At 36.5% G+C, this 72,089-nt stretch overlaps 4 protein-coding genes across 4 annotated transcripts in view; 2 read left to right on the top strand and 2 right to left on the bottom strand.

Annotated features, from left to right (window-relative positions):
* The window catches only part of LOC123566575 (interferon-induced protein 44-like), a 10,058-nt gene extending 4,450 nt beyond the window's left edge, over positions 1 to 5,608 (top strand). Inside the window, exons 5-6 of the mRNA XM_053547889.1 lie at positions 2,051 to 2,222; positions 3,540 to 5,608. Of these exons, the coding sequence (XP_053403864.1) occupies positions 2,051 to 2,222; positions 3,540 to 3,847 (480 nt within the window). The 3' untranslated portion in view covers positions 3,848 to 5,608. The remainder of the gene's footprint in view (positions 1 to 2,050; positions 2,223 to 3,539) is intronic.
* An 11,157-nt stretch (positions 5,609 to 16,765) lies between these two features.
* Positions 16,766 to 31,209, bottom strand: LOC123566578 (interferon-induced protein 44-like). The gene is made up of 7 exons (XM_053547880.1): positions 31,142 to 31,209; positions 23,982 to 24,508; positions 21,978 to 22,027; positions 21,585 to 21,782; positions 20,245 to 20,391; positions 19,318 to 19,489; positions 16,766 to 17,809 (listed from the first exon to the last, which is right to left on the bottom strand). Exons 2-7 carry the CDS (start codon positions 24,505 to 24,507, stop codon positions 17,511 to 17,513), a joined length of 1,392 nt encoding a protein of 463 aa, XP_053403855.1. The 5' UTR covers position 24,508; positions 31,142 to 31,209; the 3' UTR covers positions 16,766 to 17,510.
* Positions 31,210 to 43,446: 12,237 nt separating this feature from the next.
* LOC123537634 (interferon-induced protein 44-like) lies at positions 43,447 to 59,903 on the top strand. Its single transcript, XM_053547402.1, has 9 exons — positions 43,447 to 43,621; positions 45,512 to 45,725; positions 53,668 to 54,194; positions 54,521 to 54,570; positions 56,184 to 56,381; positions 57,770 to 57,916; positions 58,552 to 58,713; positions 59,272 to 59,329; positions 59,596 to 59,903. The coding sequence occupies exons 3-9, from the start codon at positions 53,669 to 53,671 to the stop codon at positions 59,901 to 59,903; spliced, it is 1,449 nt and encodes a 482-aa protein (XP_053403377.1). The 5' UTR covers positions 43,447 to 43,621; positions 45,512 to 45,725; position 53,668.
* Positions 59,904 to 70,959: 11,056 nt separating this feature from the next.
* LOC123566587 (interferon-induced protein 44-like) overlaps positions 70,960 to 72,089 on the bottom strand; it is a 5,531-nt gene continuing 4,401 nt past the window's right edge. The window contains exons 5-6 of the mRNA XM_053536930.1: positions 71,546 to 71,717; positions 70,960 to 71,283 (exon numbers count right to left, since the gene is read on the bottom strand). Of these exons, the coding sequence (XP_053392905.1) occupies positions 70,976 to 71,283; positions 71,546 to 71,717 (480 nt within the window). The 3' untranslated portion in view covers positions 70,960 to 70,975. The remainder of the gene's footprint in view (positions 71,284 to 71,545; positions 71,718 to 72,089) is intronic.

Here is a 72,089-nt window from a genome sequence, read left to right as displayed (position 1 = left end):
AACCTGGGATGAGTTCGTGGGATGGGATGGGCTCAAGGACATGGGCTGAATCCATTTGCTCCCACATTTTCTCAGAATATCGAAGGTTTCTTAAGGTGAAACATTTCTCTACAAAACAAATGATACTCCTGGGAATTCGTGCCATGTTGCCAGTAAGGTCTGGTCGAGAGTAACAAATGGGTTCCTGTCTACTTCAATGGGCAAATACCAATAATTACAATGAAAATGATATTTATTTATAATTCATTAATTGTTATTATTATCACTAATATTCTTGATCCAGTCAGTAGTACACTTATTAAAATAGTAATAACTTTAAAGTAATAATTATAAAGAATAAAACAATGTAAATGTACTTATAAGTGATATATTTCATGAAATAACAATATAATGAAATAGTGAAAAAAATATATTTCGATATCAAAATAATAAATAATTCGGCGTAAAGAATTATGAAGATAAAGGTTAGAATTACAATTATGTCACAGCGAGAAAAATGACGAATTTAGCAGCTGACTTAAAAACCAAGTCAAGAAAAGAGAATGAACCTTCAATGATTTTCTTCACATTTATTTGTTAGGATATACATTGTAAACATTAATTTTGAGAGAAAATATGAAATGGATATAATTTAATTCTGAAAACAAAGGTACTGAAATAACAAGAGCAAATGCTCGAGACTATTCGAGTTGTTCTTCCAGAAGCAGGAATATTTGGAGATAGTAACTTTCATGCAAACCTTTAACTTGAAGTTTTAAATTCAAAAGGGGGCATAATTTTGCAAAATGCCTGCGAGGATTATGGAACTTGATGCTATGACCTAGTTTTATAAACCAGAAGAAATGAGTGAAGTTTCAATTCAATATTTGCATTAGTTGAAAAAAGTGGGGTGGGCATAATTTGGCCAAAATACATGTTAGAGTTATGGGCCTTGACCAAATGAAGTTGGTAATAGAAAAATAAAAAAGTAAGTTTCAATGATCATATGCCTTCAAATGATAGCTATACGTATTTGCCTGCAAAACTTTAACCAAGGTGTGGTGCCACGCCGATGCAAGGGTGAGTAAAACAGCGACTATTCTTTGAACAGTCAAGTTAAAAAGACAAAATCTATTCACAAAATTCAATATAAAAAGATTAGAAAAATAAATTTAGATATGTCATAACATATGATAACAAAGAGGATTCTAAAACATATAATAATTTTCAATTTATTAAATATAAATAAAATAATAAATGTTAATGTTTACATTAACAACAAGTGAACAATAAATGGTTAATATTTTGTTCCCAAGTAATTGCTTTTTTGCTTTACTTATGATAAATATAAAATCCATAAAGTTTTCATTTCTTACATTGGAACAGTAGAGGTACATTCTAAGGAGTTAGAGAACTAAGAATTTGTTTTGTTTTTCTTTATTTTCCTTCTTGGCAGTTAATACAGTCTCTCGGGGAATTGTAATTACAGGTTGTGTTCCTGCTATCTTTAGCTGACCTCTTAATTGCTGAGTTGAATTTTAAATTCATGTTCATCACTGTTTATTTCTTTGACCTTGGGCCCACGATCCCATGACCTTGAGCCCATCACACGAGCCCATCCCATGAGCCCATCCCAGGTTTTCCAGGCTGCCGTTTCTTAGGCCATAGTTAGGTGAGGCATTGCCACTGATCATTCGCACCTTGTCTCAGTTAACAGCTTTTGATTAACTAATGTCCATTAAACGGTCATAAAATTACATGCATGGATTAGGGGAAAGCAGAGAAATTCTCTGAGATCTGGGCAAAAAGTACAAACTGCAAACAGGCATAATGTAAATAAAGAAGAAGTTAATTTAACAGAACATGAACACAATAAACGGTATGTTTCAAACAGCTGAATCTCTCTGTTGCAACTAGTCAAACCCCTACTGGGGATTTATTTTTATTATTACAAACTAATGCCCCTTTCTACACTTTTATATTCATTTAATTTACAAGGCTGTTATATAGTCGAGAGTGGCTGTCCTACGACAGCTCTTGTCATTCAATCGTTGTGGCTTTTCATCTGCAGTTTAATCCATCTAAACCGATATCGCCTGATGTATCTGGATTCGTTTCAACACCAACAATGGACGACAAGATTCACTGTGTCTGCTTTGTTATCGATGGAAGCACAGTCACTGTCATGTCGGAGAAAATGCTTGAAAAGATCAAATCTCTACAAACAAAAGTTTGCCAAAAAGGTATATTGTAATCATTTATATAAATGCCCAAATTTCAGAACTAAGCTTCAAAACTAACGTCTACAGTAACCATATATTGCATTGCGACAAAGGCCATTCTATAGGTATCCAGACTGTAAGTGTATTTGAGCAATGCATCGTCAACTTCAAAATTCTAACTGGACACCTAGGTAGTAGCATTAGACGATCGGAATCAATTTTCATAAGGTCTTTATTGAATTCTTTTGCATATGTGAACGTGCAAGTACATGGAAAACATATGAAATGGTCACATGATCATTACATGATAATAATTATCACGTTATTACCAACGAGAAGTTAAACAAGAAGGCCATGAAGGCCCTGTATCGCTCACCTGACCTATTGACCTAAAGATCATCAAGATCAACATTCTGACCAAGTTTCATTAAGATATGGTCATAAATGTGGCCTCTAGAGTGTTAACAAGTTAAATCATAAAGTGTTAACTAGCTTTTCCTTTGATTTGACCCGGTGACCTAGTTTTTGACCCCACATGATCTAGATTCAAACTTGACCTAAAGATCATCAAATTTAACATTCTGATTAAGTTTCATGAAGATACAGTCATAAATGTGGCCTCTAGAGTGTTAACAAGCTTTTCCTTTGATCTGACCTAGTGACCTAGTTTTTGACCACACCTGACCCAGATTTAAACTTGACATATAGATCATCAAGATTAACATTCGGACCAAGTTTCATTAAGATTGGGCCAAAATTGTGACCTCTAGAGTGTTAACAAGCTTTTCCTTTGATCTGACCTGGTGACCTAGTTTTTGACCTCAGATGACCCATTATCAAACTCATTTAAGATTTTATTGAGAGTAACATTCTGACCAAGTTTCATTAAGATTCGGCCAAAATTGTGACCTCTAGAGTGTTAACAAGCTTTTCCTTTGATTTGACCTGGTGACCTAGTTTTTGACCCCATATGACCCAATATCGAATTCATCCAAGATTTAATTGAGGGTAACATTCTGACTAAGTTTCATTAAGATTAGATCAAAATTGTGACATCTAGAATGTTAACAGTCAAATTGTTGACGACGGATGAACGGACGGACGACGACGGACGACGGACACAGGGCGATCACAAAAGCTCACCTTGAGCACTTCTTGCTCAGATGAGCTAAAAAGCTGACAGAATGCTAATGTATCTTAATATGCTAAAGGTTTCGACGGCAAATTTATGTTAACGACCGTTAATGACGCCATGTGTCAACATTAAGCTTATTCAGAATATATGTTGTTGCTGTTGTTATGAAATGTTGCTGTTTCTATATCTGTTGTTTGATTCAGACTTGCCACAGTTAGTTCTAGTGACGAAAATTGACAAAGTTTGCGCTCACGTAGAAGAGGACATATCCACAGTATTTCAAAGCGTTGCCATTCAAGAATTAGTTGATAAAGTTTCAGACATGTTCGGTTTGCCAAGAAATCACGTCCTACCTGTGAAAAATTACGAGAAGGAACTAACCATTAGAAATGACGTCAGCATACTGGCACTACTTTCTTTGCGGCAGATTCTTCACGCAACCGAAGATTTCATGTTTAATCTTCTGGATTTGATGGATAAAGACAGGAAGGACACGGAATCTTGGAAATGAACAAAATTCACATATTACATTTAATAAGAATTATTATGTCTTATCATTTTGTCTTTTATGACTTATAATAACAGTTATTAAAGGGACTAAAACATACATTTTAGGCGAAAAATTCTCCCAATATCCATAAAAATTGAGTTTTCTGAAAGTGACTAGTGGAACAAGCTTATTGACATAAGGTTTTTGCAAGAGATTCTTATATATAACCAAATGATATTGTGCAGAAGGTAGTAAACCGTTGCAGCGCTTTTAAAATAATGCACAAAACTTACATTCTTCTTGCATTTTCACCCGCTTCATCATTTTGCAGTGTCATATATACATTCAATGTCAAACTTAAACGACATAACGAAATTTCACAAACAAGCTACCGTATACGAGGGGAAAGTTTTGTGACTCTTCATCCATTTAACCTTTTGTAACAAGGTTCTTGTCTGAGTTATTTCGTAAGGCGTAGGAGTTTGTAAGCCGTGCGAAGTATTTATTATGACGTCATATGCATGAGTTTGTAGGTCGTACATAGAATTTAATATACATCTCTCAGCTGTCACCAGAACGCTTCCATGGAATAAATCCTATTTTAGTTTCTGTTTACAATGTGTTTTAATCGTGTTAAATTTGGAACGACCTTATCTCGGACGTGCCTGTATCCACCGTCTATATTGTTATAACTAAAAGGAATGTATGTAAGTATTCTTGAAAAAGGTAGCGTTTTCTATAAAGTGATCTGAACATAATCGACCTTCTTAAAGAGCCGGTGTTGTTCAATCAATGTACCAGCAGGGACTGACAATGCCAGCTGTAGAGATACACGCAGTGATTAGATGGCGTAAGTGGTAAGGTCGGTTTTGTACTTTGACCAGTTTCTGTTTTTAGAATAGAATGATAAGCATTTGGATCCAATATTGCTTATCTATGATGATAAGAGAACTAAGGATTTCGATGAGTGAATATTTGTTGTGCAAAGTAATGAGTGTTGGAATCCTGGAACTGGTCATTTCTCGAAACTAACTCGAGGTTAATCGGAACGGTAACAGTCACCTATCTATATAGATTCAGCTTATTTGCGAATGTTACAGATATTAGCCACTTTTCAAACTAACATTTTTATGTCTAGCCTCAAGTTACAAAAATACATCCGATTTGGATAAGTGCGGGACACGTTTCACTAGGTGTTCTTTGTTTGATTTGGGTTTAGACAGTATCTACTTATGTAACGGCGAGCAGTGATGCTAACTCTGTACCAGTACAAACCTGTTCTTCTCTAGTTACTGCCAACTTACACACGCGAATCAGCGGTGGAGGACGAATGACTTCAGACACAGTCGTCACGCAGAACATACACCTCGACCGGCGATCGAACTCACCACCCCGCGATCTGTAGATCTGCGCTTTCCTTATCTAGCTTAGTCGCTAAAGTGGGGTGGGAGTGGGGGAGCGTTTCACTGCGTTGGCAATATGAGACATGTTTTGTAACAAAATGTCAGTATCCTGAACTGATAGTTGATTCATTTTCATCAACTGAACGACTGAATTAACAGGTTGAAGATGCCATACGATGAAGTGCAGTGTATATTTAATATACCAACCCTACATACCGCTGATATTTCTAAACATATAACTTTTTTTTTTTGTATTCCAATCCTGTTGGGTGTTTCTTATTCTTAAAATCAAAAGTAATATTTGTGTTATTGGTTTATACATTTATGATTTCTTCCGTTTTACATCCTATTGTCAAATATTATAAGAATCGTTCACTGATTGAGGGTGCGGATGTAAATATCTGATTTGAGGGTATCTGTTTAGGCAGTAAGAAGATTAAAGAATGTTTTTCTTTTAAGCACTATTTTATTATAGTAGCGTTATGAATTTACGCATCCATTTCATAAATTGCAGCACACGAGTCATTTTACACCGTGTTGTGTAAGGCGAGTTTTTCTAGCACCGGCAAAAACACTGGAAAATCCGACATGCATGAAGTGCACATTGTATATTACATATCATTTTTGTTGAAACTGCTCTATAGTATTCTATACCTTTACAACAAGATTGAGAAAACCGCTGTACTCGTCTGGATGTATTCGTTCATCAGTTAGAATTATAAGATATAGCTTGACATGTTTTGCAGCCATGATGGTTTAGCTATAATCAATACAAACAATATACCCGAATGACGTCATCACATAATTCATAATGAGATTGTAAAACCTAAATATAAGTAAGAAAGTAAGTAAGTAAGCAAAATTAAGTAAGTTGTTTATTATGGTAGCATGTATATACATGCGTAATACAAATACATAAAAAGTCACACGGCCCATTGGACCTAATAGAAGTCATAATTATTCACCTTTATAATATTACAAACTGTATTAGACTAATTGCGAACATCATATGAAACAGATAGAGCTAATACAAAACAATATGAGAAAAGCAGGGCCAATACGAGAAAACAGGGCCAATACGGAATTCAAGCATTTTGACTGGTTCAAAAGAGAAGGCCAATTCGGAGAAATCATTTCCGTTAGATTTTTAAATGACGCCATTTTGTTTTACATCAGAGTTATAGATTATAATTTTTATCACATTTTAGACAAAAAAACCCATCTAACATGTTCAAGTATTTACCAAGTATGGCTGGGCGGACGTACGATGTCGATGTACGTCTTTACAGATTACAACGATACTTTCGCTTAATCGGTATAGTGTACAAACAAGTGTTTCCTGTCAGAATTTCTGGCAATTTTCAAGGAAAATAATGAGAAAATATGCGAAACTCAGATTAATTAAAAGGATGAGACTTATCTTTAACAGACATTATGATAGTGTGGACTTTTTTGCAATGATAAATGGTGATTCACATGCTGGAAAGTGGATGAAAATAAATTGGCGAACACGGAGTGTCAGTTGTAAACTGCAGACACTTTCGGATAAGAATTGAACGAGGTATGGGAGTGTTTAGTATGTGCTTGGTTGGTTACGGCCTCGGGCCAATACGACAACCCTTGGACAAATAACAAAGCCAATATGAAATTGCTTGATTAATAACATTATATTATTTTCTACTAGAAATATTATTTACACTTTCAAGTTTGTTTTTGTTGGGCTTAACGTCGCACCGACACCATTACAGAGTCATATGGCGACTTTTCAGCTTTGATGGTGAAGGAAGATCCCAGGTGCCCTTCTGTACATCATTTCGAAGTCAGTGAACTTAACCACTCGGCCGCGGACGCCACAGTGCGAGATTTTCTTACACTTAAAGTGAGAGATTTTTCTGATATAACGCTATTTCTCTAAGAAATTCCATGTCAATACGGAATATCCAGTATCACAGTATTTTCAAATTATCAATATCATTGTATTAGTATATAAAAAGATTAATAAGTCGATACTGCATGAGTCAGGGATGCTTTAACGTTTTCGAGTCTGTGTTTCTTAGGATTCATTGCACATATATCTGAACATTTAATGCTGTGCACTTTTTCAGACCAGCAACATTTGATTCAATACCAAAGGTGAGTTGCCTCTTATTTAATCATTTATATTCCTAGTAATCACGCTGCACGACATTACCATACTGAATATTTCAATGAAACACATTTCTGTATAACTATTCCAACGGTGGTATAGTTTGGACATACACTTACGTTTTTAGATTATGTTATCTCCAGCTCACGACATCTTTTCTGTAGCGCTTAACTTCTTTTTCGATCGTACATCTTACTTCAAGCGCACGGCATTTTATTTCGATCGCACGACATCTTATATCGAGCCCTCGGCAATCTGACGTCTTATTGTGATCGCACAACATCTTATCCCCAGCGCTTGGAATAAGTCAGTTAAAAGTTTATGTATGTGTCCTAAACATTGCTAAGTTTAATTGTTAAGCCATGTTTTCGTCTTTGATATACCAAAAACATATACAATATAGTCAAATAATTTAACTATGACGTTTCCTTATTTTGATTGAAGATTGATGTCTAACTCCCATGGGAGACAAAATTTGTGATAATATGTCTACTGTCATTGCAAAAAAAATAGATCTGTAAAATATGTTTTTAAATAAAAAGTTATCTGAACTTAATATATTTTTACAATTATTGCATGTTTTTTTTTTCTGGTTAATATATTTCCTTTTCTTTTTGTTTCTTTCTTTTCTTTTCTTTCAGTGGCTGAATGATGTAAATTCAAAGGTTATGCTGTCAAATGAAGAACCGGTGACAATCATTCTATTGGCGAACAAGGTAACGAACTTTCAATATTCAGGTTTTGAGTAGACATTTTAAATAAAATGTATTTCATGCAAAAAGTAACCAAGATAAAACAAAATCCTAATTGAGTCTCTCAAAATACGAATTTGTTACATTCGTTCCAAATAAGGAATACTTGTTCAATCCCCATTTTTTTCTCTATCGGTATTGAATTCCATGGATATAATGAACTCGGCTATAGCGAAATTCCTATTAATATAAGGATTTAAATATGTGCATTTACTATGCCATTTTTCACTGAAATAGTTTTATGGTGAGGTAGAAGTGACGGGGAGTGGGGGTGGTGGGGCTAACATTTATAGGCCATACGGCGGCTTAAAGCTTTACAAATTCTATGGTGGAGGAAGATCCCTGGCGGCCCTCCGTGCATTATTTTATCATGGACGGGCACACTGGTAGAACCACTGACCTTCCGTAAGCCGTGAAGTAGTTTGTCATTAGATATTGAGTTAAACAATCCTCAACAACTGCATTTAATTTGCTTGTGGTTAATAGAGCGCTGAAAATACAATAAAATGTAATATCTGGTTACAAAAACATCAAGTGGTTTTAGTACTTATACATGTATTCTTAAAGTATGTTGTATTTGAAACCGAATATACATCATGTACATTACTGTCTGCACATGAAAACATGTTTACATACTTATGATTTGACATTATGCAGTAACAGTTCATATTTGCAAACATTACCCGAAACTACAGAAAATAATGAAAAAATAACTAGACTTAAAGCACTTGCCAAAAGTCTAAAAATTAAGTAATGAACATAGTGAAACGTAGAAAAAAAACTGATTTAATTAATCTTCAGTTCACAAAGTTTCATCTTTTAACGAATTTTAGAATTTATCATTTCTAAACAGAAAACGATTACAGTGTTTTAACAGTTTAATGCAAATTCTACTTCTACCCCATGAACCCTATAGAATGATGTGTATCCGGATCTTGCAAAATAAGAAAAAAATGTTGAAGGAAAACCCCATTACTTATTTGGCAGACCGAACAGTTTAGAGTTTTATTCTTGAAACTTGTATTAAATGTACATCACATAATAGTTGTCTGCAGTATATCAAATAGACCAAGCTGAGTGTGTATTTAAAGAGACTTAACATATTGTATATATTTGTTTCTTTCCTATTTTCAGTGTGATGTTGAAGATGTGGCGATAGATGAAAAGAAAATAGAAGACTTCTGCAAAACACATAATATATTAAAGTGGTTTCAGACATCAGCGAAGGACAGTATTAATATAGGTCAGAAACATTTGAAATATAACGCAATTAAATAACTGCTACAATAGACGAAAATTCCCAGCAGGAAAACACAAACCCTACGTCTATCAGAAGAATGAATATTTTATCACCATCAAATGTCCTTTCACGGGTTTCCGTTATAAAATCATCAAGAAACATGCACAGACAAAAGCTAATTTACTTTGTGACTATTAAAAATTATATTATAAAGAGTTATACCAGAATGGCCAACCTAGACTATGAGCCAGAAGGGGTTTTGCTTCCCCCCCCCCCCCCCCCCAGGGGGAATTTTGTGGACCATATTTTTTTGAAACTTCAATGTGTGGTGAACATTTTGGCATAAAGTTTGCAACTGGCGAGTGGGGCTTTTCTCCGTAATAACACCTTAAAATACGTTACCCTCAAAACCAATAATTTTTTCATCAAATTTTACAGACAAATGGTACCATTATGTTAGTAAATCATTTCAAGTTTGCATATTTTATTACAAGGTGTATACTAGATGCTGCAATTTGATTAAATTTCAATATCTAAAATGTGATGTTAAAGAAGAAAAATATCGGAAAAAGATACGTTACCCTAAAAAAAAAAACATTTTTGGGATGAAGTTTTTATTGCAAATTTAGATGACCAGGTAATTAGAAATTGAAGTTACTATTAAAAAGTTCAAAGTTCAGCAAAAACAATGATATATAGATTGCTAGTATAAGTTAAGCGAAAGCATACTTTTAGCGATTTTTAAAATGTAATGTCATTCTTCCAAAATATGCTAATTTTCAATCATACCTACTTCTAACATGTTTTTCATAAAAAGGTTCTATCAATTTTATATCGACATTCTTTAGTTACATGTAATACAACTATATACTTATTTATCAACAAACCTCTAACTTGTAAGATGTCTTACATTGAATTCTACATTACATTTTACGTTACCAAACATGCAAATTATATTGTATGCCTTCATTTTCTTTTAAACACACTTTATCAGTTGAAAAAAAAAATATAATTCTGTTCTCAACAGTATAGTTTTGCATTTCAAACTGAAAGTTTAACTTAAAACACGTATAAATATATCAAATTAAGTTACAATTTACGTTACCGAACAAACTAACTATATCTCTTGTGTTCTGTTACCTTAAATATACTGTAGCATTTAGAAAAAGCCTATCTACAATTCAAACAAAATATGTTTTAACATAGCTTTGCATTTAAACTTTAAACCCATGTATTTAAAAAACAGTCTACGTTACAATTTACGTCGTACGTTACCTAACATATAAGCTATACATTTTCATGTATTCTGTATTGTGAACATATACTTTATCTTTGAAAAATAGCAAACTTACAATGATTTTTTTTTTTTTAAATATTTTGCTTTCAATTCTAAACACATTCTAGAACCTATTTTACATGGTCCATGATTACACCTTCACGAGAACACTACACACCCAAACATGTTTTAAACAATCGATATATATATTCAGCTATTTAAGCACATTGTAGTGACATACTTATAATATATACAGACATTGCCCAACACAGTGCTCTATAAAGATGCTAAATTTGAAACAGGCATATCACGATATTTAGAAATCTCGTGCATATGTTTATGCACACAAATTTTACATTTTGTTAACTGCTGTATGTTGTAACTGTGATTGTTTTGAATGTACAGTAGATTCATTCATGCATGTACATGTATCTTCTATGGAGCCGGTATCCAGTAATGGTCATGACTGGAATACTGTGACTTTCTTTAATACGGTATGTATATATTGATGGTAGTTCAATAAGACAATTATAGGAACTGCCTCAAAATAGGATATTCTGCAAGTGAAATTAATGTAACTCTAGTAGGTAAAGTAAAGTGCATTTGATTGCCCAGTCTGAAGGCAAGTTCTTACAAAACTAACTCTTTTGATGGCAAATATGGGACTTTAAACTTTTATGGGTGAATTCCGTTACCAATTGACAAGTTTATGCCAGACAGAGGACCTATTTGATTTCCAGTCGTTTGAACCTCAACTGGTTTCTAGAGAACCTAAGGTCAGAGACAAATAACACTATTGGGGAATATTGTTACTAAAAGTCAAGCCAATTGTGTGAAGTTCGGAGGGCACTTCCTTCCAAAAGTTTGTGGACCTCATACTAGCAACCCTATTCAACATAGTACTGCCTTTCAATCACACTGGGCAGTGGCCTTTCAATTATGGTGGGTACCAACAGTCAATCTATCATTGTTTTGTCTAGGTCATGAGGGCATTTGTGTAGGTCATGAGGGCATACAGGCCTGGTGGTTGCCACCACTAGAAACCTTATTGTATTTGGTACCACCTTCTCTAACCTGCATTTAACCTAAGTGCATGTACATCAAGTCCATCTCCATGACAGCAACTATGGAACAAATATATGTTGAGCAATACTTGTCCTGCATCGCAAACTGCAGTGTCGTTGTTTGGGGATCAGTGTCCTTCATGTCTATTTTACTAATTCCTTCATTCCGAGGTTGGTAGTTTACACTACCCTTACTGTGCACATTTCGGGGGAAAGGGTTGGGTTATGACAACAATTACTGTATGGACCTTGCTCCTGAAACTATGGCTTTACAAAATTATGGAAACATCGACATGGAGGGGTTGGGTCTATGGGATGTGTTCAGGTCTCCTGTTCTGATGGATAGACCAGTAGAGGCACGTTGTGCCAGAGTCTCACTTATTGGTCTGGTTTTGGCTTGCTTACCCTTACTCAGTAAGTGGACGTGTTGATTTGGTTAAGTGGCGGCAAGATCAACTTATCTCCAGTGTGAGACTGCAGTCTCTAAAACTGATGGTAGATATGGCTGTGCAGCCTTTATTTAACCACAACATCCTTTGTACTGGGTTGAAACACGAGTCCCTTCCAATTGCGTATTGGTATTTCGGGACCTGTTGCCGGACCTGTCTGGTTTAAGCAATAGAGATTTTTGGGCTGGAGGCCTAGGAAAGGGACTTCGGGTCTTGGATCATTTACTTTAGATCCTCGTTTAGATATGATTGTGTCAGCAGAGGCAAACCCAGTCCAGCAATAGACGTAGCAATTGTGTCCATCTGTTTGAAGTCTTCCCAGCTTCCTGGGTATCCCAGGGTTATCCTTGTGAAAGATGCAGAAGCTATGTCCATCCGTCCGCCAAACTTTCAAGAAAACCCAAGTTTCTCAGACTTGTATGTTTTGCTAGATATCTTGACTGTGTTTTAGAAATTTAGGTCAGAATGAGTATCCCATAGTACACATTAGTATGGGTATTCCAGCACGGTAATAATTTGGTACATTTCTCCGTGCAACCCGAGAGTTTATGAACTAATACAGTATGTGTATCACCTGGCATACATTAGTGTCAGTATTATGGTCCTTGCTCTGGGTATCCCTGGGCCTTAATAATTTGGTATTTTTTTCCAGGCATCCCGGAAATTTATGAACTTGGGTCAGGGTATCCCATGACCTTAAGTTTTATTATAAGATATGTGTGGAATAACTGCTTCAGTATAGCAATTAACCATCCATTGGGGAATATCGTCTGTTTTAAGAAGGAAGTACTTGTGGTCTGCTTCGCATTAGATGTATAATCGTTATTGGCAAAACCTCCATGTTAATTATCCTGCAGGGTATCCCTGTTATGTCTGATTCTGCAAGGAATCCATTTGTGGCCTCCCAAGCCCTTATGACCCACTTTATAGAACAGGGCTGGGGGAGTGTAGTGAGAATGCTGTTAATGGTTACCAAGGTCACTGTCAGAGGTCACAGGAGAAACAGCAAATCAGCAAGGAGGATCGACATCACATGGCTAGGAGGATCAATCGTTTACGAGGAGTATCTCCTCTCGACCAGACTCTATTGAATGCAGTTGTATTTATCATCAACAACCGAAATCTAAGGCCATCTGCCTTTTAGCGTTAGAAACCTCTTCCACCCCTAATAAGAGTGTCGACCCTGGTATAGTGAATACCATTTTCACTTTAGGACTAATATTGCTTCGCATTGCGGAGTCTATGTTATTTAATTATACTAATGATAATTACGATATGCAGTCATACTGGTACATTCAAAGAGCTATATAGTCTTAATATACATTTAAATAATATTTCTAATGAATTATAAAATCTATATACATTTATTTGATAATGCTGCTCATGTCTGGTGATGTTTATTTATAGTCCAATGTATAAATTTTTTAAAATCCTAACCAACTAGGTAATACCAAAATTTTAAATAGTTTTTCTTTAACACATACTTCGGAAAGGTAACGTATCATATGTGACGTATTGAATAAGTTAACTCTAGGGACAGTTTTATTATATATAAATTAATTTACTGAACTGTGTATTGGCCATTATCAGTATTTTACAACTTAAAAAATCATCATTGTTAATATATTTCTATGTTCTAGTAATTTCAAAAAGAGTAACGTAAGTTTCGGATAATACATAACATCTGTTCACCTAAAATGATATGAACATATGATAATTTCAATTTTAAATACATAAACATATCTAAGTGTCTTGTTTATTACGATTAATCGTACAACAGGCATGTTTATAATATTAAATTAACATAAATGGTGAGTTAAATGAAAATTTGCATGGTAACGTATTTTAAATCTCCGTAACTCGTTAAAGCCCCAACGGAAACTTGCAAACTTTTGTCTGTGAATGCCAACTACCATAAGGTTTAAGAAAATCACAGTGTTGAAAATTCCCCTTGGGGGGGAGCAGGGTCAATTGTCAGCTCAAGGTCTAACCCTTTTGACTTTTGGATACCGTGCACACGGGGGAAAAGTGCCGTTTCAAGTAATGTTTTACCAATATTTTTCTCAATACATTATCGGATTTTCATAAATTTAAGTGCGTCGAAGACAGCAAAATGAGTGTTTTCCTCCGCACAAAGCGTCTGCCATCAGTTCTTAGTAATTTTCTCAAAAACTTCGCCCAACTGCTTTTCGTGAACCAACTGTGTAGATAATGTACACACTTCTCACTTTTGTGATTAGGTGAAATGATAATACTGAGAACTGATTGCAGACGTTTGATGCAGAGGAAAGCACTCATTTTGCTGTCTTCGGCATACTTTATGTTTTGAAAATCCGTGAAGTAATGTGGAAAATTTAGGCTAAATGTCACCTAATCGGGACATTTTCTCCGTGTGTAAGGTATCCAAAAGTCACGTGGGTTTTCTACCCAGTATACAGAATTGCTAAAACAAAACATGTTTCTTTTTCAGATGAAGCCATGAAGTTGCTTATAGACAATATATTAAAGCTCCCAGCAGAGAATCAACAACCGGAAGAGCATATCTCACTCACGAGCCGTAACAGTTAATTATACCGCGGGACATTCGTATGAGGATTCTTTTGAAGAAGATGAAACTTACAATAAAAAACAATCTTCATGTTGCAGTTGATATAGATGTGGAGCTCTGTGGAACTATTTCATTTATAAAATAAAGTGTGGAATCAGGATAAGAAGTTATTCGGAGTATTTGGGTCGTGTTGAATTTTATCAGTATTCCCAGACAGAGTTTAGGTTTGGATTTCTTTTTTTGTAACGTAACAAAGACGCTGAAGTCTTTCTCTACATATTTGAAAAAAAAGTTTGACAGTGTTAGTCTTTCTCTATATGTCTGAAAAGGTGTTATATTTATCTATACATATCTGAAACAGTGTTATGTCTAACTCTACATATCTGAAACAGTATTTGTCTATCTCGTCAAATCTGAAACGGTGTTTGTCCTTCTCTACATATCTGAAACGATTTTTGTGTGTCTCTACATACCTGAAACGGTTGTTTAACCATAGACATCGTTTGTTTTATGGATTAAATTATATACAGTCATGTACATGCATACAAGTTTTAACTAATTAACAAAAAGTTAACTGTAATGAAATGACAGTCTTTTAACACCACTTTTAATCGAAGGGAAAGTATGCTACATTTTCGCGATATTTATTTATTTTTTTTTTATATTTTATTTCAACGCCTCATCCGTTTTTTCTAGTTTATTTTATGGTGTTATTTTAGTCATATATAAATGTATTTTGGCCACATTTTAAAGATCATTTTCTTTACTGACAACGTCAGTCTGTGGAATTAACGTCACAGAGCTGTGACGTTTACAGTAAGACAATCCTAGAGTCAAAAGACACATTATAAGTGTGTCAGAACATGTAGTCTTTAATTATGACTGCAGAACACATAAAATGCGTGTAATTGACGCATAACACCTAATGTGACGTAATTCATAATGTACACTATTAAAAAGGCTCAATCGTTCAAAAGACACTAATTACCCCACAACTTCATTGATAACGTGACTTTTATCATACTATTACACTGTAGCACTGTTATAGCTGAATGAAGGTATTTGCGATTATTATTGTTGTTAAGATGTAATAATTTGAATGTTTACTGCAAGATGTCAATATTTAGAAAGGAAACTAATGCTACAGTGAAAAAATCATTGTGTAAAGTAAGAAATGTTTTTAAGTAACACATGCTGTTATGTATATAAAAATATGCGTGTTCTTAAATCCTAGAAACAAAACACAGATCGTTACACAATAGGACTGCAAATTGATGACATTGAAATATTAGAAGTGCTCAACATTCAACAAGATACTTTCTTGAAATATGATTAAGAATTCTACAAATTTAGTGCAATGTAAATTGTTAATTTGTAATAAATGCAGTATCAGGCTAATTCTTTTGTTATTTTTAAAGTATATCGTACCAAGTCTGTTCTTCATGCTACTTTGTTGTACGTATAAGCCGCGCCATGAGAAAACCAACATAGTGCATTTGCGACCAGCATGGATCCAGACCAGCATGCGCATCCGCGCAGTCTGGTCAGGATCCAAGCTGTTCGCTAACGGTTTCTCTAATTGCAATAGGCTTTGAAAGCGGACAGCATGGATCCTAACGAAACTGCGCGGATGCGCAGGCTGGTCTGGATTCATGCTGGTCGCAAATGCACTAAGGTGTTTTCTCATGGCGCGGCTCATATATCTTCATACGTGTTCATATCAATGTCACGTGCCGACTTTCTAGCTCAGAGGTGGACGCCCTAGTACAGATGTCAATATTTCTTGCATGCTTTATGAGACACGAAACATGTCACGATGTTTATAGCCAAATAATATTACAATATAAAATGTACAGCATTTTAATAGACTGTCAAATGTAATACATACTTCTTTTTTCAGAAAACTGAAGACACTGTGTAAAAGTATTATCCTAAAAATTTACTTATCTTTCAAATGAATTACATGGTACTTTTCCAAAAACTTCAAAACTTTGATTTTCAAAAGTGTAACAAAACAGAAAACGCATCAGAACATCTGTGGTAAATATACTAACAATGCCATTTTCCAGACATAAAGCTTTATTCTAGCATAAAATTACATTATTGCATAAGACTGCTGTTTCGTCGTTTTCAAAGGGACGAGCGAACGTGTCTTAACTGAGAGATTATCGCTCTCACGAGCAACACGTTTTAACATATGCGCCTTCTATGGTCTACGGGCCCTACAGCGCATAATTCAAAACGAACTGGCGACAACAAGATCATACAACACGGACATTCCAGTGGATTCAATAAACATTCATGACAATAACTTAAATGGAACACGTTTCCGTTCTTTTAAGTTAATATATTTTTGCTAGAGCATCGTTAGCGCATGTTTATTTCGTTTCATAACATATTCAGAAACCCTCGGGATACAATGGTACCCTCGTCTTTCCAGCCTTGAGCACCAACCAATTCCTCGTTATAATGCAGATATTAAAATATGAAAACAAAACAAGAGTTATCCTTACAAAATTAGCATACGGTGTAAAATGATATCTTAAGATTTTTGGCTAAATTATGTTATTTTTGAAAAGTTTTAACAATTATTATATTATAAACTATTTTCTCTGAATAGTTCAAACGAATACCTTTTCTCCTCATTTCATCTCATTACGCATGATGCCTACCGGAACTAAATATTTAAGTGTAACTAAGCATGTGCAGCAGATATTCAGGTGTACACAATTGTGTACAAGCAAAATAATTACAGTTACATGTACAGTTTAAATGTCAACAAACAATCACGTTGTTGCTTTCATGTCTATTCCAAAGAGTCATTTTCATCGTCCAAAACATCAAGAAGATTGAACATGAAATCTTCGGTTGCCCGAAGTATCTGTCGCAAGGAGAGTAGCGCCAGTATGCTGACGTCATTTGTAACGTTGAGTTCCTTCTCGTAATTCTTCACGGGTAGCACGTGACTTCTTGGGACGCCAAGGATACCAGAAACCTTATCAACTAATTCTTGAATAGCGACGCTTTGAAAAACTGTAGACACATCTTCTTCCACGTGAGAGCAAACTTTGTCAATTTTTGTCACTAAAACTACTTGTGATAAGCCTGAAGTAAAAATAACAAGGCAGTCTGAAAGACAGCTAAATCCCCCGCCACTGCTATGGATAGTGAAAGGGTAAACCTTAGACCTTTAGCTGTGACCTTGATCTTGAACTTACATGGCTGACTCATGAATTCTGCACAATGTCTTGATGAGGCTGATAATTGGACCCAAGTTTCATGAAAATCCTTCAAGGGGTTTAGGAGATACTAGAGCTCAAACCTTTGACCTTGAGTTGTGACCTTGACCTTGCGTTGACATGGCTTACTCATGAGTTCTTGATGAGGCGATCATTTGACCTAAGTTTGATGAAAATCCTTCAAGGGGTTTACGAGATACAGATTGGACACAAAACGGAAGGCTCAAACCTTTGACCCTAAGTTGTGACCTTGACCTTGAGTCGGTATGGCTGACTCATTAATTCTACTCATCGTTTTGATGAGGTGATCATTTGACCCAAGTTATATAAAATTCCTTCAAAGGGGTTTAGGAGATAAAGAGCGGACACAAAATGGAAGGCTAAAACGTTTGACCATGAGTTGTGACCTTGAACTTGAGCCGGCACGGCTGACTTATAGGTTCTGCACATCGTCTTGGTGATGTGATCATTTGACCCAAGTTCTTTAAAATTCCTTCAAGGGGTTTAGGAGATATAGTGCGGACACAAAATGGAAGGCTCAAACCTTTGACCTTGAGTTGTGACCTTGACCTTGTCGACAAGGCTTACTCATGGGTTCTGCACATTGTCTTGATGAGGTGATCACTTGACGCAAGTTTCATGAAAATCCTTCAAGGGGTTTAGGAGATATGGAGCGGACACGAAAGTGTTACGGACAAACGGAAGGACGGATGGAGACCATTCCTATAACCCCCCACCATTAAAAATCACGAAATTAAGGATTTTAGCTCAGGTTTAAACTTGCAATAATTTTCCTTATAAATGCTTTCAGCCGGTCTCAAAAAAACTTTAAAAGTGAGCCTATGGTGAAATGAAAACTGAATTAAATCTACTTAACATTACATACATTAAAAGTTACATGTATTAATATACATGACGAAATGGAAAAAAATCTAGAAAAAAAGAGCAACTAAAGATATACATCGAGACGTTCTCTTTCAGCACAACTCAAAAACAAAAGAAAACAGACAAGAAATGGTTGAATGATGCGGGACAGACGGACGCAATCCATTTCGATGTTCCTCATCTCTCGAAAAAGGCGGGGGACAAATATATATTTGCAGAAATACAATGCCAGTGCTAGATGCCCCACCAGCTGATTATTTCAGTCGTAGACGGGCACCTAGGCGAAACCATCGAACATCCATGATCAAGCTGAATGGTTTCCTCACATTAACAACTACATCTTCTGGGCAATTTGCGGTGTTTCAAACAGCGGTTAAGGGAAAGTGATTCGAACTAAGGGACTTCAATTATTAGGCCAAGGAGAAGCCTCTGTTGTTACAACAAAATTAAAAGAACAGAGTACAAATTTATATGAATCTTTGCATATACCTTTTTGTCGGACTTTTGTTTGCAGAGCTTTGATTTTCTCAAGCATTTTCTCTGACATGACAGTGGCTGTGCTTCCATCGATGATAAAGCACACACAGTGTATCTTGTCGTTCAATGTTGGTTTTGAAATAAATCCTGATATTTCAGGCGATATAGGGGTAGATGGATTGAACTGCAATCAAAATTAGATGTATGAAAATAAAGAAGCTCTTAAGTCGCATTGGTTGTATTTCTTAGCAGATTAGTATATCCTTATTCCAGTTTTACAAATACCTGAATTTTGTTTTCCAAATTTTTCTTCATTTGCGTACAAAGGAAGAAAAAATACTGATAACACCATCCCGACCTAAAGTTGGCAATAGCTTCAGGCTGCTTTCTTATCCAGTTTTTTGCATAATGAAATTATAAGCTAACCTTCAAAATTCAATGAAACGATAACTGATGAACCTAGCATTCATTACGATCTTATCTAAAATGATTTGGAACTGAACATCAAACAAAGCAAATTGATGTCATTATCGTTAATGGTTGTCCTCTGAAATATCAAAGAAATCATAGTCATAATAATTATATAATCAATCAACCTGAGTCCTCAACCTTTATGTAATACCATTCTATAATTCTTGATAAAAAAAGGTTAAGTTTCTTGTTTAACTTGGCTAGTCGACGAAAGTCCCCACCTCGAATGGATGAAACAACTTATTTTCAGCAAAGCCCATGACAGGTGTCATACTCGTATTTACCTCCCAAGCATCCAGTCTAGGCTGCTGGAAACAGAACCAGTTTAAGTAAATGACCTAGCACTGAACACTAGTCGGGATATCAGCCGCGGCAGGAAATCGAAACCGAACCGCTGGCGTTGTAGTCCAACCTGCTAACCACTGCGACTGATCTTATAGATTTGATTTAAATATATAATTTACTTACCTGATAACCGTTTGGAACATTGCCCTCTAGTAGATAATTCAGCTCCGTGCCATCAATGCCTTGATTTTCTTCTATTCCTCTGGTGTCACATAGTTTAAATTTCATCGGCTTGGTCAGGGCTGAACCTCGGACACGATACTTGTGATACTGAAAAACAAGATACGTGATATACCTTATTCAAGTTATTGCATTAATTGTACTTAAAATTCAAGACCTTTCAGATTATATGGCAAAGTCAAGAACAAGATTAATTTTTGTTTGGTTTTGAGATTTACGGAGACTTTATAGCTTTTTTGTTGCCTGAAGACCATAGGTAAAACCAGGTGAGCCTTCTACAGGCACAAGTGGGTGTCTTGAAAAGATCCCGACTTTCTCTGAGATAGTGGGGTGGAATATTTGATTGTAGTGTTTTTTGACATTACTAGATCCCTCTACAAACACCAAAGTGAAGTGATAAAACATTCTGACTGTTAAAATGATACTTTTTAGCTGAAAGACAATACTGCAGCATAGTTATTAATACATGTACTTTGCGCTGTTATACTAATAAGTATTAAATTCGCTAAAAGTACTAAATTTTTCTCCAGCGACATTTGATTTACATGTGTAAATGTATATGTTTTGCAAACTGGCCCTGTAGATATAATCATTCTGCTGCGCACAAATTTAAATACAGGGATCGAAATTAGAAGCTGCAAATCACTGTCAGCAAATGAACTGAATACAACGATTAGTATGTTAAAAGAGTCGACATGCCATTACTCGCATCAGCTCAGTATCTTATTTTAGCTCAATTGTGACGAAAGTTTGAACTTATTTGAATCACTCTCGAGTATTCATGATATCATATGAAAAATGTAGCTTTGACCCCTGTAGTTCATACCCACGAACTCTTGCTTGAGCGACCGATATGGATATCCTGACCAATAAGCCACTGCTTCTGTTCAGCTCGGTAAGTTAATCTTTTGAATGCGCACCTTTGCTTGAGCGACCGATATGGATATCCTGACCAATAAGCCACTGCTTCTGTTCAGCTCAGTAGGAGTTAATCTTTTGAATGCGCACTTTTTAATTTAGTTCAGTCACTTTCAATCGATTGGCAACTTATTTCCACCCCGTTCTCTTTTATCAGTAATCTTTATAACATTATCAACATTGCCAACTTGCAAAACAAATCAATAAAATGGTTCAAAAGTTTGTACCACGAATGTAACTTGACCGTTTTTAAATAAGTGACTCTTTTGGGCAAAAAATATAGCGAAAACGTTCCTTTGCAACAGAGTAAAGTAAATTAGTAAGACCTAATAAAAGCCAGTATCTGTTAGTTTTAAATATGATACCTTTGACGTAATGCTTTGCTCAGCACTGCCACACACAGCCTGTCCTGTGACATGACCACGGAAAACTGAAGCAATTGTGTTGAAGAAACTTGACTTTCCGGCTCCCACTGGACCAAGGACGAGAATGTTTGCCGATTTCAAACCAACCCCTTGGGGCGGAGACCAAGAATCCATTTCATTCTTCAGTTCTTCCAGATCCTAGAAAAGAAGGAGTTCAATGGAAGATTAGATCATTTCTATCTTAGTTATTTAGGCATCATTGGCGAATAATTTGTTTCTTAGTACATATTTGAGTTTATTATTGGATAAGTTAAAATGCAGTTAGCACAAATATTATTTCATGTCTCAAACCTCTATGTGAGCTACCTCTATATGACTTGAAACAAGCAATACCTGAAGTTCCCAGTCTCCTATCTCCCTCCAAACAGGTACTAGAATCGAATCTGCAAATAGAATTGTAGAAGGTTACTGAAATGAAGTCAACAATGATTACACAGGCTACCTGAAAATAACTAAGATGATATTATGAAGTCTCAAACGGAGGTGTGGAGATGGAGGAGGGGCATAAATACAGGATCAAAACTCCAGTTAAAGTGGGCATGTCTGCTTAATACTAATAAATGATATCAAGTTTCATTTCAGTTGGACAGAAACTGTGGTAGGAGTTGAGTAGACAGTGTTTTGATGTTATAGTAATATTTCAAAATCCGAAAAAAGTTCATAACTCCAACCTTAATAATCGAAAATTGATATGCTAATAACATGCGTTTGTCCACTTTGTATAGGTTATAGATCATTTATTGAACTTCTAATGCAATTAAGTTTGCCGAAACGGAGCATAGCGTAGTGAAGGCAAAACTTAATGCGTTAGAAGTTCAATAAGTGTATCAATAACCTATTTATAGTTTAAACTCCTCATTTCATTCAACTGGCAGGTTAAAGAAAAAAAGTCTCTCTGAAGTAAACTAAACCACGCCTTCTTCAGTCTCTTGGAATTCATTGGCTAGTCTTATCTTCACTCATGATGGAGAAGTTTATACAAGGTCATTTTAGTGCCAACCTTTAGCAAAACAGCGGTTGATCCAGCGCTGGAATATTTTAATTTAGTTTATATCATAAATACATAGTAGACGACAAAGTCTTATCGAGTAGTTTGTGGAACACAATTTTATATTCTTATTCAATGGAAATATAATATGCAGGATTTTAACTCGTAATGATCTAACAGTATAATTTAAGCAACTACATGTATAATTAAAAAAAGCAAAGTAGGATCTAAGTGTACCCTGGTTTATTTTTAGACCAGTAGAGGTAGTGAAAGGTGCAGAAAGGTCAAACTTGAACTACGAAAGTACAGCTTGCATTAAAATGAAACTAAAAACATAATTTGATATTTGAGCCGCGCCATGAGAAAACCAGCATAGTGGGTTTGCGACCAGCATGGGTCCAGATGTCTGGTCAGGATCAATGCTGTTCGCTTCCAAAGCCTATTGGAATTAGAGAAACTAACCTGGCGAATAGCATGGATCCTTACCAGACTAAGCGGATGCACAGGCTGGTCTGGATCCATGCTAGTCGTAAACCCACTATGTTGGTTTACTCATGGCACGGCTCATTTATCTATATGGTCCGTTTATTACATAGACACGTTATTTCTTGTATGCACTCTCTGCTTTGGTAATTGCTCCGCCTCCTAAAATGTGGGAAATCCATAGTAGGCGGAACAATGAATACTCATTAATTTTTAATTACTTCATGATTAAGTGGATCAGATTCTTCAGTTATGAAACAATATGAAAAAAAGTTGGTTACTTTTTTGAAAATCCCTCGCTTGTCATTGGATAATTATAAAAACGATGTTTGAACTATAAGAGTTAATGACTTATACAAAGTGGCATTTCAGTCTCATGGAAACTGCAGTAGAAGAGTACACAGTACTATGATGTAGTTGTATTATTTCAAAGTCCGAAAAAGGTCATTACGCAAGAAAATATAATCGAACAATATGGGCATGTCTACTCCATATTAACTTCCGTATCAAGTGTATGGAAACTGCAAGAGTTGCGTTTGCATGAACGTGTTACGTAAGGATGAACGGCCTAACTGACGCACTTACAGTTCAGTTTTAAGAATGAAGCAAATTGCATTCTGAAACATGCATGGACAACCGTTCTTTAGAATAATACTAAGCATCTGTTATCATTTTCAATGAAATAAAACAATATCTTTCACAGTTTCTGTGTTAATGCTGAGCACCAAGCTGGAGAGTTACTGGCACCATTTTTTCACATCTTTGGTATGACGCGGACAGGGAAAGAAGCTAAGAGTTGTACCCCCTCGGCTACCGAGATGGTACGTTTATTACAGCAATCAAAATTAGGTTATCTTAATTCTTACCTGTAACGCTGTAGACCTCTAATTCTGTGATAGTTTTTACGTTGTTTGTTAACTGCTCAGTTGAAATTCCACACATGTCGTACGAATGTCCGAAGCTGTAAGTAGCATTTGTTGTGTACTGTCCGTTCTGATCACTTGGTTTACCACTAAATGTATGCAAATCATGACCACCGAAGGTTGGCCCGTACGAGTTATAGTTATAAATGGCAGAGTCTGGTTTTTTAACTGGAAACTTCATCGGAGCATAAGTTTCATTTTGTTGTAGCCGGAACAAGAAGGCATGTTCATCCCTATAGTAAGTTCCACTATCTGACCTCCAGCTAATTTCAGTGTAACCCCCGTACACAGTTCCTGAAGTATTATAAATTACGGTGACTGTTGGGCCGTTATTGTCGCAAACTTGATGGAAAATTGCTGAATCGGCGCCGTTTCTGGTAAAACTGTACAGCAACGTAAAGTCCTTCGGACCGGCTTGTATAAACCTCTCCAGCTGCTTTTTTTCAACAACTAAAAGATCGCCTGACATCCTACATATATATAAAAAATAAAAGCAATATGTAAAACAAACGCTCCCATGATGCCCTGTCGAGGTAACTGGGTTTATAATATTCAGTTTCCTGTACGCTGTAATCTTAACTTTGGCCTAATGACACCCAAAACAATAAAGCCCATTTTGACCAAGCACAGGCAATCATTTTTAGAATATTGACAGTGCAATTCTCAAGTGTTTTCCAATTATTTACTCAGGAAGCCATTTTCAGTTTCATTGTCACAGTGACCGTGAACTTTGACCTAAGCGGTAATCTGCTAACCACGTGCAATCCTCCCAAGAAATCTGATAGCCGTAGTTATTAGTCTCCAGGTACTTGCACTAAACTTTGTTACAGCGAACAATGAACGTCAGCTCAAAATCAGTTAGCAAAATAAAAACAGTTATTCTGAAGACCAAGCAAAGTTCTATATTTAAAAAAATATTAGTTCTTATATTTCACAGGGAAAAAACAAATATAAATTAAAATGCCTGGTTGAAAGCGAACCGGCCAGCGGAATGCAAAGGTAGCGATGACCAATCGATGGAGTCCTAATACTTTCCTCCTGCATTGATTTTGTTTCCCGGCTTCTTTCATGTACACTTAACAACTTTCGGCAATGCAAAGTGACCAAAACTAATCCAAGCCAATCATACATGTTTGCTGATATATATTTTATCAAAGCATACATAAATTCGTCATGACTTGATACATTCCAAGACGTCAATACATTCGGGAACCGATTAAATTGCGGTGTAATGACACCGTGAAGTGAATGATTGCAAGATTTGAGAGAAGTGGGTGCACGACCACCATCTTTGCTCCTCCCTTTTGTACTACATGTATATTTTTAGGTTATTAGCTTTGTTTCGGGAAATATGCACGAGTTCTTCAGCGGAAATATTGCGCGACTTTAGGATCGCAATATTTTTCCGCTGAAGAACGAGCGCATATTTCTCAATGCAAAGATAATAACCTTTTTTATTACAAACGCATATATAAATATAAATATAATGTAAATATCATAAATTTGTTCAGTAGTCTGAACAGGATTGACAATACTGAACTAAACAGAAAAAAGTGCAACAATACACACTGAATTACGATATATGAAATTCAGGCGTCAGCGTATGGAAAAATATTGACGTTTCCGGTACCAGTGTAACTTAACGGCGAATAAAAACGAGTATGTAATAATATGGTATGCACTCAATGACTTCGGACACTTTCTATATGAATTTGCCTACTCCAAGAGTGAAAAATAAACCACTGAGAAATAAATATTTAATTACAAATACCATCAAAACACATACTTGAGACAATTCCTTAATGTCAAATTTTCAGTCACATATTTTTACATCTGTTTGTAACTCAAACAACAGAAAAATGTTTGCAAAGCGTGCACATAGGTACGAATGTTATACATGTATAGTAGTGAGAGATGCAAATTATTTCGTTCGGTTAAATTTTCATTGAATTTGACTCATCCTGGTTGCAGTAAAATTTGCAAATGTTGGCTGTAAAATACTAGCAACACACCAGACAATCTACTGCATGACCTCCTCGAGACGCGCACGTCACCAGCAATGAGGAAGTTATTTCTTTTCCAGTTTTTTTATTATTTTGTTTTGAATTTTCTTATATACATATTTTTTTATATATATATATTTTTCGCTTTTTTTATTTTTTCATCGTCTTGAATGTGTGTGTGTTTATATTCATTTCTTTTAGACAGATACTAAATGTCACATGCATTCATTACTTCATGTTCTTCCTTTTGTGAAAATTGAACTGAAGATTTTTCTTTGTAGCGGACTAGACCTAAACACCTCAACAAAGTGGCAATATGTGCACTGCAGTTAATCTGATCCTGGCTATAGTCTATCCAAAAGAAATAACGCTTGGAACTGATATGCCTGTGATGCATATGTCAAAAACAGTAGCTTCTTGGCAGGTCATATCAGTGACGGTTTCACACTCAGTGTGATGCCAAGAAAGTGATGTGTCAAGTCACTTTCTATGCAGATGACATGCACAAATATGGCACTACTCGAAAACAAAAGGTCCAGCCGAGGTTCGGGTGGAATTTTTATGCAGCGACCTGCTTCTACTTTAGCCGTACAAATGACACATTTCGAATAAGTTTTGCCCACAACTTGCCCTGATTTGCACAACATTATCTTAAGCGGGGTTGCAGTCAGACTCATCCTGGGTTAACTTTTTCCGACACTGCTTCCTTAGGCAAGCCTTATGGAGAAATGTCATTTCGAATAAATTTTTTAAATTACATGTTTAACTAAATGAGCCGCGTCATGTGAAAACCAACATTGTGCTTTTGCGACCAGCATGGATCCAGACCAGCCTGTGCATCCGTGCAGTCCGGTCGGAACCCATGCTGTTCGCCTTCAAAGCCTATTGCAATTAGAGAAACTTTTAGCGAACAGCATGAATCCTGACCAGACTGCACTGATGCGCAGGCTGGTATGAATCCATGCTGGGCGTAAATACACTATGTTCGTTTTCTCATGGAGCGCCTCAAATACTGTCTGTGCCACTGGAACTTTTCCCCAGCGAGAACCCACCCTACGGCCTTGATAAGATGACTGCCTGTTCTTAGAATTAATGTTGCTATACAGACATGTACATGCACTTAAATTACTGTAATAAAACTGACCGGTCACTTATTCATGTATATCTGTAGCATTCCTATTCATCAATAACAGTGTACTACTGTCTATAGATATGAAAGTAAAGTAAGTTTAAATCAAGTACAGGTTATTTGCAAAAATTCGTTCTCTTTTTCATTTATATTATTATTATTATTATTATACTTATTATTTATAGGGTTTTTATCTAAAATGTTACTTTTTCCCTTAAAAACTTATCTTGCCACTTTTTGCCAGTTTGAATCACTGGCGCCAGATCAGAAAGAAAATGCCTCTGTATATGTTATACCCTACCCCTAGGTATTCTATAAGAAGCATGGTCATGAACGGGAAAATATACTAACCCATTTCAATCGCGTATTTCATACCTAAAACACGCAGTTCAGTAAATGTGTACTACTGATATTAAACAAACGATAATTTATATTCCATCGTGCACCAGTCACATTGTCTCAATATTCCATATTGCAGAGATGCTCCATATATTTTATGCTTTAGTCAACGTTACAGAAAAAAACTTGCGTGAATTCCCCTAATGAACATCCGGTCTAGAGGTCACGGCAGTGTGCACATGTTAAGCGAAATGTAAACAAACAAAAACAGAATGCAATATATTCACAGTTTTACGATAAGACTCGAATTGATGGATGAAATTCATCTTGTATATGATTTTGAATTTGAAATCATACATTGGTATACATCTATTCTGTTTATTTAATTAATTTTGCACATTTATGCTGCAAATAAACATTTTAGCGTACACGTGTAGTAAAATGACGACTGACATACATTTTCACATCAGCCAATCAGAGTGTGTCTGTAATCTAGACCGGAACTTCACCAGGGAAGTTCAAGCAAGTTTTTTGTGTACCTTTGAAAAAACTGTAAACTACACGTTGCTTTTCTAAGATAAGAAGTATTGAAGAAATATGACCGGTACACAACGGAAGATAAATTACCACTTGTTTAATATCAATAGTACACATTTACTGAACTGCGTGCTTTAGGTATTAAAAAAGCGATTGAAATGGGTTAGTATATTTTCCCGTTCACGACCATGGTTCTTATAGAATACCTAGGGGTAGGGTATAACATGTACAAAGGCATTTTCTTTCTGATCTGGCGCCAGTGGTTGGGATTCATATTTGAAACTTCCGTATTTTTAGTGATATCATGATATTTTTACGGAAATTATACATCTTATTTTATCAAAAAACTATACCCTGGCCTAGAGTAAATAAAAAAAAAAAAACATCTTCATAAGGACAGATACAAACTAGTTTATACTGTAATATGTTAAGTAACACATCGGTTTATATGTTCTTCGAAACGATTTGAGTATTGTTAAATATTTAATGAGAATTTTGCATTCAAAATGTAGGCTAGAAGCATATGATAGTGTCCGAAATCCTTTGCAATCTTCTACCGCAGTTTAGATAGCGCTGGTCTCTATTCGCATGCTGACTATTTGCATATGAGACAACTCGCAAAGTAAGTATATGCAAGGTAATGAGCGGAGCGAGCGAGCCGGTAAAAGACACATATGAACTGCATAAAAAGTATGTTAATGGAACAAAATATGCCAGATTTGAGAACAAAAAATTGCTTTCGCACCAGTCGCGCCCCCTCTGAATACGTCCTTGTTTTACTGATAATCACAATCTATAAAAGTTTGTTTACCTTGTGCGATAAAATGTTTTTGCAAGTCCATGCACAAACAAGAATTGAAAATAAACAGAAAAGCTCCAGATAGGGCCACTGGCACCAGATCAGAAAGAAAATGCCTCTGTACATGTTATACACTACCCGGAAAAATATACTAACCCATTTCAACCGCACATTTCATACCTAAAACACACAGTTCGGTAAATGTGTACTATTGATATTGAATAAATTGTAATTTATCTTCCATTGTGTACGGGTCACATTTCTTCAATATTTCTTATCTTAGAGAAAAGCATAACCCCTTTATTTGTATTCATTTTTTGACACAAAAATGATTTCCAAAAAGTCTCCCTTAATAAAAAAGCAAAACAATAAAAAACAAATCCGACCTACCTATATATATCCTCATTTTTTTAACATGTTACCGGGAACAAAGAATATTTTTAAGCCTTTGGCCGTTTTCTTTTACTTGTAGACACTTATAAACAACGTACCTGATGACAATTTAACCTTTTAAAAGATATGCTGATAACATGAGCCAATATACATAAGTTATGAATATATTTAACAAGCGAATTGAACCAAATGTAAGATACTCTCGTGATATACGTCTTGGTATCATGACACTCTGTCTGACTCTGGCTAATGCCAAACTCTCGTGCCAAGTCACCATGTGCATATTGAACTTTCAATTTTTCCAATAATCGGTATTAACGGGTTTTTTTTTATTATTTTACTATTATTATTATTATTGTTTTGTTTTGTTTTATTTTTTTTTATTTTATTTTTTTTGACAAATTAAATAAAGATGGATAAATTTGATGTATTCGTTATATCTTTTAAGTGGTTTGAATTGTTGAATTATCTTTCCTCTAAATGATAAAATTGTAAGGTTATTATTAGTGAATCAGTAAAGATATGTTAGGTGGGGACGGAAATTGTCGCGCAAAATAACATGTAGACAAATGCATGTATTTGTTTGAATATACTATTTTATAGTAAAGCATGTGCAGATCCAGGAATTTCGGTTAGAGGGGCACCAGCTTTAAAGAGGGGCCAGCCATTTCAAGGGGAGGGGGTGGGGGTCACACCGAGTTTCAAGACCGATTTTCTTTGTAAAATGTAAGAAGCAAAGGGGGAGGGGGGACTGATCCACAATGCCCCTCTGCTAGGCTCTAGGTCTGTGCATGTAAAAAATGAAGTTATCCCATAAGGCTAATAGGAAACTTCTCGCATCATGATATCATAGGTCTGAAATCGTCTTATACTTCTTCAGAATTTTCCGTCTTTAAAGTTACTAATATCATTTTATGTTTATAATTAAAACGCAACTGTCGTATAACTTGTAAGACGGAAACGGATTGTTTTTTCCTGGAGGTGAAAATAAAATGTTCCACCAAATGATATAATCACGTGTAATTATTTATTTTCCAAGTAAAATGACTGCCCTGCCATGTGCCTCCATCAAGGTTTCAGTCTTTGATGCCGAGTATGTGGACAGAGCTGACAAAAAAAAAAGACTGAAGTTTTGACTTTCGTGATATCACATCTTCGGACGTTCAAAACTTCACTTCTTACGACAAAAATGCCCATCTAGTATAATCGATACCCGTCTGAGGACACAGTTATGTCGTAGAAGTTAAAAGTTTTAACAAAATCTCAATGTTTCTCAAAATCAGTTGATAACTTCATACTTCAGGTTCAATTCAATGTATTAAGTTAAAATTATTAGCCATATAAAATTTCATTATTCTAATACTTATTGATAGTTTTTCGCATCAAATTTAGTCTAATATACACCTGGATAATCGAATAACTTAATAAGCAGAAATCCTGAAACAAAGCTTTTTATTTCACATATTAGTAATAAAACAAGTCTTAGGCTTACTTGATATCACATGGAAAACTTTAGTAGCAACGTCTGATATAAATAAAATACAAGCATATTGGTGACGTTACGTTGAAGGGGAAGGCCAAGGTGAAGGTTGAAATCTCAAACTCTAATTATTATAGTCTTACTTTCTTTGCGCCGAGGTCTGACATCGTAGTCCAAATAATTGTACTCAACAGTTGAATATCGTTATAATTTTACCGGTCGATATCCCACTCCGGGAGCTCTGGGTAGACAACGTGAAATATCAGACTATAAAATCGGTTTACCCGTGGTTAGAATCAGCGATTTTCGGGAAAAAAAATCAATACTGGGTCACACTCATAACAGTGTACTGGCAAATAAATAACAAGTAAACATGAAACATACAGTAAGGAAAAAAAATCTAGTGATTGAACAATTACTTACCTGGTAAATAGGTGACTGTTCTCACACCTGAAGCTAAACGAAAGTGAAAATGGTTTTCGAAAATATTTGTGTATGTACCGTTTAATTACCGTGCGTATCACTACAGCAGATAGGTCAGCGACTACTAGTAAATTGACACAGAACATGTCTAGCTTTTAGGGAGTGCACAGGTTTATACCTGAGTGCGATCACAAGACGAGAAAATTTTTCTCTGTGACGACTGTGCCAGCAATAATTCGTCCTCCACCTCTGATTCATGTTGAGAAGGTGGCGTGTTACCGCGCAAAAACATGTCATTACTGGTACAGAATCCAGGAACACTGGTTAGGTAAACTTACCGCCCAGAATAACGTAAAATCTGTAGAAAAATGGCGCGGTTTAGTCTAATCATATTTTATTGTACATATATACAGAAACACAAACAACAATCACATACACCAAATACGTATATACAAATGGGTTGGGATAGCTATGACAACATGACAACATTATCGAGTGATATATATACAGATTTCTTAAAATGCAACTTTTAAAGCTTTTTTTTTTTGTCTCAAACGTCTGTTTTCGTACAAACGTGATAAAAATGTAGAACAAACACTAATGTTTTGGGGGAAAAAAAAGATTTTCCTAATATCCTTAGGACAGCGGGCACATTTTTATGCAATCTCGTGAGGCATATATGTTTTTTGACAACACAGAAGATGACGTCACTCGGCTTTCAGCTATATCCGGAAGTAAAGAAAATAAAAGTAGACATGCTCAAAAAAGAAAGTCGCCTTTGGATTGGTCGATAGTCAGGGGTCACGCACAGGGGTCACCCCGTCACAATGTATGCGCGTTGGCTTCTTTTTTTTTTTTTTTTGCTATTAAATGGGGAGTCAATTTTTATCATTATAATAATTTGAAAACGCCTGGGCTTTAGCACGACAGTTCAGCTTTTCATCAACAAAATATTTTGGAACTCGGAATTAACACAAATCTCACATGGGTCCGTAACGGAGCAGGGGTACATAAAGATTTTTGGAACTTCGTCAAATCGTTCAAAAGGTCCTTTTTTGGTGTTGTCTGAAAGTGTCAGTATATGTCTTGGATGTAAGATATTTCCGTATTTGAGAGCTGCAGACCTAGACATTTCAGAAATATTTTCAAAACAAATTTCACGTAATAAATGTTGATTCTACGGAAGCGTGAAAGGGCCATCAGACGCTAATACGTTTTATCATCTTACAGGTGCGGAAAGGTTATAGCTAATTATGATTGCTAAAGCTTTTCAGTAATTAAACAGGGGTTCGTTCTTTTTATTATTATTATTATTATTATTATTATTATTAAAAAGAAAAAAAAAACAAATGTTAGAAGTAACATCAATTATGAAAAGCAGATAAGGAAAAAAATAAACAAAAGAAAAAGAAAAAAATCAAAGATAGGCGCCTATTGCTTCTTTCCCTCTGTTGCTGCCAAAAACAAAGCCATCATATTGTTATATGTCAATGTCAACAGTGATGATCCGTATCAAAATTTTTATATCACATGGGAACAAGCATCGAATCTTTTACTTTCCTTTATGTACTTCTTTAGAAAAGTTTTTTTCATTTTGTTCAACTGTTAAAAAATCTATTCGAAATAACAATTTTTGCACTAAGAGGATGGAACTGTCTGGTATTGATGAAAAGAGTTCGCCTTTGAGGCCTGCATCTGTTACATGTTAAAAAGAAGTGTTCAGCATTTTCAAGCTCAGCACCGCATTCACATGATGGACTAGGCACAATATGGTTATTATATAAATCTGAGTTAAGATTACTGCAGTTATTTCTAATTCTACACTGATGATACTTATATACTTACACTTATGTCTGTATGCACCTTTTAGATAAAATGTAGGGACGACGGGTGGTTTGAAAGCTTCTTTAAAACTTCTTTTAAAAATTGCTAAAGATTGAGATGTACGTATACCCATATGTAGTTCATTCCAACGTTTTAGAGAACACGGTATTAAAGATTTTGAATAAATGTCTGTTGTTTTTACAACTTCTGCATAATCCTTATTATTTCTGAACCAGATATGATTTTTAACAGCTAAATCTACAGAAGGAAGAAATAACTTAGAAAGGTCAAGGGGAAGTAAATTATGTTTTCCTTTGTATATAAGTGTAAGTTTTTGTATTTCCTTCTATCACTGAGCATTGTCAAAATATAAAATTGGTCGAATTTCGATAAATAATGATATGAACATTCTAAGCTTCAATTTTCATAGGGTTAATGTTTGGACCATGATGTAATAGATTTTAGATCTTCATTAATGGTTTGTTCCATGGAAGAAATATCGCTTGAAGACTCAAATAAGGAAGTCATTGCAAAAAGATCTAGCAATACTAATAAACGGTTCTGCAACGTCGTTTACATGAATCAAAATAACAAAGGGCCTTAAACTGAACCCTGTGGTACACCCCCGCAAGAAAAGCGGAGTAGAAAAAGATGAAGCAACAAAAACATTTTGAGATCGGTTTTTAAGATAGTTACTTAGCCAATTAATCAAATGTCCGGTTATTCCATATTGTTTTAATTTAAAATATAAGCCCCTTCTGCCAAACTCTATCGAACGCTTTTGATATATCGCAAAACACCATGCAGGTTGGTTTTCTTTCATCGATAGCTTTACAAATAAATTCTGATTGGTTTCGATATATCAAGGTATTTTCATGCAGATAATTATACATAAGATTAACTAGAAAATGCTTTTGTAAAAAAGCGCATGTCTCCCCCAATGCAAAGTCCTATAGGCAAGAAGTCAATAGGGGTCAGGAGCGAAAGTCAAAGAGACACTGATGGTTGGCTGCAATAGGGATCATCTACTTGGCATGTCCAGCCATCCCGCTAAATTTCAACACTCTTGGCCTAGTGGTTCTCAAGTCACTGTTCAGGCTCCTGTGACCTTGACCTTTGATCAAGTGACCTCAAAATAAATAGGGATCATCTACTCTGCATGTCCAATCATCCTATTAAGTTTCAACATTGTAGGTCAAGTGGTTCTCAAGTTATTTCCAAAAAATGAGTTTACATGAACAGGCCACTGTGACCTTGACCTTTAATGGACTGATCCCAAAATCAATAGGAGTCATCTACTCAATCTAATCAATCATCCTATGAAGTATCAACATTCTGGATCAAGTGGTTCTCAAGTTATTGATGGGAACTGGTTATCAATGTTCAGGCCCCTGTGACCTTGACCTTTAACGCAGTGACCTCAAAAACAATAGAAGTCATTTACTCTGCATGAACAATCATCCTATGAAGTTTAAACATTCTGGGTTGAGAGGTTCTCAAGTTATTGATTGGAAATGGTTTTCCATGTTCAGGTTCCTGTGACCTTGACCTTTAACAGAGTAACCCTAAAATCGTTAGGGGTCATCTACTCTGCATGACCAATCATCCTATGGAGCTTCATCATTCTGGGTCAAGTGATTCTCAAGTTACTGACCGGAAATGGTTTTCAATGTTCGGGCCCCTGTGACCTTGACCTATGACGGAGTGACCTCAAAATCGTTAGACGTCATCTACTCTGCATGATCAATCATCCTATTAAGTTTCATCATTCTGGATCAAGTGGTTCTCAAGTTACTGACAGGAAACGGTTTTCAATGCCCCTGTGACCTTGACCTTTAATGGAGTGACCCCAAAATCGATAGGAGTCATCTACTTTGCATGTACAATCATCCTATGAAGTTTCAATATTCTTGGTCAAGTGGTTCTCTAGTTATTGATCGGAAATGGTTTTCAATGTTCAGGCACCTGTGACCTTGACCTTTGACGGAGTGACCCCAAAATCAATAGGGGTCGTCCACTCCAGCAGCCCTACAACCCTATGAAGTTTGAAGGTTCTAGGTCAAATGGTTCTCCAGTTATTGGTCGGAAATGAAGCGTGACGTACGTACGGACGGACGGACAGGGAAAAAACAATATGTCTCCCCCAGAGGTGGGAGACATAAATATAATTATTTCCATAACTTTTCCTGAACAGCTTATTAATAAAATCGGTCTGTAGTTAGATGACTCAGACTTATCTCCCTTTTCAAAAAGTGACATAACATGAGCTAGTTTCCAGTCATCGGGATATATACCTTCAGAAAGTGAACGATTAAAAAGTAAACTAAGAGGATAACAAAGTGTTTTAGAAGTATTCTTTAGCGTTGTATGGCTGACTTCATCTGGGCCTGACGCTTTATTAGTTACTAAATTTTCTAAGACATCAGTTATTTCTTGTTCATGAATTATGAAATCATTAAGTCGAGCTCGAGTCTTAAATGAAAACAGGTATTTTGTATTAGAATCATCAACATGCGAATTTGTTACAAAAAAAAAAATTCAATGTATTAGCTTTTTCAAAATCTGTAAATGAGAATGTATCGTTTTTTTTAAAGGCGGTATAATTCCATTGTTACACGAATTATCTTTAACATTTTGACAGTTTTCCAATATTGTCGAGGATTTGAATTACTTAGATCTTGTAGGGAAAATTCTAAGTTGTTGTAAAATGTTACATTGGCATGTTTCATCATATTATTTACATGATTTCTGAAATATTTGTATGAATTCCAATCAGATTGTTTATTAGTATTGAGAGCTTTATAAAACATACTATGTCTTTGTCTCGAAGTCACTAGTGTACCAGGGTTCATCTTTTAGTCGAACAAGAGCGAAATATGCCGGAATACATTTTTTAGCCAAGTCTATGAATTTACTTCAATGTACAATTATCACATCTATGGAAACATCTAAAATAACATCCCAGTTACTGTTTCTAATAGCATTGTTTAGTTTATCAAAATCTGCATTTTTATCGTTCCAAACTCTTCGTTTAAATGGTTTGTTAGAGTCAAAATCTACTTTAACGTAAACATAAGTTCCAAAGTGACCACATATTTTTATCTTTTTTCAAAGGTACCAGAGTCAAAAACATGAATCTGATTAATTACTGCTATGGGATCCAGTAAAGTTCGGGTCGTATTAGTAACCCTAGCTGGTGATTTTATATAATTTTCCATATTATTTAACAAAAGTGTGTCCTTAATTTTATGATTGGATATATTCAATTGGTCTTCATTTACATCTCCTGCAAGCACTACGTTCTTTTTCATTTCTAAAGCTATTTCAAGACAAGAATTTAGTTTTTCCCAAAAATCAATTCTATAATGAGGTGGTCTATATAACGTACATAATAAATAAGATTTTGTTGTTGTTGTTGTTTTGTTTCTTTTTGTTGTTGTTGTTGTTTTCTTTTTCTTCCCATAGAGATTCTGGGAGTGATTTCTCTAATTGTATTGTTCGTTTAGGTCTTAAAAATGCAAAAACATATACAAGAAAACCACCAGTCTGTGAATGATTTGTGTTATCTTTTCTGAACATATAATCGAATTCTGATAATTGTAGGTCGGTTTCAGGAATGTTTTGATCTAGTTTAGTTTCTGTGAAACATAAAATATCTAATTCAAGAAAGTTATCTTTTATTTAAATTAATATATTCAAGCTTATTTCGCACACACTGCGTATATTTTGATGAAATATTGATAGACAATGTTCTTTACTTACAACTGGACCCGGGGTGAGTTTTACATCGCCAGCCATAATCATTAAATACATCATATATATAAAATAATTCAAATTAAGTATGTCATTTAGATGATTTATTGATGACGTCTGTGTGTTTGCATAACTAGCAAAGTGAGTAGTGTCATGGCAATACTGAAGATGACCTGACAGCAATATCATATACTAGTTGCAAATTCGTCATTGTTGATTTTTCGTAAAAATGAACTTTTAGATGACGGGCGAGTAATTTAAACATATGACAGATCTGTAATAATATTCGCAAGAAAGAAAGTCCTGGGTATATATAGTAGATTTGACGAATTGTGGTCAACTGTCGACGGTTGTAATAAGACCCCACTGGTGCATGCCAAGACATGATATCATTACCCATCAGGGTTTAAGTAAGGTTTCAGTAAGTACATGGTGGCATCAACGGGGTCCGTAATACAAGTAGAAAACAGAAAGTGGGCTGTGGCGGCAACAACAACAGAACAACAGAAACAACAAAAATGCAAGAGGGTACAACAAAAAAAATGGAAAAACAGAACAGGAAAACATAGTAGATAAACTATGATTTTGGATTACTATAGGGCAAATTATTGAAATTTATGCTATATGTAAAGGAATGTCATATAAAAACTATAATAGAAGATATACACATCAAATTACCGGTGAGCAAATTTTCGTCAAAGTAAATTATGACAAGACGAATATCAGCTAATTTACAATTACATTATTCCTTATTTAAAATTAATGTAGGTTCCACGAGCATTATCACTTTTTAAATTAAATCAATATAACGTCAAAAAGCTGAAAGAAAGAAGAGAAAAAGAAAAACCTCCGATGACGACAAACGAAAGGTTAGTGACTACTAAACAAAATTAGAAATTGCTTTTGTGTCTCCCCCAATGCAAAGTCCTATAGGCAAGAAGTCAATAGGGGTCAGGAGCGAAAGTCAAAGAGACACTGATGGTTGGCTGCAATAGCGATCATCTACTTGGCATGTCCAGTCATCCCGTTAAATTTCAACCTAGTGGTTCTCAAGTCACTGTTCAGGCTTTTGTGACCTTGACCTTTGATCAAGTGACCTCAAAATAAATAAGGGTCATCTACTCTGCATGTCCAATCATCCTATTAAGTTTTAACGTTCTAGGTCAAATGGTTCTCAAGTTATTTTCCAAAAATGATTTTACATGACCAGGCCCCTGTGACCTTGACCTTTAATAGACTGACCCCAAAATCAATAGGGGTCATCTATTCTGCATGTTCAATCATTTTATGAAGTTTCAACATTCTGGGTCAAGTGGTTCTCAAGTTATTGATCGGAAATTGTTTTCCATGTTCAGGCTCCTGAGACCTTGACCTTTAACAGAGTGACCCCAAAATCGATAGGGGTCATTTACTCTGCATGTTCAATCATCCTATGAAGTTTCAACATTCTGGATCAAGAGGTTCTCAAGTTATTGATCGGTAATGGTTATCAATGTTCAGGCCCCTGTGACCTTGACCTTTAACGGAGTGACCCCAAAAACGTTAGGGGTCATTTGCTCTGCAAGAACAATCATCCTATCAAATTTCAACTTTCTGGGTAGAGAGGTTCTCAGGTTATTGATTGGAAACGTTTTTACATATTCAGGCCCCTGTGACCTTGACCTTTAACAGAGTAACCCAAAATCGTTAGGGGTCATCTACTCCCCACGACCAATCATTCTATTAAGTTTCAACATTCTGGGTTAAGTGGTTCTCAAGTTACTGACTGGAAATGGTTTTCAATGTTCAGGCCTATGTGACCTTGACCTTTAACGGAATGATCCCAAAGTCAATAGGGATCACCTACTTTGCTTGTACAATCATCCTATTAAATTTCAACATTCTGAGTCAAGAGGTTCTCTAGTTATTGATCGGAAATGGTTTTCAATGTTTAGACCCCTGCGACCTTGACCTTTAACGGAGTGATCCCAAAATCAATAGAGGTTATTTACTACTCATAACCAATCATCCTATGAAGTTTCAATATTCTGGGTCAAGTGGTTCTCTAGTTATTGATTGGAAATGGTTTTTAATGTTCAAGCCCCTGTGACATTGACCTTTGACGGAGTGACCCCAAAAACGATGAAAGTTGTCTACTCCAGCAGCCCTATAACTCAATGAAGTTTGAAGGTTCTAGGTCAAATGGTCCTCCAGTTATTGCTCGGAAATGAAGTGTGACTACGGACGGACGGACGGACAGGGCAAAAACAATATGTCTCCCCCAGAGAGAGTGGGGGGGGGGGCGTGGAGAGGGAGACATAATAAATAAGTAAGACAAAGCACTGAATGGAAAATAGAATAAACAACATGATTATAAGTTGGACGATCAAAGCCATTAAGTATTAGGGCTAAATTACACAAGGTACATGTAACATTATTACATTTCCTTGATTAGCTCGTGAGTCTATGCTACCAAAACACGATATGAGCCGCACCATGAGAAAAAACCAACAAAGTGTATTTGCGACCAGGATCCATGCTGTTTGCATTTAAAGTCTATTGCAACTAGAGAAACCGTTAGCGAACAGCATGGATCCTGACCAAATTGCCCGGATGCGCAGGCTTGTCTGGATCCATGCTGGTTGCAAATGCCTTACGTTGGTTTTCTCATGATGCGGCTCATATATTTCATTTATTTCAATGCCATATTATGTTTAAACACCTTAAAAGCACACCATGACAAACTCAATAAATATAGTGTATTTTTTAATATACGAGATGATTATCAAATATACATGCATTGGTGCATACTAATATATTCAAACATAAAATAATGAACATGTGAAGTAGGTTTTGTTATTCGTTATAGGTCTCTTGTACGATAATTTTACTTTTAGAGTTATTCAATTCGATATTTGTACAGAACACATGGATGACATCAGATAACACAAACATTTAGATATTTTCAACATGAAAACTCGATGTTATATGGACACATCAATGTAATGAGGTTAGTAAATATTTGATTTAAGATGACGCGTTTAACCTTTCGATAATAAAACTAACAAGAGAGAAACACTACACGCAACCACAGGAAAACACTTCAGCAATTACAAGGCAGAGGCTGAAGCACTCATGAAGGCCGTCTCAAAGGTTGAAGACTCGGCAGAACAAAAATCCTCAGTCGTCTTTCTCACAGATGCACTGTCTGTCATGGAAGCTCTGATCAACAATAAAGCTACGCAGCTAGCCAGGAGAATGCAGAGCCTGAATATAACCTGCAAAGTAGTACTTCAGTGGATTCCATCCCATTGTGGATTTGCAGGCAATGAAGAGGCAGACCGACTGGCTAAGATAGGAGCTCAGTCAGAATAACCGACAACACCTGTGAGCTACAAAGAGAAAGTCACCATCATCAAGGCTCTAACGAGACCAAGGATTGAGGAAGGATTTTTCTTCTGCCGAGTCTTCAACCATTGAACCGGCCTTCATGAGTGCTTCAGTCTCTGCCTTGTACTTGCTGAAGTGTTTTCATGTGGCTGCATGTAGTTTCTCTCTTGCCATATGGGTATGGAATGAAAACTCCTGCTCCTCCATCTTTGATGGCGAATGTGGCTGGTCCATCTGTATAGACGTGAGTCCATGTTTCCGGAGGATAGTCTTCATTCATCATAGCAAGTGTGTGGATCTTCCGAATACCTTCATCCTCTTGCTTCCCGCGGTCAAGACGAGGAACAGCCAGTATCGCAGTCACTGTGGACAGATCATTCGCTAGTGGGTTCATAATGTCTTCACTACCTATGGGAGTCGTTGGTATGTTCAGCTCAGTTTTGAACTCTCGACTGAGTTTCTTTGCCTCGTAAACGAAGCTGCTGCATTTGAGCCGATTTTTTCTGTAGCCTTCTAACTTGGTTTTCTTGAGATGGTATTGAAAAGACCTGAACTTTTCTGCTTGAAGCGGGACCTTTGCATGTCTCCTGACTTGTATCGGCTGTTTACCTGTTAGCTTCTCCATAAAGGAGATTGGTGTAGACTTTGTAGCACCTGTGATGATCCGCACTGCTTGGTTTTGAACCTTGTCTAGAGCATATTGGTTAGTTTTGGCAGTAGTGGACAAGGCAGTTGAGCTGTACTCTACGTGTGGTTTCACTGTTCCCTGATTTGCTCATTTGCTCCCCACGTTGTTCCAGCAAGTTTGCGCATCATGGCAAGCTTCCTATAGGCCTTCCCTTCTGCTTGACTAATGTGGGGTTTTCAGGTTAGCAGTTTGTCAAAGGTCACTCCAAGGTATTTTGCCTCGTCTGCTTCAGTCAGGGAACTATTTTCCATCTTGATTTTACCCGCCCTCTGCTTTGACGACAGGGAGAATAGTGTGGTGGACGATTTTTCTGTATTGATCGAGACACACCAATCTTCAGCCCTAGCTGAAAGCTTGTTGATGGCTTCTTGTATCCTGTGTGTGGCTGTTGTAGCATGTTCTTCTTTACACCATAACACCAGATCGTCAGCGTAGAGTGCAGCCTTAATTTCTTTCGGTAGTTCAGACACCAGATCATTGATGAAAAGCATGATGAGTGTAGGGGATAAGACTCCGCCTTGTGGGACACCAGGACGCAACAGGAACTTCCTACTGCTGGCATGTTCTAAGCTGATTCTTGCTCTCCTGTTATAGAGGTATGATTTAATCCACCTCAGCATGTGACCTCATACTACACACCTCATCATTTATATACAAATAAACAGAAACGCGTGCACACATTTGACAGTTTTGACGATTAAGGTTTTTACTAAATTTCACTGGTTATCATCAATACGCAAATTTTCTACGGGCCATCATCGACTGTTGAAGAAATATACACAGGTTCATGTCCGTTTTTGATGCTGGTTACGTCATCTTGGCAACGGATGCATACTTTCTTCTCTACATTTGCAACCATCATAGCACCATAGATGTAACCACCAGCAACCCAAGTTTTCATTAGTTTTCCCTCACGTTTCAGTTTTCTCGCTTCAAACGACAGTTAAACGTTTTCTGGTTAAAGATTCCTGTACAAAGATACCACCAGGCATTTGTTTCCTGGCAGTGTACAGCCGATGTCTAGCTTTGGAATTTGTGAATTTCACAATAATCATTCGGTTGTATGAATATACACTTTTATACTTTTCCCAAGCGATGTATCTTGTCAATATGCCCTGAGGTTAGTCCAAGGGATGCTGCTTCAGAAAGGTCCATGATCTTTTCCTCGACGTCCTCATCGGGATCACCCGGACCTCCTGGCACATTTGAGATCTCAAGCATCATATGCGCCTGCCATATTGTTCGAGTTCGTCTGTAGACATAGACGTACGTTTTGTGCCTTTACCTAACTTCTTGATCTCCGCTTTAAGGTTTGCGATTTCATCACGTATGACATTAGTTTTTTCCTCAACAATAACATCAAATTCAGATCTAGGCTCTCTTTTTCAGGTCAGCTATCAGATACTGTCTAAGTTGGGCAATTATATCTTGCACATCTTCTTTGGAGCACATATTGCTATTGTCCTTATCGTTATCGAAGTCACAATCAGATACTTAAGATGTAGCTGGTGTATAGAATGTCTCTAAATCTGAGTCCGAGGATTGATGGCGATGTCTTTTAAGAAAAGTGGGGGTTTCTCACTCGTGGAGGATCTGTTTCGCTTTGGTTTATTTTTAAGCATGTCACGTTTTCATCATGATGATAGCAGGTAAAACAGGTGTTTTAACCTATATAGCGCGATAGTCACTATAGGTCAATGTCGATCAATTTATGGTTTTCTTTCCATACAAATACATCGCAACCTTAGATAGCTACTGTACTGTTTCGACCAACTCCTTGCTGTATCCTTGTATTTTCGAAGTCTTAAATTGGGTTAGGTGTACATATACGCATAAACAGTTTTATTTGATATTAAATGTTAATCAATACGTGATACCAGCATAATCACGACTGTGCATTTAGGTGACAAAGGGTAACCAGTCTTAATGCTGAGCGCCAAGCGAGGGCCATTGTTACGTCTTTGGTATGACGCGGCCGGGTATTGAACCCACGACTCGAAGCGGGAGCTCTACCACTAGGCTACCGGGGCGGTACTATAACTATTGTACGTGTGATTTGTGATATTTTATATGGTGGTTTGAACATGAAAAAATGATTACATGATGATTTAGATCTATTTTCTAGAATCAATGTGCCTTCCTTTATGACATTCACGACATGGTTGTTTAACCGTATGCCTAGTGCATGTACTCTGCATTTTTACATTCGATAGCAAAACAAAATGTAGTTTTTAAAAAAATATTTTACAGAATACATATTTTACATCATCATTATATTAATCATAACCTAGAAAACTTTGACAAAAAATAAGGCTAAATGACCATAATTATTTGCATTCGTTAAGGGATACGAAATGACCAAAATGGGATCGAGCTCGCAGAGTCAAACTGTGCCGCAGGGGATTTAGGTTTATGACGTTTTAAAAGCCTTTTCCACAGGAGCCTTGCAACGGATTATAGTCTCAGAGCATCTGCACACCCCTTAAGGAAATATTATCTATTCGATTGGGAAACCTCCACCAATCAAATTGTACAATTTTAATCAGCTGTTAAATGACCTTCACCCCAGATATAAATAGGAAGTAAAGATGAAATCAATTCCGGCCTAAGTCCGGAAAAATATACTTCAAGGCAAGTGCAGAATAGATAATTTGTTATGTTAAGTGTTGCCAACATAATCATCGTGTTGAATGAAGTGATCTGTTTAATCAATGTGCAAATAGTGAAGGTCTGGACTGGGTTGTGGGAGTGTTGACGTGTTTTGCAGTTCGCTGCTATTGTTGTTGCAGTTTCAAATGGCAATATTTGTTTACTTTTTTGACATACCAGAGGACACATTTTCAGTGGTAAGTTTGTTTACATTTTATCAATTTTCAAACGATAACGCACAGTTTGGTGGCGACATAAAAGTCTTCACTCCTGATAATTACTTATTGAAGTAGCATAACATACAGCAAGACTTCCTGAAGAAACACTGTCGTTGATAGCCTGACTTCACCTATCATTTACGTACTATGTAAAGATAATAGGTTGCGTATGTGAATACATTCTAAATAGACATAAATTCACCACAGATAGTCCAGTTTTGAATGTGACGTAGCTGTTATAAAGAGAAAAAAAGCATTTTCACTATGTTTCATAAAGATCAGGTAGAAAATGTACCCTTTAACTTTTTTAAAACGTGTTTCTAATTTCTGTCAAACTGACCTAGCTTGTATTTGTCTTCATTTTCAAACATGACCTAAATTGTGCAGGGAGAAACATTTTGACCAGGTTTCATTGAGATCAGGTAAAAGAATGACTTCTACAATCTTAAAGATTTTCTATGATTTAATCTAGTAGCCTATGGTTTGGTCCCCATGTAATTCAGTTTTGCACTTGACCTTGATAAACATTTTGATATGGTTTAAAGAAGATCAGGTGGAAATGGGGCGTCTAAAATGCTTTTTTCTATCGTTTGACCAAGTTACCTATAATTTGACATACATTTTCAATATATTTTTTTCGTACTCGACCAAACGTTTAAATATCCCTAAAATTAGCAGACCACAAACTGAGTGAAGATATCAACTGGACGTTATCATTGAAAAAAAAATAAACAAACACATTTTATTTACCACTAAAATGTGTCCTCTGGTATGTCAAAAAGTAAACAAATAGCGCCTGCAAACAATATCACCTCAACTACAGTTCGTTTTCGTAAACATCATGTTTGTAAACATTAAAGATTACATTTTGTAACCTTAACTCAGGGTTCAATATTTTTGTGTGTCTTGTATAAGAAAAACGTAAGCTCAAGCTAAAACAAAACATAATCAAAAAGTAAAAAGGTCATTTTGTATAAGTACTAATAAACTTTGATAGTGTGGCAGTTGACCTCAATATAGTCGACACTGTTTATTTTTCAATACAGGTAAATCCAATATTTGCTTTACAATAGATCTATGACAGATTACCTTTGAACACCCCTGGACTTATTGGACTCAACTGCCACATTATCAAAGTTTATTAGTACCGCACAGTATTATGGCGTTTTTATTTTTAGCAACATGTAAATAAACAATCAGTACGTAGCAATATCTTTTAAAAGGAAAGATATTAAATGTAAGATCAATAGTTGGCTTGATGGCGCAGTAGGTTGAGTGGAGAGACTTTTAATTATTTTGTAGTGATAATTTTGATGGTTCGAACCTTAATTGTATCCGTCATTTTTTTATTTTGCATTTAATTTAAATACTTCGTGCAAGTTTATTTTTCTCTGATTTCTTATTTATTCATGAACGCCTAAAACATTAGATCATATCAAAGATGAAGCATATTTAAACATGATTAATTATTAACAATGACATATATAAGTTTGTGAACAAAGTTAGTACTAGATTGACAAACTTTTGTTATTTTCGTTGAATCCTGTTGAAAAAAAGAGAAGAAATTAAATACAGTTTTCAAAATACTTCTTTACGGGTCCGGGAATCGAACTCACGACGAAAAAGTATAAGACGGATACCAATACCGCTCTGCCAACGAGGAATTACTAGTTGCAGCGTAAACGTTGTGTATTGACTTAAATTTATGCTATTGTTTTGTTTGTTTACATTTCAAAGCGCCTTATTACTGTGCGATACCTATAAGTAGAGAAATTTTGGGTTGGAAACGTGTAAACACGTATGACCTATTAATCGAACTGTAACAGGTATGGTTCAACTTTATGCATCGAAGTGTGTCTGCACTTTTAGCTCATAACAATACTGCGGTAAACAACGATGATAGCGGATAAGTCACGCCTGACTAATTGACGTTGAATTATACACTCCGCTGATAGCCGCTGACCTGATCAGCCGTAGTGATAACGGCAAACACATCGATATTGTCGAAAACTACTTTCACTTTCGTTTAAGATTAATTTTGTAAGAGTTCAGATGCTTAAAAAACTTCACAAAGTTTAGCCAGGTAAGTAGATGTTTTCATATTAGTTCTTTATGTAGTGTACGTTTTGTTATTATTATGCCCCCCTTCGAAGAAGGAGGGGTATATTGTTTTGCAGATGTCGGTCGGTCGGAATGTAGACCAATCCGTTTCCGGATTATAACTCAAGAACTCTTGGGTCTAAGATCATGAAAATTGATAGGGAGGTTGGCCATCACCAGCAGATGACCCCTATTGATTTTGAGGTCTGTATGTCAAAGGTCAAGTTCACAGTGACCCTGAATAGTAAAACGGTTTCCGGATGATAACTCAAGAACCCTTGGGCCTAGGGTCATGAAAATTGATAGAAAGGTTGGTCATGACCAGTAGATGACTTCTAATTATTTTGAGGTCAGTATGTTAAAGGTCAAGGTCACAGTGACCCTGAACAGTTAAACGGTTTCCGGATGATAACTCAAGAACGCTTAGGTCTAGGGTCACAAAAGTTGATAGGGAGATTGGTCATGACCAGCAGATGACCACTATTGATTTTGAGGTCAGTATGTCAAAGGTCAAGGTCACAGTGACCAGGAACAGTAAAATGGTTTCCGGGCAATAACTCAAGAATGCTTGGGCCTAGTGTCAGGAAAATTGATAGTTAGGTTGGCCCTGACCAGCAGATGACCCCTATGGATTTTGAGGTCATTAGGTCAAAGGTCAAGGTCACATTGGCCTGGAACAGTCAAACGTTTTTGATCTTCTTGTCCAAAACCATAGGGCCTAGGGCTTTGATATTTGGTATGTAGCACAATCTAGTGGTCCTCTACCAAGATTGTTCAGATTATTTCCCTGGGGTCAAATATGGCCCCACCCCGGGAGTCACATGGTTTATATAGACTTATATAGGAAAAAAACTTTGAAAAACCTCTTGTCCAAAACCACAGGGCCTAGGGCTTTGATATTTTTTATATGAAATCATCTAGTGGCCCTCTACTAAGATTGTTCAAATTATTCCCCTACGGTCAAATATGGCTCCGCCCTGGGGGTCACATGGTTTACATAGACTTATATAGGGAAAAACTTTGAAAATCTTCTTGTCGAAACCACAAAGACTATTGCTTTGATATTTTGTAATGTAGCATCATCTAGTGGTTCTCTACCAAGTTTGTTAAAATTATCCCTCTAGGGTCAAATATGGCCCCGCCTCAGGGGTCACATGGTTCATATAGACTTATATAGGGAAAAACTTAGAATCTTCATGTCCATAACTTACATCATTCAAATTTGGACCACATGTATAGTTTTGAGTGGCAAGATGAACCTTGGCATGAGTTGACCTTGATCTTGACCTAGTGACCTACTTTCACATTTCTGTAGCTACAGCCTTCAAATTTGGACCACATGCATAGGTTTGTGTACCGAAAAAAACTTTCACCTTGTTATTGACCTAGTGACCTACTTTCACATTTTTGAAGGTACAGGCTTCATATTTGGACCACATGCATAGTTGTTTTGTTCCAAAATAAAATTTGACCTTGATTTTGACCTAGTGACCTACTTTCACATTTCTCAAGCTACAGCCTTCAAATTTGAACCACTTGCATAGTTTTGTGTACTGAAATGAACTTTGATCTTGAGATTGACCTAGTGACCTACTTTCACATTTCTAAAGATACAGGCTTCAAATTTGGATCACTTGCATAGTTTTGTGTTCCGAAATAAAATTTGACCTTGATTTTGACCTAGTGACCTACTTTCACATTTCTCAAGCTACAGCCTTCAAATTTGAACCACATGCATAGTTTTGTGTACCGCAATGAACTTTCATCTTGAGATTGACCTAGTGACCTACTTTCACATTTCTGAAGCTACAGGCTTCAAATTTGGACTGCATGCATATTTATTTCTGTGTTCTGAATTGAAATTTTGACATTGATTTTTACCTATTACCTACTTTCACATTTCTCAAGCTACAGCCTCCGAATTTGAAGCACATGCATAGTTCTGTCTACCGAAATGAACGTTGACCTTGAAATTGATCTAGTGACCTACTTTCACATTTCTCAAGCCACAGCTTTCAAATTTGGACCACATACACATTGTTTTGTACCGAAATGAAATTTGACCTTGATTTTGACCTTGAGCTAGTCTTGAAATTTGGAACATTCAAAAATGGCTCAGTGGATGGCGCCAAGATCACTCTGTAATCTCTTGTTAGGTTAATAGGTTAAAGGTCAAGGTCAGATTAAACATGAATGGTAGAACTTTTGTTTACAGTGAGCATATAATTTCTGTTCCTTGTGCAATTACTGAATGCATCAAGGGGGGCATTTCGTGTTCGGCGAGCTCTTGTTTTAAATAGTGTTGTGCCTAAATGTCGAACCCAGCATTGATTCTAGCCTCATTTATTTAGTGGTCAGGTTTGATCCGTTTTACAGACCGTCAAACCTTTAGGCGTGGTAACAGGACATCGCCTATCAAATAAATTTTTCGATCAACTAATTGGACTACCAGTTTTCATAAGTCCACTAGTTCAGAGCTCGGCAAAGCAATGAACGAATAGAAAATACCCAACTCATTAGATTTTATATCGATCTATAAAATTGTTTTCTTCTGAGGAAAGATATAAAATCATGAACAACTTCTCAAATTTCTTCTGAACAATGATAGTATGTGAAATGCGCATGCGGTTCAACACACACATGTAACATCTAAAGATATACGTTATCTAATTCAACAGATTATGTCCTGTTTGTGGACTAAATGTAATATCAGTATCACTTAATTTGGGCTTATCCATGTTTATAAAATTGTTCATTTATACATCTCGGTGTTGCAATATTTTATTTAGTACAGGAGCGTAACCAGAGAGAAAATTAAACAGAAACATTAAACCATTAAATGAGCCGTGCCATGAGAAAACCAACATAGCGGGTTTGCGACCAGCATGGATCTAGACCAGCATCCGCGCAGTCTGGTCAGGATCCATGCTGTTCGCTAACAGTTTTTTTCTAATTCCAATAGGCTTTGAAAGCGAACAGCATGGATCCTGACCAGACTGCGCGGATGTTGGTTTTCTCATGGTGCGGCTCAAATAATAAATATGTTCCTAAAACGTATACAATAATAAGCTTTATCATATACATATATTAATTTTGTCAAAAATAGGCTTGTATTTTACAAATAAAACAGGCAGAAAAAATCCGTATTGTATCTTTTGTATTGCATGTTGCCGGACTACTTTCATTTAATATGCATGACCTGACTAAGTTCTATAAATAGCGCACACAAATTTAATATCGTTAATCTTGTTAAACATGGAAGTGTTCGTTCAATAATAGACTGACTCCTGTCCCTATGTTTGTTCTTTACATACATTATAGGTTTTTAATCCCCCGCCGTGGCGGAGGGATTATAGGAATGGTCTGCGTCCGTCCGTCCGTCCTTCCGTCCGTCTTTCCGTCTTTCCGTCCGTAACAAAATCGTGTCCGGTCCATATCTCCTAAACCCCTTGAAGGATTTTCATGAAACTTGGGTCAAATGATCACCTCATCAAGAAAATGTGCAGAACCCATGAGTCAGCCTTGTCGGTTCAAGGTCAAGGTCACAACTCAAGGTCAAAGGTTTGAGCCTGCCATTTTGTGTCCGCTCTGTATCTCCTAAACCCCTGGAAGGAATTTTATAAAACTTGGGTCAAATGATCACCTCATCAAGACGATGTGCAGAACCCATGAGTCAGCCATGCCGGCTCAAGGTCAAGGTCAAAGGTTTGAGCCTTCCATTTTGTGTCCGCTCTATATCTCTTAAACCCCTTGAAAGAATTTTATAAAACTTGGGTCAAATGATCACCTCATCAAGACGATGTGCAGAACCCATGAGTCAGTCATGCCGGCTCAAGGTCAAGGTCACAACTTAGGGTCAAAGGTTTGAGCCTTCCATTTTATGTCCGCTCTATATGTCCTTAACCCCTTGAAGGATTTTCATCAAACTTGGGTCAAACGATCACCTCATCAAGGCGATGTGCAGAACTTATGAGTCAGCCATGTCGGCTCAAGGTCAAGGTCACAACTGAAGGTCAAAGGTTTGAGCCTTCCATTGCGTGTCCGCTCTATATCTCCTAAACCCCTTGAAGGAATTTTATAAAACTTGGGTCAAATGATCACCTCATCAGAACGATGTGCAGAAATTATGAGTCAACCATGCCAGCTCAAGGTCAAGGTCACAACTAAGGGTCGAAGGTTTGAGCCTTCCATTCGGTGTCCACTCTGTATCTCCTTAACCCCTTGAAGTATTTTCATCAAACTTGGGTCAAATGATCACCTCATCAAGAACTCATGAGTCAGCCATGTCAACTCAAGGTCAAGGTCACAACTGAAGGTCAAAGGTTTCAGCTCTGTATCTCCTAAACGCCTTGAAGGATTTTCATGAAATTTTGGTCAAATGATCACCTCATCAAGACGTTGTGCAGAATTCATGAGTCAGCCATGTCAGTTCAAGGTCAAGGTCACAGCTAAAATCAGAGGTTTACCCTTTCACTATCCATAGCAGTGGCGGGGGATTTAGCTGTCTTTCAGACTGCCTTGTATTTATTAAGAGGGAAGTTACTCCAGCAGGTTGTTTCTTCATTGATATATTTTATTTCCCCTGGCTCCGAACATAGGGTATGGGTCAGCCATCAGATAAAATGTGCTATTTTACAGGCTTAAAATTTTATTATAAAATGTTTGCATTATTTATATAAAAATAATCATGCAGCCAGGGCAGGGAGCCAGGCTAATCAAATAACATAACGACAAAAAATGGTGGAGGTATATAATAATAGGGTCATTACAACAGTAGCCAGATTTAGGATTTTGTGTTCGTCTCTCTTGGAGTTTTCCATGTCGGATCACACGTGGCGCGCAAGCAAAACTCACTCGAGCCAATAACAGCATCACAGATCAGTATACCATGATGATAACCCTATTATGTTATCCTCACGGACATTTTTGAAATATAGGAATAAAATGATGGCATCTGTTGCATTTTTTAGTCTAAATTGTGAAAAAATATTATTCCTTTTCCAAAAAAGTTATGACGAGTACAGGTCACTTCTGGTGTTTGGGTTGGGTAAAAATAATTAGTAATACGTATGTGCGTGGGCCTCAATGAAGATTAACTTATTCGCACGAAATACTCAACCCCCGTACCTCAAAATTGGGCTCAAGAATGCAGCAGAGGCCACAATTTTATACATATATTTCAAACATTTAAAGGCCGAAACGCCCTGACCCACCTGACATGAGGGTTACCCTCTTCCGTACTTAACCCCACTCGGCTCGCCGATGCCGCCTTCATTCTTTAACTGTTGCCGCTCCCCGCACCCCAATGAAATATTTCTGGAACCGCGTCAGTTATACATACACTTCGTATTACTCTACATTTTATAAGAGATGTCTGAGAAGAATTTGTGGTGTTTTCGTGTTGTCGTGTTTTCGTGTCGGCGGGGCGAAAACACGAGAACACGAAAACTCGACAAATATCTGATTTGTCGAGTTTTCGTTTTTTCGTGTCAGCGGGGCAAAAACACGACAACACGAAAATTTGACAAATAATGTATTTGTCGTGTTTTCGTGTTGTCGTGTCGGCGGGGCAAAAACACGACAAATACATAATTTGTCGAGTTTTTGTGTTGTCTTATTTTCGCCCCGCCAACGGGACAAATAAAGGGCACCGACACGACATATTTATACCCGCCAAAACGAAAACTCGACAGATAAATCTGTTGTGTCGGCGCCCTTTAAACGTCGAGTTTTCGCGTAAAATTTGTCGTGTTTTCGCCCCGCCGGTGTAATGAAGTATTTCGACCCCCATAGAATAATGACCCCCCGGTCATTATTCTATAGAAAAAGTGACCCCCCGGTCATAGTATTATGACCTCCAGATCATAGTACTATGACTCCCCCACGTGAAGTAAACTGAACCTCACGAAGAATATTGACTCCCATAAAAAAACGACCCCCGGTCATTTGGTCAAATTAGTGATAACTCATGTATCTAAGGCCTAAGTGCTGCATTTTATGCCACCACTCGGGGGAGGGGGCATATAGATTTGCCCTTGTGGGTGCGTCCGACCGTCCTTCCGTTTGACAATTAGCCCCAGATACCATCACTTGACACAGAAATCAGAGCATTCCGCAACGGGAAAAGGGATTCTATTTCTAGACGCTGTATCTTGGTGTATACATTTTTTTCTCAGGAAAATAACAATTCACAATACGTTCACAAAACACACCAGTGTCAATAATCCCTGCAAACTTCGGTATGAAGTAATTGTTCAGAAGAAAACTGCACAAGAAACTGCTAGCATAAAACTTAGTATTAACAGAAGTTGCAATACTTAGCAGTGGCAGTAAAGTACGGTAGCGGAACAATAGAAAGTAGTAGTAGTAGTAGTAGTGGTAGTGGTAGTGGTAGTGGTAGTGGTGGTGGTGGTGGTGGTGGTGGTGGTGGTAGTAGTAGGTAGTAGGTAGTGGTAGTGGGAGTGGGAGTGGCAGTGGCAGTGGCAGCGGCAGCAGCAGCAGCAACAGAGGAATAAGTGACAGCAACAACAGTAGCAGGAGAAGAAGAGGTAGATGTACAAGACGTATTAGTGGAAGCAGGTATAGTAGTATCAATAGTAGCAGTTGTTACAGTAGTAGTAGTAGAAGTAGTAGTAGTAGAAGAAGAAGAAGTACATGTAGTAATAGCAATAGAAGTAGCGGCACCAGTAGTAGTAGTACAATCAAAATGTTTATGGAGGGTATTAGAGTTGTAGATCTAGTAAAATTGTCCGTTAGGTTTGGTGGGGATCACTTTTTAATAGATATTATCGTCGAAAGTCTTTTTAGGAGCCAGTGTTTTACACGGAAAGAGTAACTTTTTAAAACAGAATAATGTCCGGGAATCGATATTGTATGAGAGTTCGAATGTAGTAATTTCGGCAGTGAGTATTTTACATGGAAGGAGTCACTTTTTCTATAGAATAATAACCGGGGTCGTTATTCTATGAGATTCGAAGGGAGTCATCTTTAGGGAGTCAGTATTTTACTTGGAGGTGTCAGTTTTTCTATAGAGTAATGACCGGGGGGTCGTTATTCTATAGAGTTTTCAAAGGGAGTCAGTTTTTTATAAGGGGAGTCAATATTTTACAGGAAAGGAGTCACATTTTCTATAGAATAATGACCGGGGGGTCGTTATTCTATGGGGGTCGAAATACTTCATTACACCGGCACGACAACACGAAAACTCGACAAATTAGGTTTTCGTCGAGTTTTCGTGTTGTGTTTTCGGCCCGCCAACAATCAAACACGAAATGGCAGAAATCAGCCACCATACATACGGCTTGTCAAAATGTTTGATAAAATGAAATTTAGGTCAAACATATGCTCTTGCTGTAAATGACGTCTAATAAACAAAGACGATTACTCGTACATTCATAGTAAAATTAGATACCCCAACCCCTCCCAAAACTTTGATGTTTGCTCCTGTTTTGCATACTATAGCACTCTATCAATGAAATGTTATTTCAATCAATACATAAAGTAAGGCTTCCTATGATTTAAAGTATCCGGAACTTTGAAACGTAATGATGTCGACCCTGTTTTCGTTAATTCCACGCACCTGTTTATAAGCTCTTCTATTAGAAAAGATTTATTCGTTTTATTTTATTTATCTTTACGTAAGCAGAGTACGGTAAACAACAAAAATAGTAAACATACCGCCGGTTGAAGTTGCGGACCGAAATATCGCGCTCACGGGTATCTGTTTCTGCGAGTCTCCTTACCAAGTACACACTTAGCCTTCCATCCCATTTGCAACTACAGCCATGTTTTTTATAAAATTTAATTAAGATGTGCACAAGAAATAGGCTTACACTTCTAGGTTATATATATAGTAAAGTTAGTCGTAGACGATATACGAGTAGAAAACTAAACGATTGTTTTTGTTATATTTTTTGTTCATTTAGGATGGTAGGCAGACTTTCGGTTGCTGATAAAAAGCAGCTAGAAAGATACATCCAAGCTGGTCCGAAGGACATCAGTCTGCTGTACAGTTTTACCAAAAATGGGGCAGATGCATCAGTCTTCCACCAGCATTGCAACAATAAAGGCCCAACAGTTACTGTTGTTTTCAGTACGCTGGGGACAGTTTACGGGGGATATACTGAGAAAAGTTGGGCACCAGGCAGTATGTATTTAAGGGACGAACATGCCTTCCTCTTCCGTCTACAACAGACTGGAAAGGCAGCTCCTGCAAAGTGTCCGGTCAATACGGCCGATAAGGCCATTTATTGTAACAATGGATATGGGCCTACATTTGGAGGCGGTTATGATTTGAGTACATTCAATGGTGCACTAACCGTTCAGAATGGCAAGTATACAACAAATGCTAGTTGCAACTTCGGATATTCATACGACATGGGTGGAGTGCCGACAGAAGAGTTTACAGACAACATAAAAACTATCACAGAATTAGAGGTATATAGCGTTAGAGGTAAGAACTCTCAGGTGTTCTAATGTGTCAATATATTTCACGTACTACAAATTTAAGTCATGTTTGTAATTATGTACTGCATTGAAACTTGGACAAACGACCATCTGTAAATTCTGACACCTTGGCCAAGACAAAATGAAAATACAAATAACGATTTTATGAAGACAATGTGTAAAATATTATACATTAGTAGCATTCGTTCCTGGTATTTCCATTCTATTAATACACAAACATTATGAAACTTCTGTTTAATAATAAAATATTGTCTCGAATCCCAGGAGTGTTAAAACGTCCTATAGTACTACTTGCTTGCTTTCTGTTGCCAGATTCAGTCTTAGTACCCACCTGGAGAGAGATAGGAGGATGGAAACAACAGGTATCATAATATGTTTTACATCGTTCACACTGATTATATAATTCATACCAAGAATCAGTTCATGTGTCATTATAAATATATATCGCTGTTGTGAATATAAGATAGAAATAAATAGAAACAGATTGGGTTCTTGGTATGATCGACCATTCACATATTTTGAAATTATAAGAACTATCACAACCACTTAAAAAAACCCATCTCTCATCGTTAAGGAGTCACTGAGCTGAAGAGACAGAAACTTGTTGTATGTCCCCATCAATTTAAAGAAGAGGGTGTGGTATACTAGTATTGTTTTGCTCCTGTCGAGGTCGGTCAGTCCGTCCTTTGGTAGACAAAATTTGCTTGAGAACGCTTGGGTCTACAGTAATCAAACTTTATAAAGTTATTACGTGGACAGTAGATGGCTCCTAAATCGTAAATCTACAGAAACCAAACGTCACAGGATAAGTGTCTGTAATCAAGAGCTGATCCCTTTTATTTTGGTTACTTGGTCAGATGTTAAGGTCACGGTGACCTTTAGGCTGAAAAGTATAAACTGTTTCCGTTTGATAACCGGAGAAGGTTTTGACCTATAGTCTAACATGAAACTGCTATTCATGTCAATTTCTTGGTGTGTAAACGTGTGCTAACTGATGACGTGCTGTTAAAACACATTATATATATGCACGTTCCGTGGCAAAGCGTGCCTTTAGACTGTCAACGATTTCCTCTCAAAAATTAGAGACCACTTTGGCGTGCGGCGGTCAAGTTTCTTAAGATGAGTGCCATTTGTACAGAAGATGACCAATATGATTTTGACATCAGTAGCCTAAGGGTCAAAGTGACAGAGACCTCGACTCGAAAACAGTTTCTCTTTAGTAAAAGGAGAAAATCTGGGCTTTTGGTGGTTTAACAATTTACGATGATTGCCCGTAGTCACTAGATATCCCTTACTATTTTTGAGAAATGTAACACAAAGGTCTAGGTAAAAAATTAAAATGGTTATAATTAAATACCTTGAAAATAATTGGGACTGCGGCCTTCAAATTGCATAGCTTTATTGTTTATGCTCAGTACATTATCCCAGTTGTTATCATGTGAAAGGTTAATGTCCTAGTTGTTATCATGTGAAAGGTCAAGGTAAAAAGAATAAAATGGTTATACTTAAAATACCTTGAAAATAATTGGGACTGCGGCCTTCAAATTGCATAGCTTTATTGTCTATGTTCAGTACATTATCCCAGTTGTTATCATGTGAAAGATCAATGTCCTAGTTGTTATCATGTGAAAAGGTCAAGGTAAAAAGAATAAAATGGTTATACTTAAATACCTTGAAAACAATTCGGACTGCGGCCTTCAAATTGCATAGCTTTATTGTCTATGCTCAGTACTTTATCCTAGTTGTTATCATGTGAAAGATCAAGGTCCTAGTTTTTACCATGTGAAAGGTCAAGGTCCCAGTTGTTATCATGTCAAAGGTCAAGGTCCCATTTTTTATCGTGTCAAAGGTCAAGGTCCCAGTATACTTGTGACTTAAATTATATTACTTATTTACCCTCAACAGACTGTCACAGGGGCGAGGCGTATGTGATTTTCAAACGACAGTTTTCTACCTTGTACACACTCTTTTCTAGGACCTAGATGACCTGAAAAATGAAATGGACACCTGGTCACCACCTCATGATGTCGGTCTTAACTCAGCAAATATTCTTCTCCTTGGTTCTTGTGGAGCTGGAAAATCAAGCTTCTTCAACACCATTACTTCAGTTTTCCGTGGCCGTATCACAAGACAAGCTGTATGTGGCAGCTCTGAACAGGGCTTAACAGTAAAGGTAATTTGAGTGTATCTTTACTGAAACCGTACCAATTACATCCGTATTATTGAAATTTCTAATCTTATATTAATGTATGAATCTTAGTCTATCCTTGAAACGCAGCCTGTAAGGCATTAAGTACTCACTAAGTAGTGAACTGGCATTTGTTGAAATGTTTTGTTTTTATCTTGCATATTTCTTCTATAAGATGCCAAAAAAAAAGCATTTGAAAGATCAAATAAAGAATTATTTGAGCAATTTCGAGGATAAGGTAAACATTTGACTTCTGTTTGCCATGGCACATTATGAATGGGAATAGAAGGGCTATAAATTCAGTATTAATTTTCCAAGATCATCAATTAAGCATTTTCATTTAACGAATATGGGATAATAAATATGAGTTTTATAAATATATGGAGGATATTTGTTTGTTTCAGTGTACGGCTGAGATATTTTTCACGAGTGATGACCTGATGCAATAATTCCACGAGTGAAAATGTAAAATATAGTGTTCATAAGTGCTATTTTGATCTTACATGTACAACAAACAAATTTTCTTTTTATTTCATGTTTTGACTAAATTTACTCATCTAAAAATCGCCTGGTGTGATTTGAATTTGTCTAGGTGTGATTTTAAATACAACAAAACAAACAAACAAACATATAAACTTGAGGTCTCTAAGTTATTTATCATATCTATATGTATTTGCGTCGCAAAATTACACCCGAAAGCATTTTTCTCTTGTCAAATTCATTTACCGTCAGATTTTTGTCTTGCGTACAGTAACATATGATTTATACATTGATATCGGACATAATAAGCGGGAGGCACTGACCTCCAGATTTTGGCTAAAAATGATCTTGAAGTTTGGTCATATTATGAACATTTGAATATGAGTTTTTGTTTCTAACCTATCTAAAAAACCAAAATCAAGAAAAAAGGATGCCCGCGTCGGAGATCGAACCCGGGCTGCCGCGGCAATAAAAATCTTTTTCCCTGTTGTAGCTCACTGCAGACCTGGAGCGATCTTCAGCGCATGTCCTGAAGTGATTATCACGACGCGGCAGAAATACGCATATTATTGCATGTCCGCACGCATTTAGTGTATAATATGTACAATATACAGACTAAAGGTCAGGGGATTATGGGTTAAACGCGTTAAATATAGATATTTATAATTTAGGCAGTTTACCTCTAGTGATTTCTATAGTAAAACTTAGTAAAAGCAACTAATTCTCATGTGCTTCCATAACAATAGTCAGAAATTAAGTTTCAAAGCATTCCTAAGAAATATAGCATTAATTTCCCGGTACTTAATTTGTTTTCACGATCTGGAGGTTTGTTTGTATTTGCAGTGCTAGAAAAAAAACTGTCAATTCGCAGAGATATTTTATTTCTTTATCAGTATCGCATGCATAGTGTACGAGGTTCAGCCCTAACCAAGCCGATGAAATTTAAATTGTGTGATACGAGAGGGATTGAAGAAAATCAAGGTATTGATGGCACAGAGTTGGACTATCTATTAGAAGGCAATATACCAAATGGTTACAAGGTTAGTTTATCAAACAGCCATTACGTTCTGATACATAAGTATAAGTAAAGATGAAGTTAATCTAACAGAATATGGACACCCATTAACGGTATGTTTCTGACAACTGAATCTCTCTCTTTCAATTAGTCAAACCCCTGCTGGGGACCTAGACTTAACGCAATCACTATCAGCAGGGAACTCTTTTCAAAAGTGACATGTCTTGGTTTCTGTAAGTCTAAGGGAATATGTTTGTTTATAATCATGTTTAGTTTTACGCAAAGTTCATCATTACAGTTTAAATTGTGCTTCATTACTAGTTCGAATATTCAGAATATGTAGAGTTATGGGACTCACACATACGTCGGCGTCGGCGTCGGCTTCGGCGTCGTCGTCGGTGTTCCAATTTTATTAAGATTTTGTATGTAAGCTGGTATCTCAGTGACCACTTGTGGGAATGGATTGCAACTTCATACACTTATTCACTGTGATAAACATACTTTCATTGCGAAGGTCCTATAACTCTATTTTGCTTTTTATACAAATATGCCCCTTTCTACACATTTATATTCATCTAATTGACAAGGCTGTTGAATAGTCGAACGTTGCTGTCCTAGGACAGCTCTTTTTATTCAATCGTTGTGACTTTTCATCTGCAGTTTAATCCATCTACACCGATATCTACTGATGTACGAGTATCTGGATTCGTTTCAACACCATCATTGAACAACAAGATTCACTGTGTCTGCTTTGTCATCGATGGAAGCACAGTCACTGCCATGTCCGAGAAAATGCTCTACAAACAAATGTTTGCCAGAAAGGTATGATGTAACCATTTATAAAAATACACAAGTTAGATCCAAAACTAAGTCAGGTTCAAAACTAACTTCCACAGTGTTCATATACTGTGAAATCATTAATATTCGTGGGGGACTATTTTTCGTGGATTTCGTGGTTGAGTCAATCTACAAAATTTAATCCCAACGAACAAGTAAAATTCCAATTCATTTTATGTTCAAAAGTTGCAATCCACGAATTCATATCCCCACGAAATTGCCGTTTTGACCAAAAACCACGAAATTTTATGCCCACGAAATTAAATGATTTTACAGTATTGCATTGCGACAAGGGCCATACTATAGATATCCAACCTGCAAATATATTTGAGTAATGCAACGTCAGCTACAAAATTCTAACTGGACACCTAGGTATTTACTTTCCGGCTAAATTGTTGGGCAGTCAGAACATTAATGTTAATACCCGTTATTGACATCATGTATCTAGGAGTGAACTGTTGTAATAATGCAAGATATGTTGATGCTGTTGTTATGAAATGTTGCGTTCTTAAAAATGGCAACACCTTGATACTCCTTTCGCAGGCCATTTTGGGTTTCTCGTGTAGAAAAATCCTAGCATTGACGATGCAGGAAAACAAGTGTTTAAAAGCGTCATTTTGATATCTGTTCCTACTTACATAAAAATTTTCAATGTCACACTGGCCTGTATGCAATGTTGATGTTCTGGTACAACTGATAATTCAACGATATAGTGCAATGTAGATATATCAGTACTTCATTTTGCAGTCAATATATTTAAAAGAAGTTGACCAGAGAACAAGACATATTTGGGAAGTATCATAGGCCTAATATGTGATCGCTTTTTGACTTTGATTTGTTTTGTTCTAAATCTGTTGTTTGTTTCAGACTTGCCACAATTAGTTCTAGTGACGAAAATTGACAAGGTTTGCTCCCACGTAGAAGAGGACGTGTCCACAGTATTTCAAAGCGTTGCCATTCAAGAATTAGTTGATAAAGTTTCACACATGTTCGGTGTGCCAAGGAATCACGTCCTACCTGTGAAAAATTACGAGAAGGAACTAACCATCAGAAATGACGTCAGCATACTGGCACTACTTTCTCTGCGGCAGATTCTACACGCAACCGAAGATTTCATGTTTAATCTTCTGGATTTGATGGATAAAGAAATGAAGGACTCGGAATCTTTGGAATGAACAATATTCACATATTACATGTAATAAGAATGATCATGTCTTATGTCTTTTATGACTTATAATAACAGATATTAAAGGGACTAACCCCTGCCTTTTAGGCGAAAAAATGATTTCTCTTAAAATCCATAAAAAATGAGTTCTCTGAAAGTGACTAGTGGCACAAGCTTATTGACATAAGGTTTTGGCAAGATATTCTTATAAATAACCAAAGATATTGTTCAGAAGGTAGTAAACCGTTGCAACGCTTTTGAAATAATGCAGAAAACTTACATTATTCTTACATTTTTACCCGCTTTATCATTTTTCAGTGTCATATATACATTCTATGCCAAACCTGGTGGAAATTAACATGTTGAAAAATTTCGCCGAAATTTTGGGCGAGTAGCTTCCACATCTACAAGATAAAACATAGAGAGGAACCTCTGTCGCAGCGACAAAACGAAAACTTGGGCGACGTTCAGCGGGGCGCCATTAAGACGTTTGCTGTTGTGTCGCTGCGACAGAACGACAAAACGAATTTTCACAAACCAGCCACCATATACGAGGGGAAAGTTCTGGGACTCTTCGTCCATTTACCCTTTTGTAACAAGGTTCTCGTCTGAGTTACTGCGTAAGACGTAGGAGTTTGTAAGCCGTGCAAAGTATTTATTATGACGTCTTATGTATGAGTTTTTAGGTCGTACATAGGATTTATATATCTCTCAGCTGGCACCAGAACGCTTCCATGGAAAAAATCTTATTTTAGTTTCTGTTTAAAATGTGTTTTATACGTGTTAAATTTGGCACGACACGGACGTGCCTGTATATACACCGTCTATATTATTATAACTAATTGAATGTGTATATTATTGTTGAGAAAGGTAGCGTTAGTCTGTAAAGTGATCTGAACATAACCGACCTTCTACAAGAGCTGGTATTGTTCAATCAATGTACCAGCAGGCACTGACCTTGCCAGGTGTAGAGATACACGCAGTAATTAGACGGCAAAAGTGGTAATGGACGGTTTCGTACTGTTTTCTAAATAGAATTATAAGCATTTGTATCCAATTGCTTATCTATGATGATAAGAGAAACTAAGGATTTCGATGAGCGAGTATTTGTTGTGCACAGTAAATGAGTGCTTGAATCCTAGAACTGGTCATTTCCAGAAACTAACTTGAGGTTAATCAGAATGGAAACAGTCAGCTATCTATGTAGATGCAGCTTAAATTTGCGAATGTTAGATATTAGCCACTTTCCTAACTAACATTTTTTATGTCTAGCCTTAAGTTACGAAAATACATCCGGTTTGGATAAGTACGGGACACGTATCACTAGGTGTTCTTTGTTTGATTTGGGTTTAGACAGTATTCAGTTATGTAACGGCGGGCACTGATGCGAACCAGTGTTCCTGGATTCTGTACCAATACAAACCTGTACTTCTCAAGTAACTGCCAACTTACAGCGGTGGAGGACGAATAACTTCAGGCACAATCGTCACGCAGAACATACACCTCGACCGGCGATCGAATTCACCACCCCGCGATCCGTAGATCTGCGCTTTCCCTATCTAGCTTAGCGACTGAAGGGAGGTTGGAGGGGGAGCGTTCCACTACGTTGGCAATATGAGGCATTTATTTGTAATAAAATGTCAGTATCCTGAGCTGATCGTTGATTCATTTTCATTAACTGAACGACTGAATTAGCAGGTTGAAGATGCCATACGATGAAGTGCAGTGTATATTTAATATATCAACCCTACTCACCGCTGATATTTCTATACATATATTAACAATTTTTTTTTGTATTACAATATTGTTGCGTGTTTCTTATTCTTATCAAACGTAATATTTGTGTTACCATGGTTATTGATTTATACATTCATGATATCTTCTATTTTACATCTTATTGTCAAATATTATAAGAATCGTTCTCTTAGACTTTAGGGTAACTGTTTAGGCAGTAAGAAGATTAAAAAATGTTTTTCTTTTAAGCTTTATTTTATTATAGTAGCGTATGATTTTATGCATCCATTTCATAAATTGCAGCACATGAGTCATCTTACACCGTGATGTGTAAGGCGATTTTTTTTCCAGCACCGGAAAAACACTGGAATATCCTGTCCGACATGCATGAAGTGCACATTGTATACGACATATTATTTTTGTTGAAACTGCTCTATTTAGTGTTCTATACCTTTACAACAAGATTGAGAAAACCGCTGTACTCGTCTGGATGTATTCATTCATCAGTTAGAATTATAAGATTATAGCTTGACATGTTTTGCGGTCATGATGGTTTAGCTATAATCAATACAAACAATATACCCGAATAACGTCATCACATAATTCATAATAAGAATGTAACACCTATGTATGTATGTATAAGTAAGTAAGTAATTTGCTTATTATAGTGACATGTGTATACATACATAATATAAATACATAAAGAGACACCCGGCCAATTGGACCTAATAGTCACCTTAGTATTGAATTCTACATACTGAAAAGGAAAACATGATTGAGATCAAATGTACAGCTCTATATATGAGCCGTGCCTGAGAAAACCAACATAGTGGCTTTGCGACCAGCATCCGCGCAGTCTGGTCAGGATCCATGCTATTCGCTTTTAAAGCCTACTGCAATTAAAGAAACTGTTAGCGAACAGCATGGATCCTGACCAGACTGTGCGGATGCGCAGGCTGGTCTGGATCCATGCTGGTCGCAAAGCCACTATGTTGGTTTTTTCATGGCACAGCTCTATATATATCAATTGAACAATGGAAAACAGATAAAATTATATTACATGTACTGTGTATAAATAGTTGCGTAGTATCTCTTAATTACATAATTATCATAAAGCAAACTTCTTCTTAACATATATGATTTAACAAGAAATTTTGTCACTTAGTTCTAATGACTGTTAATTAGAACAATCAGTTTTTCACTATCTGTCCTGTTGTTATATACATCATGCGAAATAATGTCACTAAATATCACTGTTCTTATATTGCAATTTATCCTACCCTTATACAAGATATAGCACAAAATCGGCCTGCCTAATAAACTTTGCTTTATTCAGTCAGTGTCAAAATATCACTTTGGCGGGAAATTTTGAAATCACATATTTTATCAAAATTTTAAATTGAAACCGATTGTATTGGAAATGTTTGAATTCAGAAAATGAGTGGTCAAATTAAAGATTTTTATCCAGAAACAAAAAAAAGTTATTGGTATTTTACACTTTTACGGCACTTCAGCCGGAAATTTTGAAAACATATTTTTTCGATTTTTTCATTGAAACCGTTATCGTTCTAACTAAGAAAATAAATGGTAATATCAAAAGTTTTTATCCAGAAACAAAAATGTTATTGCAATTTTTCAATTTTATCCGCAAATTTTATTGCACTTGCAAACGTTATATATATGACGTCAAGTCTGCACGCTGTTGCTCTTTCCAACGACTTTTTCCTCAATATTCTGAGCACGTAGGATAAATAGAATATTAGATTACTGTCTGAACATTTTTAATTTATTAGGCTTGTCTACGAAAATATATAAGGCTCGGCAACAGCCTCGCCTAATATATTTTCTTCAACTCGCCTAATAAATTTAAATTTATCCGACAGTAACCTAATATTTACGGAATTCCGTTAGGGCCATCGCCTTTGAATGTATTGATCTGAAACGCGATACTCGATAGTACGATGATGAAAACGCGAAATCACGAAACCACGATAACGAAAACGCGACAGCACGATTATGATAACGCGATACTACGATAACGAAAACGCGATAATACGATAGTACGATGATGATAATGCGATACACTGTCGCGTTTTCATCATCGTACTGTCGCGTTTTCACCATCGTACTATCGTATTATCGCATTTTCGTTATTGTAGTATCGTGATTTCGCAATATCATTATCGTACTATCGCGTTATCACCATCGTACTGTCCCGTTATCATCATCGTACTGTCGCATTATCGTCATCGTACTGTCGCGTTATCACCATCGTTCTGTCGCGTTATCACCATCGTACTATCGCGTTATCATCATCGTACTATCGCCTTCCGGTGCCCATGCGCACAGAAGAATTTCCTCTCCAGTGTTCTGGTTTCTATTTACCTTGTTATTTAAGCTCTGTAGAAATTAAAAATGATTTCTATTGCTTACTAATGGGTTGTAAAAAGTTTTTTCAGCTAAAACCAAATATGTACTTAGGCAAAAACTCTGCTGGTCAATCGGTTTGAGTTTTCTATATAGTATATGATAACAAGAAAAAAAAGAATGTTATATTGTACCATGATCAGGGCGTTTTTTGTTTGTTTTTATTTTGGTCTGACATGAATATTTTCACAAATATGATGATGAATATTTTCACAAATATGATGGTTTATATTTCAACACTGAAAAGCAAATGCATGTCTTGTAAAGCTCAGGTCATTGATGTTGAATTCCGTAAGACGCATAACAACACTGAAATCGGAGCATCGCAAATATTCGAAGAATATTGTTTGCAGTTTTCATGGCACATAGTTTCTTTTAATGCATCAAAGTCTGGCAATTTTCTGCAAAAATAAAATAAAAAGTAAAGCAGTTTACAACCAAAAGTGAGTTAACGCCCCCTTACTCAGACATTTTATTTATGATTTTACAGGAATGAGAAATGCAGTAAAATTATATCTGAACAGCATTCTGAACCTGTTCAACATCCAACACGTTTTGTCTCCCTAAATTCATTTTCTGTAAATGACTCTTAAATTGACGAAAGCTAAAAAAGCATGGAAAAATGTTAATTATTTTTTGCTTTTGACTAACTAGCAGCTGTAGCTATAGGAGGATCATCAATACAAATCAAGATTTTCACACACTAGCACCCGCGTTCGAATCTGCATATCGCCCTATCGCTAGAGCAGGAGCTGTAGTTCTAAAAGTATAACTTCTAATCTTCTCATTTTAGCATGCACATGCGCACCGGAAGGCGATGGTGCGATAATGATAACGCGACAGTACGATGGTGATAACGCGACAATACGATGGTGATAACGCGACAGTACGATGATGATAATGCGACAGTACGATGGTGATAACGCGACAGTACGATGGTGATAACGCGATAGTACGATAATGATATTGCGAAATCACGATACTACGATAACGAAAACGCGATAATACGACAGTACGATGGTGAAAACGCGACAGTACGATAGTGAAAACGCGATAGTATATCGCATTATCATCATCGTACTATCGTATTATCGCGTTTTCGTTATCGTAGTATCGCGTTATCATCATCGTGTTGTCGCGTTTTCGTTATCGTAGTTTCGTGATTTCGCGTTTTCATCATCGTACTATCGAGTATCGCGTTTCAGATCAACACATACAAAGGCGATGGCCCTAACGGAATTCCGTAAATATTCTCTATATAAAGGACAAACGATTAGAAATGTGTATGCAGATATGTTGACGTTACTCGTTTTGACAATGAAAATGAATATTGCGGCACATTCATATTTGTGTGTTTTTGTTCTATAAAATACGGTGTTCCATTTGGACAATCGTGACTTTTTATTGAAAGTTAAACCGCGATGTACGATGGTACGATGACGAAAACGCGATGGTACGATGGCACGATGATGAAACAACGATGGTACGATGGTGAAAACGCGATGGCACGATGATGAAATCGCGATGATGCGATGGTACGATGGTGAAATGTCGATGTAATATCGCGTTTTCATTATCGTACCATCGCGTTTTCACCATCGTATCATCGTACTATCGCGTTTTCATCATCGTACCATCGCGTTTTCACCATCGTGCCATCGCGTTTTCATCATCGTACCATCGCATTATCACCATCGTACCGTCGCGTTTTCACCATCGTGCCATCGCGTTATCACCATCGTACCATCGCGTTTTCACCATCGTACCATCGCGTTATCACCATCGTACCATCGCATTATCACCATCGTACCATTGCCTTCCGGTGGTCATGCGCAGTGGTACAGTATATGTGTCAGTAATAAATCTCATTTTCACATTGCACTATGTACCTTCTACATCCTAACAAGAATAACTATTACATCCAGCTTTTTATTTACTTTCATGCATACATAAATACAAAGGACGTGGCCTTGAAGATTTTACACAGTTTTAATGAGTTGAGCACTGAACATTTTGAAAACATTTTGCAAAACAGCAGAATCTAAATACGGAATTCCGTTAGGGCCATCGCCTTTGTATGTGTTGATCTGAAACGCGATACTCGATATTACGATGATGAAAACGCGAAATCACGACACTACGATAACGAAAACGCGTCAACACGATGATGATAACGCGATACTACGATAAGAAAACGCGATTATACGATAGTACGATGATGATAATGCGATATACTATCGCGTTTTCACCATCGTACTGTCGCGTTATCACCATCGTAATATCGTTATATCGCGTTTTCGTTATCGTAGTATCGTACTATCGCGTTATCACCATCGTACTGTCGCGTTATCACCATCGTATTGTCGTGTTATCATCATCGTACTGTCGCGTTATCACCATCGTACTATCGCGTTATCATCATCGTACTGTCGCGTTATCATTATCGCACCATTGTACTAATTTATGAATCAGAATTAGCCTAATGGTTACCTTCGTAATCTGACTCTTTTGTCACATGGAGGGGAAATGTTTCTATGCGCGTGGGCACCGAAAGGCGATAGTACGATGATGATAACGCGACAGTACGATGGTGATAACGCGACAATACGATGGTAATAACGCGATAGTACGATGATGATAGCGACAGTACGATGGTGATAACGCGACAGTACGATACTACGATAACGAAAACGCAATATCACGATATTACGATGGTGATAACGCGACAGTACGATAGTGAAAATGCGATAGTATATCTCATTACCATCATCGTGCTATCGTATCATCGCGTTTTCGTTATCGTGGTATCGCGTTATCAGCATCGTGTTGTCGCGATGGTACGATGGTGAAACCACGATGGTACGATGGTGATAACGCGATGGCACGATGGTGAAAACGCGATGGTACGATGGTGACCTCGCGATGGCACGATGGTGAAAACGCGATGGTACGATGACGAAAACGCAATGGCACGATGGTACGATGATGAAAACGCGATGGCACTATGGTGCGATGGTGAAAATGCGATGCGATGGTACGATGATGAAAACGCGAGATTACATCGACATTTCACCATCGCACCATCGCGATTTCATCATCGTGCCATCGCGTTTTCACCATAGTACCTTCGTTGTTTCATCATCGTGCCATCGCGTTTTCGTCATCGTATCATCGTGCATCGCGGTTTAGTTTTAAATAAAAAGTCACGATTGTCCAAACGGAACACCGTAATAAAAGGAAACATACGAACAGATCACAATTAATATATAAGAATGTGGAACAAAGAGCATGCAAGTAGAACTTGATGTTAAGAAAGTGAATATACATTCACAAGAATATAAACATTTTATATTACAAATATACTTGTATGGTATCAAACAAGAATAGCATGTATACAATTTAAGCACGACGATGAAATTATCTTGTTCATTCACGCGACTTCTTGAAAACGCAATATCTTGTTCATTAATGCGAAATCTTGTAAATGCAATATCGCGTTCATTCAAACGGCGTGCGACTTCTTGAAAACGCAATATCGTGTTCATTCATGCGACATATCGTGTTCATTTATGCGATTTCTTGAAAAAGCAATATCGTGTTCATTCATGCGACTTCTTCAATACACAATATCTTGTTCATACATGCGACTTCTTGAAAAAGCAGTATCGTGTTCATTCATGCAGCTTCTTGAAAACGCAATATCGTGTTCATTCATGCGACTTCTCGAATACACAATATCTTGTTCATTCATGCGACTTCTCTAATACACAATTTAATGTTCATTCAATCGACTTCTCCAATACGCAATATCTTGTTCATACATGCGACTTCTTGAAAAAGCAATTATCGTGTTCATTTATGCGACTTCTTGAAAAAGCAGTATCGTGTTTGTCATGTGACTTCTTGATTACGCAATATTTTGTTAATTCTTGCGACTTCTTGAATACGCAATATCTTGTTCATTCATGCGACTTCTCCAATACGCAATATCTTGTTCATTCATGCGACTTCTCCAATACGCAATATCGTGTTCATTCATGCGACTTCTCCAATACGCAATCTCGTGTTCATTTATGCGACTTCTCCAATACGCAATATCCTATTCATTCGTCCGACTTCTCCAATACGCAATATCTTGTTAATTCATGCGACTTCTTGAAAACGCAATTTCTTGTTCATTCTAGCATAAAACTGCTATTATTGCCACTTTTCGGGGGAGTTTTAACAGGATAGAAAACGTGTGTTAACAGAGAGATTCTCACGCAAGTGCTTTTTATATATGCGCGTTCCGTGGCAAAGCGTAAACGTATTACGGTCCCAAAACGGATAATTCAAAAGGAAATGACACCAACGTGAAAAAACAACGTAGACTTTACCGCGCATTTCATTGAAAATTTAATGACGTTGAGAGACAATATATTCCTTCAACCTGTTTTTTTTACACGTTTTATGCTAGAACATGTTCTTTTCGTGCTATGACATCTTCAGAATCCCTCGGGAATCGTTGGTCAACAAATCTCTTGCGTTTCTGCAGATGTTATAACACGAAAAAAAATCATGTGTTTTCCCTACATTCTTGCATAAAACCTTTGTTTTTTGCCGATTTCGACCATGCACAAACTGGGAAAAAACGTGTACAAACAAGGAGATTCTCGTGAGCACGCGCTGTTGGTAAACGTTTTGAATATGCTGTTGCGGGTCCAACGTAGGCAAATTACTAGTATGGATCCCGAATCAGTTTTGGCCGAAGTCGAAAGGTCCTAGACTTATGAAATCTTTTCATCTGCATTTTTATTAAACTATCATTTTTCAACCTAACTTTAAGGTAGTTCTGCACGTTTGAAAAACCGGAAGTGATGGCGTAACGTTATTTATCCGGAAAACATAGCATAAAGCCTGGATTCTGCGTACGGAAATGAAAATCAGTTTATGAATTAATTGAAACCTGTGAGTAAATTTATTACAATGGCACTGTGCTATATATCTAAAGTCAAAATATGATATTAAAACATGCGGCACGTTAAAAAATTCAAAATAATGCTTTTAAATTAGCGTGAAAGTCGTTGTCATATTAAAGGAAATATCACAAAAAAAAGTAGACTTTACGCCATTTCATTGAATTTATACGTTGAGAGACAATATATTCCTAATGTTTTTTTTACAACGTTTGTAGAACATGTTTTTCGTCTAGACATCTCAGAATCCCCGAATCGTGGTAAAAAATTTTCTTTCGCAGATGTTATGAACATGTTTGTTTCCCTAATCTGATAAAACCTTTGTTTGGATGACATCACAAACTGTAAAAGTTACAAAAATGAGCATTCCGTGAGCCGCGCTGTTGTAACGTTTTGAATGTGTTGCGGTCAGCGTAGCAATTCGTGATCGAAAGTTTTGGAATCAAAGTTAGACTTTGAATCAATTTCATTGAAAAACTTCATCAAACTGCAAACTTTAATTGTAGTAAGTGCTACCCCTCTTGATACGCGACTGCACTGACGTTCCGTATTATTGTATTAATACGCGTATTTGACTCAAAGTAAGTTTACACGCCGCGATTTAATCCCTGAAAATGATATGCAAACAATATTTACAAAAATACAATTTCGGTTTTCAAATTTATTTGAGTCGAGAAAGTTGACATGCTAACTTTAAATCTTACACTAAAACTTTAAAAAAATGTTTGTGTCTGTATACTTTACACATCTATGCAGTCTACTGATGTAGTGATGGTGTGTAATGTAAGGCATAAACATGACGAAGCGTTAAGTTTGAAGTATTTTTCCATAGTTAATGAACATTTGATGAACAGAAGGTATTTATTATATATTTTTCAATTTATTTGTAGATCTCACCAACCATGTTAACTTGGAGTTTATGAATACAATATAAGTTGATTATATCGATGTTGGAAAAATTCAAAATTTTGTGTTTATCAAACTTTGGTCGCGATGGGGTTGGGTGCAAAGCAAAATTTTCTACGTTATAGGCCTAGAGATTTTATTTCTAACGATATGAAGAATATAGGTATGGATACCAATTTCTATTGCACGATAATGTTTACATTTAAAAAAGCTTAAGGGACAGACTATCAATTTAAAGCAAGCAGAATTGTGTTCTGTCTGCATCTCACTACACCTGCAAATATTGTGTAAAGACAGCCTGTGTATACCCTTTTCTCATAATTCCGAGTCTCTAAAGCTAAAGTTCCTACCGATATATCGGGAAAAGGGGGAATCATACTTATTTTACATATATTTAATATTATAGAAATTACCACATCAAGAATGTCCGTTCGGCATGTATGAAATATGCACTGTTTCTGTTGGCCTTGGAAATGCATAAATAAAACATGTGTCCATAACAATCTGAAACGGCCGACTTCGATCGTCTAATGTCAGCTGAATATCTTGTTTTTTTCGATATTTCCAGCACTTTAGTTGTGTTTTATGCAAGAATAGCGATAACACACGTTTGTTTCGTGAAACAACATCTGCAGAATCCCTCGGACTATGTTGGTGCACTCGCCCTACGGGCTCGTGCACCAACCAATCCCTTGGGATTCTGCAGATGTTGTTACACAAAAAAAAAACGTGCGTTAACCCTACATTCATGTGACTTCTTGAAAACGCAATATCGTGTTCATTCATGCGACTCTTACCGTCAATGCTTTGTTTATATTGCCATTGTTGCAGATGCAATAGTTTTTAATTTCAATCTTTGTATTTTCACAGTCAAAACTTTAGTTGGATATACATGTATGCATAAACATTGTTGATTTTATCATGTTTCTATGCGTGTATTCAAAACTGCAATAATTATTAGTAATGGTAGTTTACATAGTTAATTGATAAACCAAATGTAATTACAAGAAAGTCACGACGATCCGAGCAATACCAGTGAAAATATATAAGCGAATATTTTTCATTCTAAAGATTCCGAGTCCTTCTTTTCGTTTTCCATGAGATCCAGAAGATTAAACATGAAATCTTCGGTTGCGCGAAGAATCTGTCGCAGTGAAAGTAGTGCCAGTAAGCTGACGTCAATTCTGACGTTTATTTCCTTCTCATAATTTTTCATGGGCAGCACGTGACTTCTGGGCACACCAAGCATGTCTGAAACTTTATCAACTAGTTCTTGAATAGCCGTACTTTGAAATACCTTAGACACATTCTCGTCCACATGGGAACACACTTTGTCAATTTTTGTTACTAGAACTATTTGGGGCAAACCTAGAATAAAGAAAAAATACAATACGTGGACTTAGTGTAATTTATACGAAATTCATATTTATGTTTTAGTGTTTGGTAGAAGGATTACGATTACAGGCTTTGCCGTTTTTCGTTGTGAAAGTTGATGAATATACATGTAGATATAAAAATGAATATGACTAAAAGCAAACTATGTGTTGCGAGTTTATAACTTGACACAGTGTAAAAGATTCTGATAAGACAGGACATTTAGCAATTAATTTTTCATTCACTTTTCTTTTACCTTTCTGTCGAACTTTACTTTGCAGAGATTTGATTTTCTCTAACATTTTCTCTGACATGACAGTGGCTGTGCTTCCATCGATGATAAAGCATACACAGTGAATCTTGTCGTTCAATGTTGGTTTTGAATTAAATCCTGATATGTCAGGCGATATGGGGGTAGATGGATTGAACTGCAAAAGTTACAAAAGAAAAAAAAGAAAAATCCAGTTGAATTGCAACATTTTTTAAGAAGACATCTATTACAGGAATGATATCAAGCTTAAAAACTATACACCAATATTATTTTAGTTGACATTTTATGAATATATTTAAACTAGCAGTAGTCCAGCGACACGTGTTTCCTACATTTCGCGTGCTTAGATAACGTTTTTGAAACTTTTTTTCTACATATTTAAATATCAAATGAATAACAATGTTGTTAGATTTTATTTACAGTTATTACTCTCGAAAACACTAGGAAAATGTTGAAAATGTCTGCATATCCACTTTAGGTAAAGACCATTTTCATGCCAGATATAAGCTTTATTGAAGCCTGATTGTAA

This window comes from Mercenaria mercenaria, chromosome 1, assembly GCF_021730395.1.
Source record: "Mercenaria mercenaria strain notata chromosome 1, MADL_Memer_1, whole genome shotgun sequence".
NCBI lineage: Eukaryota > Metazoa > Mollusca > Bivalvia > Venerida > Veneridae > Mercenaria > Mercenaria mercenaria.
Note: the sequence above shows the minus strand (reverse complement) of the source record. Positions and strands in the feature narration are given on the sequence as shown.

Coding starts and splice junctions, on each gene's coding strand:
- LOC123566578 (XM_053547880.1), bottom strand. CDS start 24,507: ATGTCAGGCGATCTTTTAGTTGTTGAAAAAAAGCAGCTGGAGAGGTTT. Junction 19,490..20,244: donor ATGTTCCAAACGGTTATCAG/GTAAGTAAATTA, acceptor TTTTGATTGCAG/TTCAATCCATCTACCCCTAT. Junction 17,810..19,317: donor AACAAAAGTCCGACAAAAAG/GTATATGCAAAG, acceptor TTTTTACTTCAG/GCTTATCACAAGTAGTTTTA.
- LOC123537634 (XM_053547402.1), top strand. CDS start 53,669: ATGGTAGGCAGACTTTCGGTTGCTGATAAAAAGCAGCTAGAAAGATAC. Junction 58,714..59,271: donor AACAAATGTTTGCCAGAAAG/GTATGATGTAAC, acceptor CTCCTTTCGCAG/GCCATTTTGGGTTTCTCGTG. Junction 59,330..59,595: donor GACGATGCAGGAAAACAAGT/GTTTAAAAGCGT, acceptor TGTTTGTTTCAG/ACTTGCCACAATTAGTTCTA.